The sequence below is a fragment of the Corvus moneduloides genome, chromosome 1 (genome assembly GCF_009650955.1).
Source record: "Corvus moneduloides isolate bCorMon1 chromosome 1, bCorMon1.pri, whole genome shotgun sequence".
Lineage (NCBI taxonomy): Eukaryota > Metazoa > Chordata > Aves > Passeriformes > Corvidae > Corvus > Corvus moneduloides.
This window is the reverse complement of record NC_045476.1, coordinates 135,445,856-135,506,803: the sequence shown is the minus strand read 5'-3', so window position 1 is coordinate 135,506,803 and position 60,948 is coordinate 135,445,856. Positions and strand designations below refer to the sequence as shown.

The window sequence follows — 60,948 nt, the reverse complement described above, 5'->3', positions numbered from 1 at the left end:
TGTTAGGAAAGGATTTAGTGAAAAGAAGACTAGGGAAATGGTAAGGGCACAGAGAGCTGCCCACCAGAAATAACACACTGGTAACTTGAATAATTGGCCAGCATTAGCTGCAGTGGGATGCATCTCATTGGGATTAAGCTTCAATGCACCTGAGTTTCCCAGGTCCTTTCACAGAGAGTCATGAAGCAACAGACTCTGTTGGGGTTCCTCCCCCCTGGCATGGGGTCCAGGGGGAGGGGACCCTGGGGTAGAGGCACGGGGTTTCCCTGCTCCCTGGTCAACCTCGTTCCCCATTGGTTGTTTTGTGTTCCCCTGCCTGGGAAGGACCCTGCTGGTCCCGTGATTAAGGTTCTTCAGCAGTCATCCACCCATGCGGCTGGAGAATAAAGATCTCTGAAAAACATCTCTCAAGAATCTGTCCCTATTTCTTTTCCACAGGCCTCGCTGTCTATGTATGTTGCAGAAATCCCCACTGCAACAAATGGTGATAATGCTTGCATAACAATTCCCTGGAGTCAGCGACTGTGAAACAATCAAGATTTTGAAGATCCCCAGAAAATTCATGAGTAAAGAAACTTTCTGGATCTCTCTTCTTGCTTTTGTTTTGCTGTTCCATAAACTATGGAGGAACTGTGGAAAAACTCTTGGCTCTCTGAGCCGCATAAGGACATTTATCTTAAACTTGAAAAGATTCTTGAACAACGATTTGTAAATTTTAGCTTAATTCAAGCTCAAAAAGAGCTGAGACACTCCCTGGCATGGCTGTTTAAAAACTTTTTCTATGTTTCTTGGGACTTGATTCTTACCAAAGACTTTTAGAAGAATGTTTGGACACAGTTAATTTCTGAGTCAAAATATATGCCGATGGAAGAATATTTTCGTGAATATTATTTAATTACTGAGACTGTTGAACAGTATCAGCTGTGTCCTTGCGAAGGGAAGCCTGGCTCAAGGACCGTGTGGCCTCGGCCATGTGCGCGAGTGCTCTGCAAGCAGCAATGAGGCAGTTCCCATGTGTGGGCGGAGCGGTGCCAGCCGTGGTGTCAGCAGCGGAGCGAGGTGTGGCAGGAGCGGTGTGACCCGGCGGTGCCCACCCAGCCCCGCGCAGCGCATGGTGGAGCGAGCCCCGTGAATGCCTGGCTGAGAGGGGCAGTGTGCGGGCAGCGGCTGGTGGCGATGGTGGTGGAGCGGAGCCGCGCACAGCCGAAACGCGCACCTGGACAGAGTCGTTTGCAGGGCACGGGGGGGCCGCCAAGGGGGGGACTGGCCAAGAGGTGGGTGTGGCACCAGGCAGCGGCAGCACAGCTGTGACCAGAGGCGGCAGCAGTGGCAGTGTGCAAGGAGCTGAGCGGCGCGGCCTGGCCCGGCCCACGCAGCCACGAATGAGACCCCGAGAAGTCAAGGCTCCGCGGCGAGAGCGCACAGGCACAAGCAGCCCTGATGGCCCCGGCAGCACTGGCAGCACCCGCAGTTCCAACACAGGAGCGAGCGAAAGCAAAAGTGAAAGCAGGAGCACAGCAAGACAGAAAACAGCAGAAAACTCAGAAAAAGAAAAAATCGTAGCTAAGGTTTTAGGAATAGAAAAATGGTATAATGTCAGACAAAATTATGGTTTTATAATGAGATGTGACAACAAGGAAGACATATGCGTTCATCGTACTGCCATTATGAAGAATAACCCCCAAAAATATATCCCAAGCTTAGGAGATGGAGAAGTGATAGAGTTTAAAATTATTCAAGGAAGGAAAGGCCTGCGAGCAGCAAATGTTACCAGGCCTGATGGTGTTTCTGTAAAAGGCAGTATATATGCTGCAAACTGTAGTTATCCCAGACAATATCCCCATTATAAGCCCCCCCTACAGTCTCCCTTTCCTAATCCTACCTTTCCCTTTTATCCCATATCCTGTTATCCATTTTTCCACCCATGGTTTCCCTCACAAAACCCTGCCTTTACCAATTGTTCTCCCAAAAATCCCTTTCCAATGCTGAGGGGGGGGATGAAAAGGGGGGGAGAAAGAATTAGCTATTGTTGTTTAGATTTCCAACAGGTACAAATGGAAGAAACCCTCTCCTGCCTCAGTTTCCCCACAAAGCATGCTCAGAGAGTCCTGTCACCCTTCTGCCAGCTCTAAGATGTTCCAGAGAAAAAAATCTGTTTGGACATTTAGAGACTCAAGCGGGTGGCTTGTTTTCTTTTGAAACTGTTCTTGTTATCCAGTTGTTTTCAATGTTAAGTTTTAAATCTCTTTTAGTTAAAACAAAAAGGTGAATTGTTGGGGTTCCTCCTCCCCCCTAGCGTGGGGTCTGGGGGGAGAGGACCCTGGGGTAGGGGCACAGGGTTTCCCTGCTCCCTGGTCAACCTCGTTCCCCATTGGTTGTTTTGTGTTCCCCTGCCCGGGAAGGACCCTGCTGGTCCTGTGATTAAGTTTCTTCGGCAATCGTCCAGCCATGTGGCTGGAGAATAAAGATCTCTGAAAAACATCAAGAATCAGTCCCTATTTCTTTTCCACAGGCCTCGTTGTCTATACATGTTGCAGAAATCCCCACTGCAACAAGACTTTCAGCAGGAAATACTAATCTTAGGAAGCTGTAATTGCTTACGTCACTCTCTGTTGCTCACATCACTCCCTGTTGCTTTGGGCACAAGCCCTCTGTGGGTGTCCTCTTATTGCACAGTGCAGTGAGAGGAGGGCCATCCACCCTCACTTCCCACAGGCATGGGTCTAACAAAGCTTCCTAAATCTCCAGGGTGGTGGGTGGGCTATGTTCACCCACCATATTATGCCAAATTTTACACAGTGATCGATTTGGACTGTCTGAAAACTCTTCAAGACTACTCCCAAGCAAACAGTAGTTTTCAGCTGTGCTGTGTGATTATAAACGTATCTGGAATCTGAATGTAACACACAGGGTAAAAAAGGTAATGTGATAAATACAGCCATTCAGCCATAAGAAATTCCTTTGAGAAAATCTTTGCTTTCAAACCAACCTCAGTTTTTCCAATGATTACCTCAATTTCAGATCTGAAGAAAAATCTTATGAAAGTTGAACTAGCCTTGTCTTTGTCCTCAGCAATTTCAGTTGGTTTAGACTACCAAATAATAAAGAGATTAAAGATGTTGCACCCCCATGGAAATAAGCCACTCCGCAAACATGAAGGTTTTTGCCAAATTCTAAAATAATTATTTGGTTAATTTCTTTATTTTCATTTAGCAGATATTAAATATGAATTGATTTTAAAATGCTATGTGCCCACTGACCTACCTTAAGTGAAGTAATTGGAAACCCAATCATGTGATGATAATAAAAGGTCACAGAATGAGCTGCTGCTCCTAACACCAAGCAAGGACCTAAGCAATAGAAAGCACAAATGAGAATTTCAGCACATCTCTCTGCCCAGCAAACCCGTTTCTCCTTCAGTTTCTCTGTTGGGATCTTACTCAGAGGTTAAATTATTCACCTTCCCAATGGCTACTGCAAAAAAGGCAACACTAACAAGCACTGTGGTACAAAATGCATGGTATGGCCAGACAGCCTGATGGGACCTGCTGGTCTCCCAGCTCCAGCCATTGTATGCCGTAACAAAGAAGCAGGATCAAAAACATGTCGCAGAAGGCAAGGGCAGTTGTTTAGTTAATATTTAAACATATATACAGCTTTCAGCCCTTGACAACAGCATCTCCATCAATTACACAGAGAAGTCCTTGAATACTGCCTGGATAACTCCCAACTCATGTTCCTTCTCTGGATATTTGAAGCTGTTTGCAGGTTTTTCCCCAACCACTCAATTTGAGTAGAGCTCTTAATACTTGTCTTATTTTCTTTTCTGTTTGCTGCTAACGTACAGAAGTGATTTCACCATTTCTCTACTTATAGCAGAACTCTGACTCTCCTCACCTCCTTTTCAATGGCAATCGCTTCTTCTCCAGTGCCCCCAGAGATCTCACCCCTGCTTTGTCTTTCAAAGGTTCCAGAAAAAGTCTTTTGTCATTGTACAAACAAGTTTTCAAACCCACAAATTCTCATCTTTTGAACTCTCCTTTCTTCTTCTGCTCTTTTCTTCAGCATCACTGTACACTAGCCTTAAGCCATCATCTGCCACATTTTAAACCCAGGAATACTACATATCTCTCCAATATTTCCCACTCAGTCCCTCTGATATTTCCTGCCTATTGCTGATGCTCAGCTAAGGACAAGAGCACTGAACATCCTTTGCCTCTGGGAAGCCATACCAGCATCATCAGCCTCCCTGCAAAACTGCCAAGTCACCTATCTAGACTTGCGCTCTTATGCCTTTGAGAACGGAGTAGAGTAGGAAGCAGATGAAGATTGTTAATGGGAATTCAGAGTCAGCTGAGTTGTTAATGGGAACAGTGAAATACTGTGGGATAAAGACTGCGATATGAAAGTGAAGGGCTTGTGGATTGGCTTATGACACACCTTTTCACATCAGTTCTGCCTAAATAGCATGTGTCATCATTCACAAGAAAATTCTGGGTTTTATGTGTCACATGGATAGGGACACTTAGGCACAGATTGCAAATGAATCTCCTTTGGATCATGACAGTGAAACAGTTGCTTCTTTTTATCCTTCACCATATCCAGAAAGGTCATTGATCATCTTTTGGGAACCTGAGATTAACGTCCTTCAAGAAATTATTGTAATACATGAAAGAACTTAATAAGACATGTTTTTTATTTATATTCTTATATGTACACACACACATATATGTGCACATATATAAGTATAGAATATATGTGAGCGTATATATATAATATGATCTTTAAAAATACTCTTATTGACACCATTTAAAAATAGAAATAAGAGAAATAGGGATAGGAGAGAAAGGTTGAAATAGTTTACTATCTTATTTGCAAGAATAAGGTGGCAATAACTATGAAGACGGAGAATATCTTGGAGGGAAAGAAGGAATAATAAACTCAGTAAAGGCTGGAAATGAAACTGTGGCGAGTAACCTATTTTGTGAGGTTTACACTGGCTGTGTAATCTGCTTCACTTAGAAGAGAATGTCAGCTCTCTGCTATTACATCCACTTACTAATAACCCATATGTCAGTCTTCAGTTTTGGTAAAAATTGTATGTTTATCACAGAAGCAGTGTTAAAAGGTAAGCTAAGTTTTAATATCTTAAGGATCATTTTTATTTTCCATAAGAAAAAATATGAAATTTTTTGATGGGAAACATCAAAACCCTAAACAAAAGGATGAAATTTTGCATCCAGAAAGCAACGAAACACTTTTAATGAAAATCTTTTTAAATACCAAGAACACTTTAAAAAGAGCCAACATTTGAAGGACATAGAAGATAAGAGCAGTCACACTTGTTCTTAATTTGCTAGAAATAAGTAAATTACTTGAGGTGATGCCACACCTTACACGAGGTGAGGCAGAGCAGAGTGGGACAATTCTGTGCCTTGACTGGTGGGAGATGCTGTGCCTGATGCACCCCAGGACACAGCTGGCCCACCTGGATTTTGTGATCCTTTCTCATTTCGGTATGAAATGGCATGCGTTGCTCGTGAGCTGCAGGTGAATACTGTACAGCAACAATATGTTTGCAGATTCATTTTTCATGTAAGTAGCGTCTCGGATAACAAGATTCAACCAGTTGTAGTATCACATGATCTTAATTCTTCAGGTCTCTCTAGACTCTGGAAGAGTACTGCTAGAGAAATGAGTCAATCTGCATCTCTCCTTAGTTTGCTTTCAAGCCTAATCCTCGTTGGATGTTTAAATCTTCTATTTCAGCTTGTCTGGTCATGAGCAGCTTTGGCAGTAAATGGAGCTGATGGGTAGAGTCCCTATAGCTCTAAACGTCATTATACACATGGTTTTCTTTACAGAGTCAGTACATGTGCCAAAAGCATGTATTCTTATTTGTGTTCAGCTCCCCATTTAGTGATCAGTTTTTAGCACTATTTTAGCCCACTAGGAAAGCTGAAAAGGTGAATGCACTACTGCCCTTAGCAATAATTCACATTATGAAGATGGTTTAATGTATGCTGTAGTGGGTTGAACCTGAGTTGATGGACAGTCTTTTAGGCAATGATGCTTCTCACAATTTACATATTTAAACCGCACAGAAAGGCGGGAATTGCCTTTTGTCCCGACTTGCCTGCTAGAAGGTGGAGGGGGCCTCGGAGCCTCCGGGCTCTGCCGGGCCGGGCCAGGGCCCCTACCCCTCTCCTTTTTCCAACGCCACGGCACAGACCCTGGGTCGCTGGGTGGGAACCGTCCCAGAGCCGCAGACAGCTAAACCCAGCCATGGACTGCCACACAGATAAGCCCATCCGGCATGGCTTCCTGGGACCGGCGGGCCCTTATCCTCTCCTCTCCATGCGGAGCCGGCGGAGCCAACAGGAGCCGGCGTAGCCTTCTGTCTGCAGCCAGCACACTTTGCGCTGAACTGAAGAGGACACCACGCAGCCCATAGCACGAAAAGAGAGAGGCTTTCTCCACTGCAAAGCCTGAACAAGGACACTCTTCAACGTTGTGGCTTCAGAGTCAGAGAGAAAGTGAGTCACGTGAGACGGAGCTGAGCATGGCAACGGGAGAAAAAGACGGCAGTGCCGCGTTTTTCGCGCATAGCTTAAAAAAAACTTCTTGCATGCTGTGGTAAGAAACTGTAATATCACAAACTGTTTGTCTCTTTAATGCATTTGAAGTACATGGGGGGATGGAGAATTCACGTGTGGCCTGTGGAAATTGTGAAGAGTGCCTATGCCAGGCTACATAGAAGCACTGAAAGGCTTTTAGAGACTTGTGGAGAAGAAAGCCTTTGTGTTCAGGCCAAAATAACTCATCCTTAAAAAGATTAATAACCCCATGGGGTGGCCTATGTTTGGCAGTGTGACGGAACTGTGAGATTTTCATGGGAGAGATGTTTTACACCACAGCAGATTGTTTCTTTCTGGGCGGGTCTGCTGTTGGTGGCAGTTTGGAAACCATGTGCAGCTGAAGAAAACCCTTTTTTCCCTTAAGCATAAGAACGAGACTTTTCAAGAACTGCAGCACTGACTAGCATCCCATGTTCTGTTACCCTTTGTGTGAGTTGGGTAAAAGGAGGAAAGTACTGGAAAGGGGGAGGGGGTTTGCTTTAATTTCTTGTTATTTCTCTTAAATTTTAATTCTATTAGTAATAAAACTCTTTCTCTGTACTGCAACTGTTTAAGTTTCGTGCCTGCTTTGCTTTCTCCTAATTCTTATCTCACAGAGGGGAAATGAGTAAGTAATGGATATTTTGAACTAAACCACTACACTTAATTGGTGTTTCTGCCCGGTTTACAAACTGAACCTGCTACATGTGCCTTTACCCGCACCTCCTGAAGTGCATTCTGACCACAACTGCAGGGTCAGTGTCAAATCCAACACATTTATAGAATATCCTACAAAGCACTTCTGAGGGAGTTGTAAAAGACAGCAGTGGACTGCAGTGTTGGAAAATGTCTTTCCTACTTAGCAAATAAGAGTCACTGACTTTAATAAATGATAAATCACATCCTATCCTCAGCAGGAAATTAAATATTTCAGATGCTAAGAGCTCTTCAAGACGACGTGCTGTGAAATGTTTGCATTTCCTATCAGTGCCACTTTTCTATTTACAAGACCTTCAATTCCACAGGAGTTTGCTAATTTTTCTGGCAGAGAGTAGACAATTTGATTTTTTTTTTTCTTTTTTTTAATTTTATTTTTTGAGTGGTTTTATCCTCAAGGAAACCAGTCAGGCTAGCCAAACACAGCATGACAATCAGTGCTGAAAGGCATATGACCACCATCAAAACAACAAATGCCTTTAATGCAACACAGTCTTCTTCACACTGGGTAAGGAGTTCAAACAAACGACACCACGTGACTGTAAAACTGAAGTAAAAGTCAAAGGTTTCCACTAGATTGCCCATATTTCCAGAAAAGAGAAAAGACATGCAGCTTATCAGCAAGAACATTTGTAAAACCCAACTGCTTTTGGAAAAAAATACTGAAATGGAAATAAGTATTTCATACCTAGGAGCAGACATGACCAAGGATTTCAATAAAACCATGAGGGGTATGTTTCTGCATTAGATTCATGGAAGTTAAGGTATTCATCTGGCCACACTTCTGTATTTCCTAAATCATTCAACTTCACACAGTAGTGACAGTAAGTGGGACAGATAATTTGAATTTGATTAAAAATATCTTCTGGAGACATAATGATGATGATGATGATAATGATGATGATGAAAATAACTAGACTTGTAAACAAGATACGGAGAAAATCTGTCAGGCTTTATTAATCTCAATTGCTATGGGAGTGTAAATTCTATTTTTAAGTTGTCCAGTTTCTGCTTTGAGACACAGGCTGTTGTTATGCCTTAGAGTGAAGAGCTGTATCAACATAAGAGTAACCTTTTGGTGTGTGTTTGCAGTGAAGACAAGATGACTATACTGCATTCAGCTTCCTTCTCAGTCTTTGTTTCTATATGCAACTCAAGCCATGTATGCTCCTCGCTGAGAGACACACTTTCTATCCCTCAGGCAATTTGTGCAGCTCATTCTGCATCCAGCAGTCTTTATACCATAAAAGTATCATACTCTTCTTAACACCACAAATAATCATATTAGCCCTGTTTGTCACACTGGTGTTAACACTTGGTGGTCTTTTCAAAATCCTTTACAAACATGCCATTTTCCAGTATTCCATTTTTTATGCATACTGCAGCACATTTTGTTTGTTACCAAGTCCAGCTCATGCTGTATTACCAACCCTTCATCTGTCATAATTTATCATTCTGGCAGCATTTGTGTCATTCATAGGATTTATTGGCAAGGATTTTATATCTATTTCCATTTTTAATAAAGGTATTAGATTGAGCCAGTACTGACTGCTGCCCAGCAGTTTTATGCAAAACCAGTTAAGTGATTGATCTACAGCATACGGATAGCATTCGGGCATTTCTAAGTGTTGGATAATCGCTCCTTAATTCCTCAAGACCAAAATCTGTGCAGGCAGGAGGTTTAAATTTAAGATAGTTATTCATGTTCCCTCTGTAGCCAATGGAAAGATAAATTTATTTCCACGTGCATCCTGCCGTAAAACATACCCCACTGGTATGTGGCCTGTCTCACTGCATCTTCTCTGGAGCTGGAGCTTAGTGGACTAACTTCGCTAAATTAACAATTTAACAAATTAACTGTGAAATTGCTGAAATTAAGTGATATGAACCCAAGCCTCTACGATTTGGTAGAAGAGAAATACCATCCTAAAAACCAAACTGAAATGCCACTGTAATCTCAAGCATCACTGTTGCATGAGCAGGAGGCTTGTGATTACTTTTGCATTTCCTCAGAGCAATGTGGCTGTGGAAAGCAGGTCACCCAACCAGGTCCAGAAGCAGAACAACACAAAGTCCATAATCAAGAGACAAAAAGCAGAAGGGGCAGAAGCCTGTTTTCAGCCTCCATTTCAGTGAGAAAGTGGCTCAGCGTGTGCCTTATCGACATGATCCATTTTCTCTGCATAGTCGGGTCACACACCAGGAACAAGATCCACTGAAGGGCAAGTTTGAGGTAAATTAACATGACGGATTCTATGAAAAGTAGATGTACACTATAAACAACAGCTCCTGATTTATAACCAAGTCTAAAATTACTGACATAATATTTTCTGGAGCTGTTGCATATCCTCTACTCTTGGGTGAAGAAAATTCAAAGGAAGCCTCAGGCAACATATCAGTCACATCAAGGTCTGAAGTAGGAGGAGAGTACTTGAGTTTCTTGGAACTGATGCTGCTTCTTAGACATTGCCTGGAATTCTGGAAAGGTCAGGGGGATTGCTGTGACTACTTTCCCCCTCTTTGACTGCCTCTACAGATGGCTGGGTGGCTGAGGGCTAGCATGCTTTCTTGTTCAGTCGTTAGACATTGTTTCTTAAGTACTGTAGCACTTGCCCAAAAATGTAGAAATGATGGGCCATATTAAACCTTCTACTTCCACCAAAGGGAGTCACAGCATATTTCTCCCAATTTGAAGGCTATTTTTCGACTCAGCAGAAGAATATGATCAACTTCTGTTAAGAAATAAAAAATTGAGGCAGTGGAGTATTAAAAACAACATTCTTCTATCTAGGAATAGTTCTTCTTTCCCAAAAGTATATAAAATTCTTACAATTAGAATTGGCAGTCTTTGCAGTATAGTTATTATTCATTGTTGACTTAAATGATACATTGCTGAGATTATTTAATCTGCTGTACTTTATTAGCTCCCTGATGATTACAGGATACAAAGCAGCAGTTAGGACCAAGATGTCATTTGGATATTAGAATTACAGTGACAAAGAGAAGACATTGAAGGTCAAGGAAACGATTTATATCTTTATACACAGAAGATTGAATGCTGACCAGTGTTTCAAAGTATGATTGGAAAATTACACTTAGTGGTCATGTAGTTCTAATTCAAGAGAAAAACACTCATTACTAGGGACAGGGACAAGCATAATTTTATAATCCTCAACTGCTCAAGTTCAGTTAGTGCAAATGGATGAAAACCTTGAGTGCATCCAACTCTCATCATTGTTGTCATCATGTAGAATGTACCTGATCTAAGGTTTTGAAATTAAGTTACAGAGCTTCACAAAGGAGCACTCTTGTTTATTTTTACAATATATTAACACAATTGACAACGTTTTCTTCTAGCATAGCCAGTGACCTAAAAATGAGTATATTTGTACTGTGTAAGGCACTATTGGTCCTCTGTTGTGTATAAAGGAGAATCCAAGGTGACTTGCTTTGTTATAGATACCCATTTTCTAGACATCCACATTTATCCAGGACACTCTTATCCAGGATATCAGCCAAACCACACTAGTCATAAAATATGAAATTATTAAGCTTTCCTTTACTGACATTTAGGGTTAAATCCTCTATTTGACATAGTCCAAGTACAGATTGTTTTCTTGGTGGCCACAGAACAGCTGGTGAATTGCCTATACTGCAGCTCAGCAAATTACAATCTTATGACTGAATTAAAGTTATCTGCCTTTAATTATCACAGCTGAAGCTGAAGATCCAAGCCAACAACTCCTTCTGGTTTGCAGGTACATGCTCCTACTCTGATACTGGGACATGCAGAAATAGATTACTTACAGTGACGTTTATTTCTGTGTTTTGAGAAATGGATTACTTAAGAAGTCCAAATATTCTTGGAGTTCAATTTGATCGTGAGACTCTTTCATACATGCTGGTTTATTGCAGCAATATCACAGCACAGAGCTTCCAGTAAGAATGTTAGACACAAGCAAGTAGCTCGTCTTTTCCAGATGCCAGAAACTAAACACTGCTTTGAAGTAAATCACTGGATAACCCCAAAAATAATTGCATTATAAAGTGTAATATAAAATTCCTTGTGCTTTAGAAATAGCTTTTCAGGGAAGGGAAAAAGGTGTGCATGATTTGCTTGGTCCCTATAGCTGGAAACACCTTCCACCATGTACTTGCTTCACTCCTTGGTGAGGTGAACAAATCTGTGACATTTCTTTTACTCTCATATCCCAGAAACCTAACCCAATTTTCAGGTTTTTCCTGAGAAGGGAAGTTGCTGCTTCCTAACCTATACTAAAAGAATTCTATAGAGTCAGGAAAAGAAATAAAGTTATTTGATTTTAAAGGAAATGTTATACCAAATTTGTAAAAGGCTTAATTTTTCCATTCTGTTAAGAAAAAAATTAAGAACATTCGGGAGCCTTGCCTTGCCTTTATCCACCTTCATATGTTCACTCAGTAAGGTTCCTCATTTGATAGGCATGTGAATGGAGAAAAAGAGTCACCAATACTTGAAAGAGAGATGTGAATATCTGGACGCGAGGAGAGGCAGCAAAGACAAAGGCTGCAAAATGCAAGAGCTTGAGTTTGAAGACTAGGAAGCGTAAGCAACTTTAAAAAGTATAAGCAACTTTATTGCATGAAAAGTTACTAATATACACAGAGAGGAATAAGTAGTGCAACGATTCTCTTCTGTTTTGCCTTTGCCTTTTCACAAACTTGGTTGAGAAACAATTAACTCCTTTTTCATCCATCTCATTGATGTAGCTCTCTGGAGTCAGTGCCTGCCTTTCCATTCATCTTGATGGCATTAACAAGCCCTAATCTAGGAGAAAGAGAGGCACTTTCCTCTCTGAGCACTCTGGTTCCTGGCAGCACTCTGGCCCTCTTATTCACACCATAAAGCAGGTCGCAGATTATCACAGACAGACACATCTCAAGCTCAACAACTCTTCCTTCAAAAGAGAAAGTTTTTATCTGCCTGCTTTGTGGAATAGAGGAAAGAAAAGGAGAAGAGAAAGAGTCTTGTGTACTTTCTGCTCTCCAAAGAGGCTCATTATTAGTGTATCATGACAGGCAGCAGAAAGTAGGTTTTGAAGTGTGAGGGACATGCTTTCTGCAGAAGTCATGTTAGGTATTAATTTACCCCAGGTTGCCCAAACACAGACCATCCTCTTGCCTAAAAACAGATTGAAAATTTGGCCATTCAGCCACAGAGATTTGAGTCATTGTGACATTGAATAGTACGAATTCAAACAATCCAAATAGATTTAGTTCAATTTTCAGAATTAGTGTTTTCTATCAATGTTCAACATAACTTTTCCTGTTCAAACATGTTGCTTTGAACAATACAATCAAATTTGAAGATAAAAGGAAAGGTGAGGCAGAAGGCAGATCCACTGGCCTCTGAAATGCACTGAAGAGAAATCTGGGATTGAAGTATTCTGGTTGCACTTGACATTGTCCCAGAATGAATAGGAAAATTGCCACTTCAGTATGAAGACTAAATTATGTAGTTGGCAACCGGTCTTGGTGGTTGTTGCACAAGAACACTCAGTAAGGTGTTTCCACAGATTATTTCACTCATTCAAGCAATATTCAATTTTGAGACTTCAGCTGGCTGACATCACTGCAGACTCAAGTAAGTAGAAGTCATTTTCTCTTCTTACATGTTAAGCAAACCTATAATCTGGAATTATCCTGGTGTGTGTGCTGGCAGACCTGGACTCCGTTTATCTCCAATATGACATTGAATGACCTTTTTAGAATTAAACTGTTCTTTTAGTATGCAATGGTAATAATCTTGCATTTATCTTTGTAATAGAAGTATGGTACAAGTCGAATCATAGAATCATAGAATCATTAAGGTTGGAAAAGACATGTAAGATCATCAAGACCAAGTGTTAACTCAGCACCACCATGTTCACCACTAAACCATATCCCCAAGTACCACATCCACGTTTTTCCTTGAACACTTAAGGAGAAACTAATCAAGATGGTGCTAATTATATAACTTCAAAATAATGATCTGTTAACCTAAGTATTGATATATTTGATACACTGGGTTTTGTCATATACACTAGAAAGTGACGGAATCTTACAAATTTCAACTTAAGTATGTGTGAATCCAAAGGCCGCCTCTTTTGACTTATTCAGGTTGATTATGAATGTAGGAATTTTAATCTAGATTCCACACTTGCCCAACTATGTATGAAAGATAGAGGTCCCCTCAGGATAAAACTTTACTTACAGCCTAATGCCAATAACATTGAAGCAGGAGGGCCAGCTGGTCCTGGGGTGCATCAGGCACAGCATTGCCAGCCGGTCAAGGGAGGGGATTGTCCTGCTCTGCTCTGCACTGGGTGCAGTGGGTGGTTGAGTGCTGTGGGCAATTTTGGGCACAACAATATAAGAAAAAAACAGTATGGTATTAGACAGCATCCAAAGGAGAGCAGCAAAGATGGTGAAGGGTCTGGAGGGGAAGCCAAATGAGGAGTGGCTGAGGTCACTTGGTCTGTTCAGCCTGGAGGAGACTGAGGGGAGACCTCATTGCAGTCTACAACTTCCTTGTGAAGGAACTTGTAGACTGCAATGAGGGAAGAGGGGAAGACACTGATCTCTTCTGTCTGGTGACCAGTGACAGGTCCCCGAGGGAATGGCCTGAAGCTCTGTCAGGGGAGGTTTAGGTTGGATATTAGAAAAAGTTTTTTCACCCATTGGGTGTTTGGGCACTGGAACAGGCTCCCCAGGGAAGTGGTCCCAGCACCAAGCCTGACAGAGTTCAAGACAATGCTCTCAGGCACATGGTGTGACTCTTGGGGATGGTCCTGTCCAGGGCCAGGAGTTGGACTAAATGATCCTTGTGGGTGCCTTCCAACTCGTGGTGTTCTGTGATTCTGTGATTCTGTGAACAGCACTTTCAAGTGCGAGTCAGGATACTGAGTTAAGCCTCTTCTGCTTTGATCCTAGAACTGGCTGCCAAACAGAAAATTTTTTTTTTAAAACAGTTGCCATAGTCAGGTTCTGGACCAGCAAATGTTCAGGAAACTTATGGGTAATTTGCTGTACCAGTTGAGAAAGCAGTCTCCAATATTTTCTGCTTCACAGAGCAGAAGTTGTTATGCAGCTAGATTAGACTGTATTAGGCACATAGTGTTTATGTAGTGCCAACCGACTTGGGTTGTTTGGTTACAGAGAGCCATGCTTGCCCAAGAATGAGCCAGTATGTTGACCTGGACTAGTCTGGATATAGTTGTAGCTAAGCACTTCCAAGCACACGACAGATGTGTACCACCACTTACCCTACGGAATCAGAGTGGTGGTGGGAGTTTTCTCAGATGTATCAGTATGGTCTGCAAGATGCAGTAGCTTCAGTACTGTCCCAAATTGCACGCCTTCTGACTAGCAGCAGGTAGTGTAAGTCTGATCATTATCCTACTAGACACTTGCTGGAACTGGCAAATAAACCTCTCTGGCTTGACTCTCCAATATTGTGTTTTTCAGCCAAGTACTTTTGTTGCTAATGGGACAAAATGCTTAACACCATGTTGTCTTGAGAAATAGTTGTTAGGCAAGACAAGAAGGATATAATGCTATTTCCACTTCAGAAAATATATATTTCTATAGGGGGTGAGATAGTAAAAATGATCTCTCATCATTTCTAAAGACAAAAAGAGTTCAGCCTAAGTAGGTATCATGGTAATCAAGGAACCAAACCATGTAATCTGCTAGGTTTGCAGCTAAAAATTGAGTCTTAGCCTGAACTTGGATTGATGGGCTGAGGCCAGTGGTATGAGGTTCAACAAAGGAAAGTGCCAGGTGCTGCACATTGGTTACAACCACCCCATGTAGCGTTATAGGCTGGGCGAAAAATGGCAGGAAAGCAGTCCAGTGGAAAAGCACCTGGGGGTGCTGGTCAATAGCAGCTGAACATGAGCCAGCTGCGCCCAGGTGGCCAAGAAGGCCAATTGTCTGTATCAGCAATAGTGTGGCCAGCAAGATCAGGGCAGTGACTGTCCCCCTGTACTGGGCAGTGGTAAGGCCACACCTCAAGTGCTGTGTTCAGTTTTGGGCCCCTCACAGCAAGGACAGTGAGATGCTGGAGCATGTCCAGAGAAGGGCAATGGAGATGGGGAAGGGCCTGGAGCATAAGTCCTATGAGGAGCAGCTGAGGAAGATGGGGGTGTTTAGGCTGCGGAAAAGGAGGCTCAGAGGTGACCTTATCACCCTCTACAAGTACCTGAAAGGAGGTTGTAACAAGGTGGGAGTCAGTCTCTTCTCCCAGGCAACTGGCTACTGGACAAGTGGACATAGCCTCAATCTGCACCAGGGGAGGTTCAGCTTGGACATGAGGAAAATTTTATTCACAGAAAGGGTTGATAAACATTGGAATGGACTGCCCAGGAAGGTGGTGGAGTCACCATCCCTGGAAAAATGTTCAAGAAACAACTGGACATGGCACTTAGTGCTATGCTCTAAGTGGAGATCAAAGGTTGGACTCAATGATCTTGGAGGTCTTTTCCAACCTAAATGATTCTGTGATCAGTGATTCTGTGAGCTGTTATAGAGGCAGAGGAAGAACTGTATAACAACTATAAGTAACCAAAACAGCAGAACAAAATTTCCCTATCTCCCACACTCTGAGAATCAGGAAATGTAGCTTCAGTAGCCACTTCATGCTGAGGAAATTCAAGCCTGCATACCCCACCTCCCACTAGCACAGTCAATGTATCAGCTTTCTTGGGCAGGGGGCTTCTTCACAGAAGACTTGGGGACTGTGTCAATGACTGGGCACAATCATGCCTTAATTGGGTGAGCAGTTTGAAGGAGCAATAAGCCAGGCACTAAATTAAAAATGACAAAAGATATTTTCAGATACTTCAATACAATTTCAGCAAGTTAGTATTGGCTTACAAGAAGCTACATTAACAAAGCTAAGGCAGAAAATACTGTTAGAACAGAGATATGTACAACCTAAAGCCATATCAGACCGTAAAAGCAATTAAGTGATGTTAGCTTAAATAATTTGTCCACAAGACTAAAGTGATATCAGAGAATGAGGAACCCATACCTGCAGGGGCTGAGGAAGAAACAGGATCTGTTAACAAAGAGCACGCATCATGCCATGCATCTCCAATAGAGACCTACAATTTGTCATACCTGCCAGCTGTGATGGAATCCTCCAGAGGGGAAAAAGTAGAAGGCAGAGAGCATTTTAAAGTAATTTTTAGGCTTTGGGATAGCAGATTTAAAGACTCTGTGTACCAAAAATAAGGCTTGAGTATAGTTAGGAATTTGGGCAAAAGAGCTGTAGGGACATTCCTTGCCCACATCTGCTGAAGATGGTGTTGGGAGGGATGCAGCACATAGGGTAGGAAACTCCACCTTCCCTGTGCAAGCTGCCCTGTGCTTCCAGTCCCTCCACAGCATCTTAAACAAGGATCTGGATTACTACCTTACATTAAGCAATACATTTTACAGACACTCCCTTATTGGCGATATGATGTGAGTTTTTTACATGTCGAACACAAACAACATTGACTAGTTCCTGGCAAGACAGCTGTCCAGAGCAGGAAGGGCAGGAATAATGGATTGCTTAGAAAACCTTAGCATTTCTTTCCTCAGAGATCCTTTTGATTCCCAATCCATTATATCTGGTACAAGATGAGATGAAACAAGATTGTCAGTGACAGTGAAATCCACTAGCGAGGTGGCAGTGAAGGCAGCTGCAAGAGGCCGCTGGCCTAGGCAAGGTCAGTGGCTGGGTAGGAGCTGCTGGTTCCTTCTCCCTCCCTCCAGCTGGCAGCGCCCAGGGGCAGCAGTCAGCTGCAGAGGATTAGAGATCGGCTGTAGAGAGCCAGAGAGCTGCCAGCCTTCACACCCACCAGCTCCTCATCACGCTGCAGGAAGAGAGCTCTGGAAGACTTTAACTCTGAAGGGCATTTCATACTTGGATTTTTTTTACTTTCCTTTACGTAGAGCACTAGGTCTTTGGCTGTGATCCAAATGCATCTGTAAAAACAGATAGCTTTCTGGCAAAAAGAAGGAGGAGTTCACTGAAAGTTTCAGAGCAAGCTGTCAGATTGAAAGCATAGGAAGCCAGAAACTGCAGCATGCAGAAAGGAGGCATACATAAACAAGGCTGCCAAATCCATATATATTTTACCCAGAGTGCAGGTTCAGCAGAGCTTAAATGTTTTAGTCTTGTTGAAATATTGCTCTTACACTTTGTTCTTTCTTTGCTGTCTTAGAAACAAGTGACATTCTGGAAGACCTCTTGCTTCACAAGAGGGCAGCTGTTAAGAGAAGGACAACCACTGATTGGAATAGCTTAAATTTACAAAATATTACATATTACCAATATGCACTAGTCTCTCATCCCTATTTTAAGATTTTTTCCTCAACTTGATAAAAAGTGTTAAACAAGAAACAAACAAAAGAGTGGAAGGTTTCTAAATGCAGATATGTATGGAAATAAGACAGGTGGTGTTGTACGAGCTGCAGTTACAAGGCAGAGCTGGGGTGGAGTCCGCTTGGGCAGTCCCAAACTAGATGTGACCAACAGTCTTATTGCTCTGTTCAGATGGAGGCTTCAAGAGAGGGTTTCACCTGGATGGTCTGGGATAATTCAGAAGAGCATCTGGGGAAGGACTACTAAGGGATTTTCAGAATAGTATTAGCAAGTCTAGTTTTCTAGCAAGTCTTCAAATTGCTAGAAGAAACCCAAAAGTGCTTTGGGAAACATACTACTTTCTTCATTTGCAACTCTGCTGCAATACCTAACTTTAGAGTGACATTTAGGGATAAAGAAGTAAGAAAAGAAAAACACCTTTTTACTTGTGGGGTGGGAGGAAGGTAGAGGGGAAGAACTGCAATGTGCTCTGAGGTAAGTCCATGGACAAGACAAAGCAGGACTCAGAAAAAAGCCGACTTTCATCATACACCCTCAAGAGGAGAAGCCCAAGATGCAAGACTTATACCATACGTACAAAGAAATCTGACAGATTTGAACATAAGAAACTTTAGACAACCTTAAACTTGTTCTTTAGATCAGGGAGATCCATAGGTAGTTAGAAACATGAAGCACCTGCAGTGCCTACAATATAGCCAGCAAATCAAGATCTTCTCTCATATAAACCTTCAGAAGTCATGAAGTTCAATTTATCATTAATCCCACTATGGCAGTTGCTGAGTACGGGACATATGAGGTGGAACTCTGACATTTTGAATATTCTTATACAGAAATGTCCACATTATGTTCTGGAAACCCATCACCTGCATGCCTGCAGGAGCTAATGTACCTACATTTCTTCTCATTACATTGAAATAAAACAACAAATCCAATATGCAAATACTCCTCCTTCCTTACTTTTCTGATATTCTGACGCACCTCCCAGCCCACTCCCTGCAATTCATAGCATTCACACTGCCAAATGCCTTGCTCCAGGAATGAGGGACATACATGTTAGAGGAGAGTATGAGAAGTCCAGGTTTTCCGCAGGACTAGCAGTCATCTGGTATGAGCCACAGATGTTTGAGAGCGTATGTTATTGCCATGCCATATGCTGAGAAAAGCCAGAATCTCAGCTGTCTCTTGGGAGAAGGCAAGGGTCCAGAGGCTTGCTGTTCCCTCCAGACATATCTGCATTTTTTCTTCATCTTTAAAGCAAGTTCAGAAAATGTAGTTATGCATATTTTAATTGCAAGTTAATGGAGTCAACCACTGGGTTTTGTCTGGGGCTTGATCTTACTATGCCTCAGAGTTACGAGATTTCATTTCTGTTGTTAAAAGCTTTACCACAAACTTAGCTTAGTGTTTCAGAAACACCTTTTAAATGTTTTAATTTTCATGCTCCTTCTTTCAGATATTAGAAACCTGTTTAAGGGTGTGGAGACTCACTGGTTGGGCTGAAGTTTAGGAGGAAATAAAAGAGCACAGAATCACAAAAAGTAAAAAATCAGGTGCTGGGGCACACCAGCCCAAGGTCTCCAAAGGTCACAGCCCAGCAGTGTGGCTGGATAGAGTGGTGCCAATACCCAAGGAAACAGCAGATCTCTTGTTGCTGGCGAATCTGACTCCTTCAACAGTGACCATTTGCGATAGTACCCTCAGTTCTGAGTGAGGTCTGAAGCCACAATCACAAATGAGGGAGCATCAGTTTGGTGCTGGGGACTGAGCACAGGAGAAAGGACCTGCTGTTTCTCCTGCTCATCTCCTTTCCCAAGAGAGAGAAAAATACCACGGAAAACCAATTGGCCTCTTGAACTTTCAAACCAACTGAAGCCAGTATTTTGCAAAGTCAGTGCCTCACACTATGAGTACTGAAGCTTTAGTTGCACCTTTTCCTGACTAAGCAGAAGTCCAAGGCAATTCACCTGTTTCAAATGTTAATCAGAAATGAAAGTAGCAACTTTATGAGCAGAAATGGCATTCCTTTACCTGTTCCTGTCTGCTCCAGCATTAGATCACCTTTCTTGTAGCTACCCTGGGGCCTTAGAACAAAGCCCCAGTCTGGTACCCAGCCAGACAAACACTAAGAAAGGTTTTTGCTTTGTCTAAGTTGCAGAAGTACCACACAGTGCGATATGGTCCCTCCTTCCTAACATGAGGCCTGTTATAGCCCATCTTCTCAATAGGTGTTATTGTGCCTGAACAAGAAGCTTGCATCAAAGCCACGATTCCCTCCCTGCCTGAGGAAAAATCTCCATTTTTATAGCTTTGTCAAGAACAGGTATTTCTTCTTACTATGAATATTGCCACCTGTGCCAGTAATAACCCTATACAGAGGTCACACTCCTTTTAAGAGAGTGTTCAACAGAAGTCATTGTCAGTGTCATCAGGGGTGGATTGATCATGGATGTCTTTTCATGCCAATTTTTGATTCAAAGAGTGAGACAAGTGCGTAAGCACAATACACTGCTGCTCACTGGTAGTCACCAGTTTGATAGCCAGGACACTCGAAGGAGTTGTACTCTGCTACCCTTCCGGGGCAAGGAGGAACTCGAGAAAGAAGCCTCCATTTAAGAAGTCATAACTGTTAACTTAGGTTTCCACATTCAAGAGTAAGATGTGTTTTTACTTTGACAATTCCGTGTTTACATGAAGTGCCAGGGAAGGTTTAGCACAATGCTCAGTTGAAAGGTCCCCTAGATGGCAGATCTTCACTACAGGAATAAACATCCTCTTTTTCACATACTCTATTGGAAGAGCATCATTGCTCCTGCAAGCCCAAAAGAGCCAAAGGGAGGGTACTGTTGTGCTTATTTTTGTAAAGAGCAGTTTATCTCAAGTAGATCTCCACCTTTGGTCTGACTCACAGAGCAAGATTTAACCCATCATTGCTACCTTCCCATCTACTGATTTCCCCTGCACAGCTGCTGCTTTGCTATTCCACTTCATAGAACCACAGAATTCTTTGATCCGTGATCCCTTCCGCATATCCTGCGTCAGGAACTGTCCTCAAATGTCACAGCACCCCAAGACCACGTTGCAGACAGTGCATCATTGTTATTTGCAGACTGGAGCTGCCTCAGTTCATATCAGGATTAAGAGATGAATTTTCTTTGTCAGCTTTTCCTGTACTGGACCCTCACCAGCTTCCTTTTCTTGGTTTACCTCTTACCTGCTGTGGTTTCTTCAAAATTTCTGGTTATTTTGAAGGAGGTTTCTACACTTTTGTGCTTGATGGTATTAGGTCACATCAGTGTCAATAACCACAGGCCTGTTTAGCCAGATTGCCCAGCTCTTGCTGTCAAGACACTTCTGCAAATGACATGAATCACTTGCTTAAACTTCCAGGCTCAGAAGCCTCACTGATTTCTTCATGGCCATTAAAAACTCCAGTCTTTATCAGCAGGCTGTATACATTTGCCCCAGAGAGCAGGCATGATTTGTATTAGATGACATCAGTGCCACAGGTTTATCTCTTGTTACTGGAGGTCTCTCCTGAGGGAAAGGATACCATTGGTAGGATACTTTCCAGCAGAGAAAAGTGTGCATAAGTGCGCTCCCAGATAGCTGCTTGCTTTGAATTAAACATGCAAGTCAAGCCACAAGCTGACTTTCTTCTTCTATTCTTGAGTCATCATGTTCACAAGATATCTACAAATAGCTCAGACTCACTTTAAGTAAGTGCAAGTAACTGACTGCCTGGGGAGGGTGCACTTGTCTGCTCCAAGTTGATTTGCATGGAAAGGTGCTTTGACTCTCCCCAAAAACTCTTCCAGTATCACAAGCATTGCAGACAGCTGTTAACACCAAAGGAAGGCCAATTGCCTCTCCCAGACGGTAGTTTTGAATATAAAAGCCCTGTTTCCCCTCCAAAGAAATGAATGCTGGTTGTAGTAAGCCACACACAGAATAGTTCCCAAAAAGCAAGAAAAGTATGAACAGGAACTGATTTCATCCATGTCGCAGCCTTTCTTTCTGGGCCACTGCAGCAATTCTCACCTGGTACTTTCAGTTGTCATTATTTAATTGCTGGATTTGAGTTCCTATGTTCCTACCATCTGCTGACACACAGTACAGAGTTTCTCAAGCCAATAATCTGAAGTAAAAATACCTCAAGATAATGACACAAACTTGAGGGACCCTCAGAATTTCCTTTTAAAGAACACTTGAACATGTGACACTCTGAGAAAACCAACCAGAAAAGGCACCAGCCACTTCATAATTAGAATATAGTTTTATTTATTTTGAGATGAAGCCAAAGTCAGTGAATATGCAAGAAAAATTTTGAAAAGAATAGGCCAAATCTAAGATTAGCTATTTTAGTCCCCATAGACTTACATCTTAAAGGCACAAGGGGGTAACTAATTATAAATGTACAAACATACTCAGCTCTCAGAGCAATCCAGGCTGGGGACACACTGCCTAGGGAGAAGCCCTGCAGAAAAGGCCCTCAGGGTCCTGGTGGGCAATGAGCTGAGACCTGCGTCCTGGGCTGTATTTTCAGAAGTACAGCCAGTAGGTTGATGGAAGTGATTATTCCCCTTATCTCAGCACTCATTAGGCTGTATCCAGAGTACCATCCAGTTTTGGAGTGCATTCAACAGAGGATCCACAGGATCCTTAGGGGTCTGGAGCACTTGCCCTGTGAGAAGAGGCTGTGAGACTGAAGTGGTTCATCCTGGCTGAGCTTTGGGAGTGCTTACAAACAGCCCTCCATACCTGTGGGAAAGTGGCCAAGGAGTTGGAGCCAGACAGTGACTGGTGAGGAGATGAGAAATTATGAATGAAAGCTGAAAGTAGAGAGGTTCGGAGAGAAGATAAGGAGACCCTTTCCCCCTTGGCACAGCTGGGCAGGGTGTGTGCTGCCCAGGGAAACTGTGCTGGCTCCATCCTTGGAGTTTTCTGATCCACGAAAGGGCACAGCTCTAAGCAGCCTGATATGGGCTCAGAGGTGACCCTGCCTGAGTGGAAGGATGCACTGGAGACCTCCTCACTTCCCTTGCCGTACAAATATCCCTAAGATCTTGCAATCCTATATAAATAACTCTTCTATAGCATTGTTACTTACAAAGACATCAAGTAGAAAAATACATGGTCCACAATACTTGATGCCTAGCAACCAGCAGAGTAATTCCTGGAAATCCACATAAAGAGAATTGCAGGGGCTGGACTATGCTCTTATTAGCTGCTTTTTGCCATTGGAATAGCACATTACAGACAAAGGAAGGTCTAAGAACTTGCTCAACTGCTTTCTGATTGTTTTTTGTGAACTGAAGTATGACAGGGCTTAGAAGATCAGTCAAGATGGACCCGTTATGTCAGGCCTGTACACAACTTGACTCAAACAAATTGATGCCTTAACAGCACAAAGAGAGAAGAAATTAAGTGTCCAGGGACCTTTGCTGAGTCGATACTAGAGCCTAGCTTTATGCCATAATTACTCAAAATGCTAGTCATTGGGACATAATTCTTCAGAAAGCATGGGCGTAAAAGGGAGAGAAATCCTCTGTTTTGTTATTTTTCTTCTCACAGAACCCTATATCCCCTCTACATTACATAAAAGTGTATTACAGACCTATTCTTCGATTGATTCAGGTGGTGCAAGGACAAGGAGACCCCAATCAAGGAAGCAATTTTATTGCTTTAGCCTTCTATAAATCCAGCATTCACTTTGTGCTCCAAATCCACTTCTTCCTGTAATTCTGTATTTCTCTAGAGGAAATTTCTGAAAGCAGGGGTGCTGAAAGCAAGCTAAATGATCCCAATGAGCCTTTTGAATAGGAAAGTCTAGGAATTGAGCTGTGTGCATTTGATATAATGGACTGAAATGAAAGAGTATGGGAGAGAACATTAATTTTTCTCTGAGGGTTGAGCTCAAGCCTACTTTTTCATTCTGAAAGGTAATTTGATTTAATTATTTGCCTTTAAGGTAAAGTGTTCTTGAATGACAAAAATAATTAAATAAAAACACGACAGTGATCTTTGTGCTAGTAAGGGCATATGAATAATAGCACTATGACCTACTGGCAAAGGAGGGGCAGGGGAGGAAGAAAACCACTGGGCACTGGGACTCCCTCTTCATTGGTCATTCCAGAGCATCATGTGGCCACAGCTCCTTTTTAAAGATAAGTACTCTTCTCCTGGAGCTCATAATATTCTCCTGTTCTGCATTTCTGTTTGAACCTGTGGAAGACATCTTTCTAGCCTGACAAAATGTGTGACCAGTTTGTGGGCACCTGGAAGCTCCTTTCTAGTGAAAACTTTGAGGACTATATGAAGGAACTGGGTGAGAATTGTTATTTCAACTTCTTGTATCTGGAACAGGGAAGGAATGCCAATTTTGAACTTTAGCCTTTACTTGCTTTTTCTGGCTGTGCTGTTTATCAAGGGGGGTTGAATCCACTATTTTGATCAGGTGGTCTTAAACTGGAGAACTCGTCTGTTTCAATTAGTGGTGTTAAATTCCTGTAAAGAGGAAAAACTTTGATAGATATGAATAATTTCAGGTAAGCCAAGTCTAGGCATGCCTTATTAGTAGTGTTACAAATGGAAGTAAAACACATCACTGCAATATTTAGTGTGAATTAGCTTTTATCCTTGGACATGCAAATCAGTGTGATGCTAGAAAGCAGCAAGTTTCCTTATGTCTATAAGCAACACACCTAAACAACTTTAAAATGCTACTGGATTAGGACACCAGTTAATTGCCACAGCTATTATATTGAATGAAACTCTGTAGCTGCCTCCAGTGAATATTAACAAAGACAATTGCATGGATTCATGCAGATACTTGCAAAGATTTGATGTCTAATGCTTTTCTCTAAGGGTGTAGACTTCTCACTTAGAATTAAAATTGGGATTTAAAAGGGTTCAACATTCTGTTAGTGTGGAGGAAGCAGGGGGTAACTTGCACAGATTCAATTAGTACATGCTAAAAAGCTGGGGGGTTATTTGCAGTTTAGGGGTAAAATACTTACTATGATTTCAAGGAATGAGACTCTTGCACTCTTAATCTTTACTCCAGATTTACTCAGGACATAACCATTGCCAGCTCTTTCTTAATCATTTCATTATATTCAACCTACCCACTTGTAAATATTAAAAGTGCTTGCTTTTTTTTCCTTGTTTGTTTGTTTTGTTGTTTTTGTGGCTCAGAAATTGTCATATATTTATGCTTATTTACATTTAGACACAATAAGCATACAAGTTAGAGTACAAGCTATGAAAATTATTCTGAAGTCTATGTGCAAATATCTGGCATTAAAATAATTTCAGTCTTCAAAATATTGCTTTTACTATTTTGACAATGAGAGGGTAGAGAATTTCCTTACATCAACCCACCCAGCTTGGTCCATAGCAGTACCAAGTGAGATTTTATAAAAGAATCTCTGTAACATAGAGTTAATAACACTCAGAAAGCAATAGGGGAAAAAGCACTGAGAGGGTTTTTTCCAATGTATAAGAGCAAAGGATTGAGGAAAGATAAAAATTTCATAGTGCCCTATCTTATTTACAGGTGTGGGGTTTGCTACCAGGAAGATGGCTGGTGTGGCCAAGCCTAACGTAACTATCAGCATCAATGGTGATGTGATAACCATCAAAACAGAAAGTACCTTCAAAAATACAGAGGTCTCTTTCAAGCTGGGTGAAGAGTTTGACGAGACCACAGCAGATGACAGAAAAACAAAGGTGAGTCCAGAAATGGCATTTTGCAAATACATCTCTCAAAAGGGATGTGTGAGCAGCAGGGTAGAGTTGTGATTTTTACATCCAGTGCAGAAATGCTGCCTCCCCAGGTAAGAGTGCTCTGGGTGCTTTGTGCTTAGTGCTGTTTGGACCTGGAGAGCCTTCTCCTCAGACCAGAGCACCCTGATGAAACAGACACACTTTGTTTTTTTGCTTTGGTAGAATGTCATAACCCTAGACAACGGTGTGCTGAACCAGGTGCAGAAGTGGGATGGAAAAGAGACTATCATAAAGAGAAAAGTGGTGGATGGGAACCTGGTGGTGGTAAGTTAATTTTTGTTACTTAATCACTGAATTCAGCGTGCAGAATTCATGTTTGGCTGATGTATGACTTTGGGTTCAAACACAGGGAGGGAAAGCATCTGAAAGGGCTCTGTTCACTTGGTGAGAAATCTCTCTGATTGAGTCTAGAGTGTAAGTTTAAACTGAAAAGCTGATAAACTTACGGAATGGTACGGAAGTGCCTCTTCTCCATAGCAAGACATGGTTAGGAAAGTGTAGGAAGAAAAACCCAACATCCCTATGAGGGAAACTTTTATATATGTGAATCTCTGAGTCCTGAACAGTATAGAGGAAGCATTAGCAAAGCTCACATTAAATACATCCACTCTAGGCTGATGCGGAATACTCCTGTTCATCTTCAGCAGAGGCTTAACAGCCATCTGTGGGAATCCTGCTATGCATCACCAACAACTGTGTTAATAATATGGTGTTAGAGCAAGGAAACGTGTCCAAGCTCTGTTGGTTGGTTTTATCTGGTCAGAGACTATTGTGCTTGACTTGGTGCCAGTAAGGCCCACCTACAGTCTGGGGCTTCCCAGCTCTGCTTTACAGTTTTAGAAAACACACTTTGAAGAATCTGGGACAGGACTAAATGTTCATAAAAGGCAGCTGAGATTCCTACATGCTGCAAAACAATACACACACACAAAATTCCTGAAGAGTTCTCCCCTCCCCTAGGGAAAAATAATGTGTCCATAAATTCAATATTTAAATTTCTTTGGATAGAGACCAGAGGAGAATAAATAGAAATAGTTTTTAATAACAATTTCATTAAGAAAAATTGAACAAAACAGAGTTTGATCTAACAGAAAAATAGATGAGGACAGAGCCTAACATGCAGAGGCTGACACTAGCAGCTCCAAGTCTGAAAGCTCTCTGTGTGTGCATGTTTTGTGCACACGTGTGTGAAGAAGACAAGACACAGCTGCAAAAGGTGAAAGAAGAAAAGGTTATAGCCCAAGTCCCGGGTCTAGTCAGCCTCCACAGAAGTCCTAGGAGCCTTCATTAAAGATTTTTAAGAAAAGTTTAGGAATCTCCTGGGGGTCGCTGGAGCAGTTCTTGAAAATTCTTTCACTCCTGTGCTTGTTTTTCAGACTTCTGTTGCTGAAGCTCTCAAAACTTGAGTTTCACTCTTTTGGCAATTGGCTTTAGAGGAGGAGAAATGCAAATTTTTCTTAAACTGGTTCCCAATAGATAAGTAATTCTCTACCTTCTGACTAAGAAACATTTAGTGAGAGATAAAAGCTGATGGAATTATCTTTTCTTTCCAGGAATGCACCATGAATAATGTTTCCTGCAAAAGAGTTTATGAAAAAGCATGAAGAAGCCACCTTCACACGGGACTAATGCTTAAAGCTGGACTAAAACAACTTAACCAAAGGAGAAAAGCTCCACAAATCTGTTTTAAAGAGAACTGTACTTTTTTCAGATATATCCCAAAGCAGATACACGCACTTAGTCTCATTTGTTGTTCAATAAAATGTTCTGCTTTATACAACATGTGCTTATGCTGGAGTTTGTCAGAATGGGGCTTGGGGGGGATGCAGTGTGGGAAGGGGTGCTGTGCAGGAAAGCACTGTGTGGAGCCAGTACCACACTCAGCCAACGTGACCCATCTCCCTCAGAGGCAACCCAGTGCGTGGCACTTGTGTGACAGTGGCAGATGTACACCTGAACACAAAAACATCCTCTGGTGAGGGCTGCGTGTGGGCTAGCCCCTGCAAGGAGTCTGGGCACAGCCAAGGGAAAAATGGGGCTGCTCTTCTTGGCTTCAAGCAGAGGTTGTTGTTCCTGGGGCAGGGAGGAGGATGATCTGTGGATGCCTGGTGTTGGCTTCCAAACATGAGCAGGGTACCAAGCACCTCCTCTGTGCACAAATGCAGACAATTTTAAACCCAGGGACCATTTGAAGCAGCTTGATCCTGTCCTTTTCCACCTCAAGGGTGAAATTATAGCAGCTGTAACTTTCATCTGTGATTATTTTGTCAATGTGCCTGTCTTGAACATCTCATTTTGTCCTAGATAGGCAAAATACCTTGAATTAAGAATCATAGCTTAAAAAATATTCAGGTTTACTAAAAGCCAGTACGATTTTGCTATGGGTACAACCTTCTTTATTACCTACATGCATTTTCTATTAACTCCTTAGGCTTGATCAGTCTTGGGAACATGAGCCTTTCCAGATGCAAAGCCCTTTGGACACCATGTTTTTCAACTCTGCTTGTTTTTGAACTACTGTCTTCTACTGTCCATAGTCCTGGTCTCCTATTTCAAAACTTTGCATCTACAGAAGCCATGATTTCTACATCTGGGAGGGCTTAAATTGAAGACAAAAAAATATCAAGATTTCTAGGGAAAACCTGGACAATAAGTATAAAAATGTGTGCCTTAACTACTAAATGGGGAAATGACCATATCTTGAGCAATTAAGATCTGTGGAACCAAATTCCACATATTCCTGACATTCCTGAAGTCAGCTGTCAGAGGTGATGATGCTGAGTCCCTGCTGCAAACAGCAGAGACCTCTCACACACTTGAACTTTCCTCTGCATAACTCAGATTGTTCCCAAGTTTTTGCACTTTTTATACAACCAGAGACGGAAATGGAAGGACTTTTACATTTGACAGGAGCTGAGGAGTCATTTAAAAGTGATTCCAAAGACTACCAGTAAATTCTGCAGAAAATGTTAAAAAAGCCATGAACAGCTCCTGTGTTTTAACCTTGGCTTCATTGCTTATGAAATCTCACCAAGTTAGAGAACAGCAGTTGGATATGGGAAGGAAGAATGCTTCAGAGCACCCCATATATGCAGTACAGATTCCTTAAGAGGCCTCCTAGAAACAGAGACTAGACAGGAGTAAGGGAATAAAAGTAGGTATTTATTTGAAAGGCCTCCAAAGGTACCCCCAGGGGAGCCAGAGGCTACTGCCAAGATGGGCCCCAAGATGGACAACAGGTCACGAGTTCTTCACACCTTTATAAGTTTGGTTCATTTGCATATCAGGGTTAATTCTCCAATTAAAGCTTCAATTTAATGATGTAATCCCCCTCCACTTGCCCCCCTTTAGAGGCCTTTTGGTTTATACTTTTTGGGCCTAGGATGGTCTGGGTGTCCTTGAAGAGCAGGCCCAGAGAGGCTTTGTTCTGTCTGCCTAGCACAAGTGAGCAGAAATTAACAGGCTACAAGAAACTTCAGAGTTACACACTAAGCAGTACAGAATTTGAAAAATATAAAAGTTAAAACCTAAGGCATCAGTCCTAAATCTACGGAGCACTTAACAAAACCAAAATTATTTATGAAAGTTAGGATACAACTACAGTTTAGTGGTAGAAAATATACATGATAGTGATGGTTGTAAGAAGCAGAAACATTCACTTAAATAAACTACATATAGACATTAAATATCAGCCCATTGTTAAATATATTCTATCATCCACAGATTTGGGAATACTCTGCCGGAGGTAAAATTCCCAATATTCTGATATTCACCTAGCAGATTTTATTTTCCAGAAAACCTGCATTCTTAATGCAGCCAACAGTTACAGCTGTAACATTCACAGCCTAGTATTTCAGAAAAGGGTAATCTCTTCTAAAAGCATCACCATTTATTTTGGTACCTCATGAATGACTTTGTGAATGAATCAAGACACTTAAAACTCCAATTTTTGAAAATTTCAATAAAGTGATATTCTGTCTATAAACTTAAACAGGGACAGCACTATAATGAAGTATTAGCGATACTTTTCTTAGAATATGAACACGTTTGGATTTTGTTCTCTGAAAAAGCCAAAATTTATTGTCTAAAAAAGGCAGCAGTCTAGTGACTGCTTGAATAAGTGGAGGTGATTCCTCTCTGTCAAGAAAAGGTGTGTGCTGTCAGACCTGCATGGAGGTGAGAGCACACATTTCTAAGGGCTAAAACCAGATCAGTGTCTTGTCCTTACCTGCAGAGCAGCACAGGTCTCTCTCTTCTGTCATGCTGAACTATTCTCCAAAAATCAGTAACCACCCCAAAGCACTCCTTTCTGCCAAAGAAGGATCTCACTAAATCCCTACAAACCCGTGGGCAGCAGACTTATCGCAGCAGGCGCCTTGAATGCTGAGAGGAGGAGATCTCTGCCCCTTACCATATTCACTCACTAGCCTTTACAGGTTTCTTGGATGACAAGAGGGAAAGGAGACTCACATCCAGATTTTTAGCAGTTCAGGAGAAAGATGAAGAAAGGCTTATTCTGAGGATTGACCTTTCAGTTGTTTTTCTTTTTTTCTTTTAACTATTTATTTCCACTTGAAAGAACTTGAAGGACTTTTGCGTCCTGACCGTGTGTGCGGTGCAGTCTGGACTCATTTCCCCATCCCAGCTGTCCCACTCTGGTCTTGTAGGATGTTCCAGCTAAGGAGATAAGAAGATATTTGCACCCTCCAATGTAGCTACTGGGAAAAGGGAGGCTGCTGGCCCCATGTTCAGAGTTGATCCTTCAGTTTCATAGAGTCAATGCTAAAACATCCTTGGTGTCCTCACAGCAAGTCCCTCTTGGACCTCTGTCCTCCCCTTCTATTTCTGTTCTCTTAATTGCTCTCCTGGGAATCTATTTAGACTTTTTTTGGCCCTTAATTTGCCCAGATAATATTTCCTTTAAAGAAATTCACATAAATTTACTTTCTGTATTTCTTTAAATAGTATCTTTATTTCTAAATAGTCTCTGAATTTTTAGTTCTCTATTTTTATCAAGTTTTAACTTTATCTCTTGTGCTGCTTCACAGTCTCCAAGTTCAATGCTTTAAAATCCCATTTTTAATCAACCATAAGCAAAAAAAGGGAACCAAGGTTCTCCTTTATCATGTGTACTCACAATCCTTGACATTTTTCCTCTTTAAACTTGAAGAAAAGATTGGTTTCCACAATTATTTCTACTGGTATATAATTCCCTGCTCTTGTTTTTCCTAAACTGTAAGTCCTTTAAATGAAAGTACTGATTTTTCTTAGTGACAAAGAGATAGATGGCAGCAATGTCAACATTGTTTGAGACTGCTTAAGACTGGGGTTTTGTCTGAATAAATAATTCTCTGTTACTTTTGTTCTTAAGGTTACTGGTACTGCAATGTAGCTGTTCTATTCTGACTAATTTGCTCGTCTTGAATTTCTTTGGGTCTGATTTTACAACATCCCAATCATCTTTTATTTCCCAAAGGCAGCAGCCTTGTCTTGTTAAAGTGCCTTTATGTGGATAAGACAATTAAATAAAAGAACAAAGAATGCCTGAGGAGCAACGGTAGAATATTTTCATATTATTTCTCGAGAAACAATGGATAGTTTCATTTAGGAGTAGTTTTCTCATTTCCAGAGATGGGATAAAAGAGCTAGCTATTCTTTACACAAAATGTGATATTATGCATGTCTGCTTTAGAAGAGTTTTGTGTGGACAACACCTTCAAAGACTGACATTTACTTACGTGTTACAGATCCAGCATCTGCTTCCTACTGTGGGGGAGAAAGAGTTCTTTGCCTTATTTTTATTGTCAGTGACTCAGACTTTTGCTCCCCTCACTGAACTGTCAGTGAAACCTGGGCAGCAAGGGAAGTTCCGTTCAGCTTCCCCTGTTGAGAGGGGTTTAAAAACATTTTGCATATGCCACCAAAATATGTGACTGAAGACCTTCTTATTTTCCACAACCACCATGTAAACCAAAGACTGCAATAATTTCACTCCTCAGACTCTATTATTTACATGTTTCTGGGTGTTCCCCTTCTTCTTTATGACAGCTTTCAAGTCAGGACCCAGACCTCACCCTCCTTGGCACACCACCATTTCCATCTCATTCTTTCAACTCTAAACATAAGAAATTTGGTCCCACAACATAAAATCCCAGTGTCTCTGCCCTTAAAAGGTAGATCTGGGTTGTCACAACCCAGAAATTACAATCATACAAAAAAGGCAAACATTGTTCACCCAAGTCAGAAAGAAGTCTCTAATCTTTACATGTACCAAGCAACAATTTCCTCCAGGAAGATGGTTTAAGAAGGGAAAGGACAGAACTACATCAGATGTGGTCTTGCACTAAATAGTTTCAAATAGTTTGAAGTGTCTTGAATTACAATGCTTTAAATTCCTGCCTGTCACATACACATGTGGTTTATGGATTTGGTTTTTGTGCCTGTTTTTTACTAACCATAAGACAATAATTCTAAATGTGGATTTAAAAAAAAAACCAAACTGGTTTTGAATGTTGAAAACTCAGATTTTTCATTCTTTCAATTTTGGCTTGGCAGAAAATGTTCTGGAGGTCCCGGTGTACACCAAGCTGAATATGACCCAGGAATATGCATCGGCAGTAAAGGGTGAGTGATGTCCTGGGCTGCATTAGGAGTGTTGGAGGTTGAGGGAGATTGTCCTTCCTCTCTATTCAGCACTGATCAGGCCACAGCTGAATGCTGGGCCCAGTTCAAGGCTCCCCAGTACAAGCAAGAAGAGGGTCCAAGGAGATCGTAGCATCTCTCCATGGGAGCAGGGAAACCTGAGGAAATCTGACAGCAATAGGACACATTCGAATCAATGCCTTATATGATTGTGCTGGCTTAAGTCTTCCCTTTACCTAATGGCAGACCAACTATCCATGTGCAGAAAGACAAAAGAGAATATAATATGCCCTCCTTCCAAGTCTGCAAAGCTGCTTGCCTCTCACTGAGTGACTTTGTACTAAGAATAAGCACTTTAATGACTCAGCCACTTCTCATGCCATCCACCAGTCAAGAACAAGAGCTGATCTCCACTGATGCACTGATTTTCTGAATATGCCCGGTTGTAAAAGTGAGCCAGTGCATATTGGCTGCTTCTTCTTTTTGTGATCCTGTCTGGGATATGTGCAGGGAAGCACCCACAGCTTGGAATCATTTCTCTGATTCAAAGGGAAACAACAGAACAATATAATTCAGTTCTGCCTTTAAATGATAAGAAATACAGACTCTTTCCAGGATGGATTATAAAATTAAAAAAATAAAAAAACAGAAACCACTTTGTACATCATCTTGACAGTTCCTTCACAAAATCCATATGGCTTTGGTTTATCTGACTAACACACAGGTGACAGTAGTGGTAGCACTCTACAGCTTCCTGAGAAGGGGAAGTGGAGAGGAAGGTGCCGATCTCTCCTCCGTGGTATCCAGGGGTAAGATGTGTGGGAATGGTTCACAGCTGTGTCAGGGGAGGTTCAGATTTGTCATTAGGAAGCACTTTAAGTGAGAGAGTGGTCATACACTGAAAGAGGATTCCTAGAGAGGTGGTCAAAGCCCCAGGCCTGTCAGTGTTTAAGAGGCATTTGGACAATGGCTTAACATGCTGTAACTTTAGGCCAGCCCTGGATTAGTCAGGCATTTGGACAAGATGCTTGTTATGGATTTCTGTTCTATATGGTGACAGCAGGAGAATAACACTGGGAGGACAGTCGGAGCTGGGTTTCACAGGGATGCAGTGCTCCTGTACTTGTCTCTGTGTTGCTGACACCCCACTGCAGTGTGCCCTGACCGCTCTACGGGTGCAGTGGCAGTGTTCTGTCCCCATCCCCATGTGCCCCTTGTGCACTGGTGCATTCAGGGGAGGAAGCCAAGGCAGGCATCACCCAGAGCCCTGGCACTGGCACGGCTGCCTTGGACAAGGTGCACATTGTCTCGTCCTGGTACTGCCTCCCCTATTGGCCATCCCAATCGCCAGAGGGACCGGACCTCTTTAAAGGGACACCACTGAATCTGAGTTGGGCACACAATCTCTCTGACTGCCACCAAGAGCTTTTGTGGCCACTGCCTCTCTCTGCAGGACCAGCGCCTCACAAAGCCTGTACGATGTGTAACCGATTTGTGGGAACCTGGAAACTTGTCTCCAGCGAAAATTTTGATGACTATATGAAAGAATTGGGTGAGAAATATTCTGGGTTTGGTTGGGTTTTTTTTTTTGTTAGTAAGTTTCCCTTGGGAAGGTTTTGTTCACAGATGGTGCCTTCTTTTTGTCCAAAAAGCACTTAACTACTCTTCTAGCATAATTTAATTTCTTTTCTTTAGCATCTAAATTGGAAAAGGTAGGTGATGAATTACTGTTATAAATTTACTTCTGTCTAACTGATCTGAACTGATCTAACTTGTTTTTCTCTCATGAGAGTAATCTATGGAGATGCAGATTTTTTTATGTTCCTCTTGATTGCACTATTAACTTGTGACTTATGATAATTTACAATATATAATGGAGCTGATGTCTCATGACACTGTAGTTTCAGATGTCTAAATACTATGAATGAATCTGTCTGTTACTGAAGAATTCCAGGAATGTAATAAATTAAGCACTGTTTTTCATTTTAATGCTGGCTTCATTCCTATATGCCAAGTGCACAGACAGTCAGCTACTGTATTGCTTTTGCTATATAAATGATTCACTGATTTCCTTTATTTGAAGTGTTAGACTGAATAACAAAAGAATTGCAGTTAATTAATTAGCCAGGGTGAATGTGGGAGGAAAGTCCAGCTGCAGATATTTTTCTGAACATCTGAACAGAATTGTATGGTATGGAATAATTACTGCAGATAGTGTTATACTTTGCACATAACTTTATACCCTTTCTTACAGATCTTTTCATCTGAGCATGGCATAGCACTAACAAAGGCACTAACTACAGCTATCCCCTTTCTGCTTTTATAAAGCAGTGATACATCGCCAGTGGCTTCATTCCTACTTGCTCCAAGCCTCACAACCTGCAGACAATGAACTGCACTGGAAAGGACTAGACAGTACAAAAGGCTTTTGGTATGGGATTTTCCTGGAAGCTCTTTGCAGCTCTCAAGTCTCATACCTCAACATTTTTTATATTTCATACTTGTACTTTTCACTGAGGTTTAGATGCAAGGATTCTTCAGGGATGCTAATAGCAACTTAGGAATTACCCAGTCTTCAGTATGTTTTAATGAACAAACACCAGCACACTGGCAATTCAGTGTCCAGTTTCTTCCTTGCAGCCATTAACAAAAGATTTGCCAAGGGTTTTTTAAAAGGATTTTTACAATTTTTTATGAGAACCAGACTATTCCTCTGAATTTTTCTACGTATTCTCTATGAAATTAATGCAGATTTGTAACAAACTATGTTTCTTCTTAGCTAAATGTGTATATCTTTACTTCCTGCTGAAAGTGCACTCTATGAGCTGGGGCTGCCTCAGCCCCTGAATGCTGACGTTACCATTCCTATCTCTAAGTAGTGTCTCAGCTAAAAGAATTAGCATTTCACTTCAATCAGGCACTGAAAAATTCGAGAAGAAATTCTTCCCTATTCTTCCGTGGAAGTTTCTTGCTTCTAGAATGTAGTGATTGTTTTGTTTCTGATTTCTAGGAGTGGGCTTAGCTACCCGGAAACTAGGTGGCTTGGCAAGGCCTGATGTGATCATCAGCATGAAAGGGGACATAGTGACCATCAGAACTGAAAGCACCTTCAAAAATACAACCATCTCTTTCAAACTGGGCCATCAGTTTGATGAAACAACAGCAGATGACCGGAAAGTCAAGGTAAGGGGGCTGATGATATCTAAGTGGTCTGAACATCTCCTAGAAGAACAACAGGAGAAGTTTTACCTACTCTGTCAGTGCACCTTGAGTTTTCCAAACTATTCCAATAAAGCCCTGAAAGAAGACACAGTATAGTGCTGAATATAATGTTACTGAGTATTATATTATCATTATCCAAGAGTGCATATCTTGCTGAACATAAAGTGAATTACTACTCTAATCTGCAAAGCTCAGACTGCAGATTGAAACTCTTCTCTTGGACTTTGCAGAGTGTTGTAACCTTGGAGAAAGGGTCACTGGTGCAAGTGCAGAAGTGGAATGGCAAAGAGACCACAATAAAGAGAAGACTTGTTGATGGGAAGATGGTGGTGGTAAGCTCACGTTCCTTGCACACTGAAAAAGGTCGGAAGGATACAGCCTTCAGTATGCTTCTGTCTAAACAGACTATCAATTCTGGCTTACTTTTTGAATCATGAGATAAATTAAAAGGGAGAAAAAGGGGACCAAACTTAGAAAACACCTGGAAGGAAATAAATGTTGTTGCATACAGCAACTTGTCTTTAAAGTGACTATTTTGGCAGAGCTGCCGTAAATTGACAGCATAGTTACTGCTCTCAACATTATTGTTCTTAAAAGGAATAATGTTTAAAAATAACAGAAACCTGTGAACTGTGTACAAAAGTTTACAAGCAGGGTACTTCTGTCCCTGGAACAGCTCTTTCTTTTTCCCTATCTTGGCCAAGTCAGAGAGATAACACATTTTAGGGACCCTAGTTGTAAGGGTTGCTATTAAAATTAAGATTTCACTTTTTCATTAAAGTTTTTAAAGATTGGAGTCAAACTAATTTTGGCAACTTGTTTGGAGTCAGCAGCATTACATCTTTACCTGTTAGCTTGTTCTGTGTTTTGTAATGAGTTCTCATATGTAGAATCATAGAATGGTTTGGGTTGAAAGGAACCTTAGAGATCATCCAGTTCCAACCCACTGCTACGAACAGGGACACCTTCCACTGGACCAGGTTACCCAAAGCCCCATCTAGTCTGGCCTTGAACACTTCCAGGGATGGGGCATCCACAACCTCTCTGGGCAACCTGTTCCAGTGTCTCACCACCCTCACAGTAAAGAATTTCTTCCTAATATCTAACCCAAACCTCCCCTCTCTCAGTTTGAAGCCATTTGCCCTTGTCCTGTCACTACACACCCCTGTAAAAAATCCATCTCCAGCTCTCTTGAAGCCTCCCTTTAGGTAGGAAGGGTGATTTGCTTTTGCATCTCCTCATAGCTGCATTTCTGCGTAAGTTTTTTCTAATTATTAAACCCTCTTCATAAAGCAGAGAGGCAAGGTCCCTTTTCTGTTGGCATCCTGCTGTCTGCCCCTTGCCTCATACAGGGTTGTGGAGGACTCCTCCTCTTTTGCAGACCAAGGAAGTATTTTTTTAATATCCTGTCGCCTTTGTCGCATGCATCCTCTGGCTGTGAATCATCAGCAGCCACTGAAGGCCACAGGGGTGAGAGGGTCAAGAGAAATATTTTGTGACTCAGAAGAGCAAAGTTTTTTAGGCCAGAAGCCTAACCTCTGAAATACCCAGGCTACTTCTGCTTCTACGCAAAAAAAAAAAAACCCTACTTTGAAAATTTGGAAGTGTTGGTGGGCCATGATATAGAAACTAGGTGGGGCTAATATTTCTGCCAAGTCAGCAATAATACCAAGAAAAGTAGATTTGTTTGTGGAAGCTGAGCTTAATTTTGCAATCTCTTTGTCATTAAATGCCACTTAATTAAGTTTAAAGCTGTTAAAACAGAAACAACTCTACTTGCAATATAAAAATATCTTTGCTGTTTGTTCTAAACATTCTGTAAACGTGTAGAGATGTAAAACATGACATCTGGATTTTCATTGACTTCAGAGGTTACTGCAGCAGACACAACTGCTGTCAGCAAAAGGTTTATATTAATATTTTCCTTTATGCCTTAGGAATGTGCCATGAAAGGGGTTGTCTGCACTAGAGTTTATGAAAGAGTGTGAAGAAGTTCCCTCTCTGCTCCGGACCGGAACTGGCTCTAAAAACTCGGCTTAGTTCAGTGACCAAAGCCTCATGCACTGTGCTTCTTTATTTTATTTTCTTTTATTGGGAAAATGGCTACACCATAATTTGATATTTCAAAGCCATAGTGTAACTAATCCAAAATATTGTGGTGATCCAATAAAAGCTTCTCAACACAGAAAATAGTGTGTTTCGCTCCACATGAATGATTTACATTTACTTTCTTGACTGGCACTATCTTTTCTGTTGATAGTGTCTGTACAAAAGGTCAGACTATTTCTGAGTAAAATGGTGAAACACAAGTAATCCATATCTGAGAGAGGGCTAACACTGCTTCTGCTAACCCTAACCCAAATATCATCTCCTGGACTCAATATTCCTTTCCTGCAAAAGATTTTATTGCTGAATAGCTCCTATAGGGAAAATTATCTTTACTACCAGTATGATATATCATTGTAGCCTTACAGTCTTAGCACATCATTGTTTCATACTCATCCCAAAAAGTTTATACTTTTTTCAGTATCAGGATTTATATACTGGCATTTATTTGGAAGAAAACAGATACTGGAGGAAAAAAAAGTTGGAATATATTCCATATTTGCCTGCCAAAAGAACAGATAAACCCATGAAACAAAGTGTGGAGCAGGTGTGAATGAACTCCAGAAGTCTTAAGGCTAGAGGGCTTTGTTTTAAAAGTGCTCAGCAATCAATCCTACTTCCAGCCCAGAATTTAAGCGTATGCTTAATATTGAGCACACAGAGGAGTTGCATTGGGTAGAGTTTGCTGTCAAGCCTAACTGAGTAGCTAAAGTGTTCATTCCTCCCACTGCACTTATGCTGCTTTTATCTAAGGAAAAAAACAGAAAAAGCAAACCTAAACTTCTGGAAATCCATTTAACCAAAAAGCACTGTGGCAGGTTATTAATATTTGCCTCCATTGGCCAGTGTTCAGTATCACTGCCATAGTCACCTAATCACATTATTTCATCCCGTGGCCTCCATGCCACCACACAGGGCTGTCCCTGCCTTCTCTGTGGGGTTAAACTAACTGTGAGAGGAGCATGTGTTTATTTTGGCTCATTAGGAACTGCAGAGCTGGGATGAACCTTTGCCTACTGGTTTTACAGGCAAGAGCACAAATTCTCAAGGTTAAGACAAATACTGAATGTCAGAATCTAAACTGGTTTAGCCAAGCAGGGAGTGAAGAGATGGGTATCATACGCAAACGAAAGATATAAAGGTCACCTTTCTTCTCTACCCACCACTGGAAAAGCTAGAATCTGGGCCCAGATTTGGATATAAATTTATGTAGATGCAGTCTAACTGAAGGCAGCTGCCAGAAGGCAAACAGCAGTTTTAAGTAAAATTTATCCTGGTCTCTAACCTAGATGGAGGGACAAATGCCCCATCTTTAACCTTATCACTAAAACTCACCACTGTGAGTGTCAGAGTTTCTGTGACTCCAAGTCCTCAGTGATTCTAACAAGGAATGGAGGCAGAATGATGCCTCTTGTATCATCTGCTGCAAACACAATGTAATCACATATTTCAAGTGAAGATGTTCCACCAGAAATCCATAAGAATAGTCATACAGTGTGAAATTTTATTATACGTGGCCCTCCAGATTATTCTCCTAGTCTCTTAACAGAGTTAAGAGACATTTCCTACAGCTCAGAATCCACCTGAAATGGACTTGTGAAACTGGATTTTTGCTCTGCAGTTTCTTCATTCCCTTCCCTTGCAGTACAACACAGTCCCAGTGAGGCTGCTGGACCCACTCACCCCAGCCTGGCTCTGGGAAGCTGGAACTTGTCCAGAGCCTTTTAAGCAGAACTCACCTCCCATCCCTGAGCCACAGGCAAGGGAGAAGAGACTGCTGCAAACAAGCTCTGTATTTCCTTGGCTTTTCCTGATGCAACCTGTAAATTCTTCTTATAGCTTAGATGCAAAATCTCCTCTCCAATAGAATATTAGTATTCAGCTTTTTATTTCCTTAGGCAAAGGAAATAAACATTTACTTCAGTACAAACTATAGTTTTTCCAGATCTGGAAACAAAGAATAAAAACAAAGGACTGCTCACCTAGTCTTCATTTATTTATTTACGTCTCCATTTCTGTGACATAACCCATCTCTCTCTTCCTCTTCTCAAGAAACTTCTAATTGTGTTTATTTTTCCAGAGATTTGGAATTAAAATAATGACAGCTTTGGGGTTTTAAGTCCCTAAGTAAATGCAGATATGCTGCTTAGGAGCCTAGTATTTGGCACTTTCACTCTATACGAAGGTCACTTTAAAATGTCATGAGAGCTGGAGACTTTCCAAAACAGGAAAAGTGCAGCAGCACTGATAGTGTTGAAGGCAAAAACAATAGGGCAGGTGGTACAAATCAGCATAGAAGTGGAGCACTTTGGGATACTGCTGTCTGTAAAGCTGTTCTTGGGGTCTCCAGGAGAATTTAGGGGGAATACAAATTTTTTAGTCTCATAATCTTCTTCATGTCTTACTGTAAGTTAGTTTTTCATCTTTCTTAAACATTTTATACAGGCCAGATACTTCTGGAATGGACATCTATGCTGAGGTACAATGTCTGTGTCTTGAACTGTACTTTCACATTGACAAACAAGTCCATTTGCTATTTTCCTAGCTTGTGTATGGACTTAGCCTAGAAATATTGGCAGTCTGATGCTGGTGTATAAATAGCATTATTTAAAGTAAACAGCTTGGTCTGGCACCCATCCCAGGCAATGAAATCCTGGCTGATTTTAGAGTACCACACTTGGACTCCTCTCCCATCAGTCAGTATTTCTGTAAGTTTTCTAGGGCTCTGTCACACCTCTGTTTTGCCTGCATCTCCTGAGACAATGGAAATCGCCTGCATGGGGTATTCATCCTCCAGTTGCAGCAGGTCTGGCAGTATTCCCTGCCTCTGCCCCCTCTGACATCTTCTGGGGAAGGAGAAGCAAGCTGTCATGGCAAGAGCCCCTCTCAGCCCCAGTGCTCCCATAGGGAGCACTGAAATCACATAAAAGCTGCATCTGGACTCCATCTATCAAAGCTGTTCCCTTGGACTGAGCAGAATTTGGCAATTTGTGATAGAAAACATCTCCTGGTGATGTGTAGCTAAACCTGGAATATTGGACCTCACATCCCAGTCTTTTTCCCATGGAGTGGAACAGAGAGTATAGGCTCTCCTACAGCTTTGAACTTCCCTTGACTATTTCCTCAAAGTTCATTTTGGGAGCAACTGTACTCCTGTAAAGTGAATTCACACACATCCAGGTGCCCAACGCACTGACTTTCTGTTGTTTTACACAGAAGCTTTGTCACCTGCTGGGACAGTTTGACAGGACAGCAAACGTGTGGCTGGGCAATTCTAGAAATAGCAGATTTGGGGAGGGGCATTGGGCTGTGTTATTAAAGCAACTGTGCTTCATAAGAAGTCCTCATCACTTACCACATTTTTTCCAAGAAGCAACTTTTTATGCTGATAAACGCTGTGCTGTTTATAAATTGCTCAACTGTGCCTTTTAAGACATTGCTACCTTGCCTGATTTTCATTTTGGATTAAAGAAGTTCTGCTGTTTTCTGGGATACAAAGGAGTGAAAGGTTAGCACTGAAGGGGTAATCAGTCAGAAACAAATAGGCTGATACCAAGAAAAAATTGCCTTCAGAAATCCTGGAATTTAGATGTAATCAAGGTCTTTGTTAGGGAGGCAATTAGAGCATATCCTCATCATTTCAATGAAAAACGTTGTGGTTGGCTATTGGCCATGCTGCAGATGAGAAACACGAGAAAACGTTATTTGGACTAAAGGGCACAACAACATTGAGAAAAATACAGTGCCTAAGACACCACAGAGAGGGAAAGCTGTGTTAGACAGCATGTGTACAGTATTTTCAAAGGAAAGTGGGCTCTTTTTAACTTTCGAAAATCAATATTTAAATACATTTTCCTCAGATGTTACGAAAAATTTTAAAACTAAAATTAGAAGAAATGCAATCATTCAGGGATTAGGAAGGGTGGGGCGAATGGATTACATCTGGATTTGTTTTCAAGTTCTCAGTGGAGAATTAATAAAAGTATTTAAAGATCTTTTTTATATTTGCTATAATATGATCACCAGTATCAATCATACTATTTGTGAGAAGCATAAGGGAGGAAGAAAGTGTTTTAAATTCAATTGAAAGTGAACACACTCCCTGTCACACTCCCTTGTGGATAAGACTTCCTACAAGAGGCACCTGAGTCAGCAATGGGGTCAAAAACACTGCAAGAATTCGTCTTGTCTTTCAAGTTCATAGACATGATGTTGCAGCTAAAGCTGCACCAGGGGACACTTAGAGTGGAGCTGTGGGACATGCCTCCTTCAAGTTTGGCAGAACTTAGGGTTGCTTTGGGAAATCTGTAGACATAATTATGGGAAAGGGGAGATATGTAATGTGTCTAGCTACTGTACAATACTTATATATGCCAACAACAGCCTCATTTATCTCAGATCCTAGTATGAATTTCCCAAGCTGAAATCTAAAATATATATATAAGTTTTACTTGGAAGCTCTGCACATTTGATACGAAAAAATCTGCGAGACAGTGAAGGTGAGGCCGTCAGTCTCCTTATATAATCCCCTAGCAGAGGCTCACAGCTTTCTATGGCATCGTGCCACCTTATTGTATCTTGTACCATACAGTGTTCAGAGTTTTATAAAGCCTACTGACTCCCATGGATCGGTATAGGTAAATGCATTTGAAAGGAATAGTAATTCCTTCACAAACCTCCTCTCCGTATCAACAGTGGGAAAAGACTACAAAGCAATTTAACACTGTAAGACACAACTAATTACTTAGTCAACACAAGTGTTTTCATTTAATTTAACAAGAGATAGAGCAGTCAGATTATGAAAGGTTAGGTGCATAAATGTCTGTGCTTTCCAGATGGGAACTGAGCCCTCTAGCCAGGAGCACAGGAACCAAGATTAAGACTCTCCCTGGTGCTTCCTCTTTCTGGGGATTTTAGTGTAATCAAGAAGCATCATAACAGTTTATCCTGGCTCTGCCTCCAGTTGGGCAGAGAGCATGTTGTGAAATACAGAGACAATCACTATGGTCTAAATTAATGACTTCAGAAAAGTAGCGTCAAGGAAGAATATCTTTTTAAAGCATGGGGGTCTATCTGGATAAGGCGTTTCAAACCAATCTCATTTTCCTCTCACAGGGTGACTAGTCCTGTGGATGGAAAAAAACCAGAAGTAGTCACCTCTGCTGACTTCTGGAAGGTTTTAACAATACTACCAAAGACATCTGAGGCATACAAGAAAATTAGAGAGGGACTTCTTGCAAGGGCATGTAGGAAAAAATTGCCTTAGAATAAAAGAGGACAGCTTTAGTTTGAGCATAAAGAAGAAATGCTTTACTGTGAGGATGGTGAGGCACTGCAACAGGTTGCTCAGAGAAGTTGTGGATTCACCATCCCTGGTAGTGTTCAAGACCATGTTGGATGGGGCTTCGAGTAACCTGGTCCAGTGAAAGGTGTCCATGCCCATGGCAGGGGGGTTGGAACTGATTGATCTTCAGGGTTCCTTCAAAACCAAACCATTCTATGATTCTACATCCATAAACATGCTGTAAATTAGGCCAGATAATGTAGCCTGCTGCAACAGAGATGGTAAAAACTGCTGCAAAAACCATACTTCACCAGCCAGTGGTTCAAAGTAGAAGGACATAACATGTGGATTTGTACTGGTCCAGTCATGCTCAATCTCCTCAGTAAAAACCACGTTATTATTTGTGGAGTGTACAGAGATGAGAGGAGATGCAAGCATAGCAGAGAGCAGGGTTCAAATTCAAATGATCTCAACAAACCCAGGAAATAGTTTGAAAAGCCAGAGGGACATTTAAGAGGGAAAAAATACACTAGGCAATATATATAAGCAGAAGCACAAATACCAGATGGAGAACAAGCAAGAACTAGAGCAAACACTGTGGCTTTACAGCAGATCACAGACTGTGAAAACAATTGAAGAATGTACCTTTGAACTTAATTTTAACTGTACTCCAAACAGAGTTCTGCCCTGAAATTCATAAACTCTGAATTCTCAGAAGTGGCCTGTATGGTACCTATGAGCACTTCGAGGTAGAAGATGTGTTGGACTAAAGATATTCTCAAGCTCCATGTCAACAACAGCTCTTCCATCTAAAACCAGCTTGGAAACCCCTTTGATAGTTCCTGGTCATCAACACAGGGGCATCAATATGATTTATCTTTTTGATGTAAGGCTGTGCTCTCTGAATGAATATCTTAAAAAATAGTTAAAGTGATAAGGGAAATGGCCAAGATTATTTCTTACTGCTCAGAAAAATTCAGTTATGTCTACTGTTGCCAATCACTCCTGGGTATCTACTAGGCACCTTCTGGAGGCAGAGTTCATCTAGACAGACTGATGAGGGACTATCCCCAGCCACTGGCAGAATACATAATTCCTGAAAAATACCCAGCATGGAAGACAGCAATCAGCCCAGTCAAAAACAACTCTCTGAAAAAAGCCCTGAAGTGTTGAGGCTGAGCTGAGTGGATCGATACCCCCGATCATGATGTGCACTTCTCCAGGTAGTGGTCACAGCCAGCTTGCTTTTTCCATGCAAGATCCTTCTCAGTGCACCTGAAGTACTTCACCTCTTCTGGACAAAAGTCTGGGATCTGCCCACCCACACTCAGGCTGCAAGTACAGTTTCTGCTGCCTGACTACATCCATTCCTATCCAGGAAGGCTAGAAAGGGATGGATTCAGCAGGGCTCCCTCAGCAGCTTGCAGCATCCTGCTCTGGTGGAAACACCATCTTAGAATCTGTTTTGCCAAAAAACCCCAAACCACCAAACAAAATAAATCCTCCACACAGCATTAAACAGAGTAGCCATAAACACAAGGGGAGTAAAGCACATCTTTTCTCCTTTTTGCCTATAGCTCAAGCTAGTTCCTCCTGGCAACACACAGTGCTCACAGCACACTGTCCCCACATCTGTTTTTACCAGACACACAGTTCACACCAGCTATTCTCTGCCTCTTCTCCTAACTCCACATTTTCCATACCTGTTTAAATGACTGACTTAACTTAATGTCCCATTATGCACCTTCATTCTGGTCAGCAGGGAGGGAAACAGAACAGAACCTGTCCATGTTTGTCTGAGTGCTGAGTGCTTCAGTCTGTACTGGCCATGCATACATGTGTACATGCAGCCACGTGTGCCTTTTGGCCACAAACTCAGTCTTGCTGCTGAGTGTACTTGAGGCAGAGATCTGCATCAGCCTCACCTTTGTGGGATCACTGAATTCAGTAAACCCACACAGACATCTCTGTTCCGCCTCCTGTGACTCAGCCATGTCTTCCTGTATGTTGCCATCCCTCAGTGAAGCCCTGGTTTCACAATGAGTTTTACCACGTGTATTACTTGAATTTAACACTCCTCTCCTCTTGAATCCTAGCCTCTGATCTCCTCAATGCATGGTAGACATTTTCCCCTAGCCCACCAGGGACATCAACATCAACCCTACTACAGTCCTTGGAGAATGACAAACACCTTTAGGAAATACTTTAGCTCACCTATTTTAAATATCTTCTTTTGGAGATGAATAACAGCTTGGAAACATGCTTTTTTTTCACTGCCTGGTAAAGAATTTATGTTATTGCCTGATACTTGATGTAACAACTCACTGAGCTGAAGGTTTGGTAGCTCTCACCACTATTTTGGCTGACAGGTCTGTGGCTGATCTCTCTTTGGTGCCAGAACTCCAAGGATCATACAGCTGGAGAGTGGTGGTGTGCTGGTGATGCAGTGAAAACCCTCACACATTTCTGACTGTGTGCCAGTGACACACAACAATATCCAGCTGGGTAATTCAATCCACGTTCTCTAAACAGGATCAATTCTGTTAACATGACTGAAGATCATCTACTGAGATGAGCAGAGATGACCTGCTTCCTTCCACTCAGCTGTGAAAGCGTGCTCCTGATCATATACAGGCGTATATATATATGTGGTTAAACGTGGTGCTGGTTTTTTGCCTCTGCATGTCTGTGCTGCCTTGCTTGCTGCTGCCTTGCTTCCTGCTCTTTCAATGGGTTTGACAGCCTGTCCTACTTCTTGGGCTAAGAAGTGGTTGGGCAGTACTGATGGCTGCTTTCCAGCTGATTTCTTATCCTAATTCAAAAGAAGCTTAATTTTGTTTTCAATTGTAGTGTTAGGAAAATGTGTGGGAATCTGAGGAACTAGAAAGTCCTTCTTGACTAAATGAAATATGCTGTTGTATTGTCATAACCTAGTTTGGGCTCCCAGGAGACTCTCATGAATCAGTGAGGAAGCAAAACTAACTTTGAATCTTTGTTCCTCATTTGTTTCTAAAAACACTGCAGTTTTTCTACTCACAAAGTAGTAACAAAATTAGAAACAAGATTCTCATGATTCGTTTCAGACCTTTCATCAGGAAATTACTCAGGGCTCTCCTGAGCAGTCTTTGCACTGAGTTTCTCTTCTCTTGGTAAGTCTGTGAAGAGAAATTTCAGTACATGGGGAAAGGGTGAAACGTGGAAATGATGTTAAGAGTTCAACAGCAGCATGATGTTTATGTCCCAGAGAAAAGGGGAACATCACCTCAGGGATTTGAGCATCCACATTGTGATCACATGGTGGAACATTCAGATCCAAAGCCAGGCAGTGGAAATGTGACCAGCGTCACTCCCAGGTGTGGTGCAAGGATGTACCACAGCCAAGAGGAAGGGAAGTCTTTTTTCAATAGCAGAAAATTCTCCAAGCACCATCTGGATTTGAATAGAAGTACTCATTGAAGGAAATAACTTATAAACGATGACACTACCCTTTGCAATTCACATGGCTTTCCACACACATCCTTCTTATAACACACAAACAAACACACACACAGAGCCGATGTACTCCTACTGTTTACAAATCCAGTCTCTCAAACTGTGACAAAGAGAGGACATGGCCAAAAGACAGAAAACCTGATGTATCTTCTTTAGCGTCTAAATGTGTGGGAGAAAGAGAGCATAAATCTGCTCTCCTTAGTTAACACAAGCAATGCATTACTTTTCCTTAATTAACCCAATCAGTCCATTAGTTTTCCTTTCTTAGCCTAAGAAATCCATTAGCTTAAAATGCAGTAATTAGTGTGATTGACTCCTGTGCAATGATTGATGGGGAAGAGGTGACCCTGAAGGCTTAGCAAGACTATATCACTACACATCTTTAGTCTCCTTCTGAGACTTTTCTATGACATCTGCCTGGACTTTGGTCTTACAAAAACCCTAAGAACTCTCAAAAAAGTGAGCTCAGTAAGAGTTTGTGGAAAAGTTAAAAGATTCAAAAATATATATTGTTAATTCTAATGGCCCACAATATTAATTGAAAATAACACTGGGTTCTTTCCTTTTCTTGCATATTTGATATCCATCCACAGACTATAAAACAGTTCTTCTTCCTTTTGGGAATTTCATCTACAATTTTCATAGAAAAGGTGCTCTTTTCCATCAAAACGTATGATGTTTTTTCTCTAAATATATTCCTATTTTCTCTCTTGGATGTGACCAGATCCTACACTAAAAAGACAAAACATACAGGATGATAATTTAAACAAACATTCCTGAAAAGGATGCATTATCTGATGGAGTTATCTTGTTGTTAGCAATATCGAAGCAGAACAACTTGTTATCAGGTCTTCTGGCTAAATGCAAGTGACATTTGAAATCCAGCTGCAACAATACAATGGAACCAGGACTAGCACCCTTTGTGCTAAACTGTACTGAGAGAGAGAACAGTTTCTGTTCCAAGGAACTTATGGTACAAGGAACCAGGGTATCATACAGGTCTCTAAGAAGGCAGATTTACCACTGTGTGGCAGCTAAATAGTAATGGAGAAAAAGGTTGGAATTCCATTTGGAATCACTGGTTGTTACTGAGAGAGATTCTGAAGTAAGTACAACCAATTTCTTCCATGGGCTGGAGAATGATTCACACAGGTCAGGCTGCACACTTGTCCTCACCAAACTGATTCCTTTCGTCATTTCAGAACTTGTTTCTGTTGGGGTTTGTCCAACGGTGGGTTCCACTCCCTTGCTGGCAGAGCCAAATCACAGCATCTAAGTGGGTGAATATCCAAAAATGTCACAAGTAACCACTGGTAGCTGCTAATCACAGCATCTGGGAAGTGATACTCGTTTTGAAAAAAAGCAGACTAGATTTGGCAGACATGTCCTCTCCCCCACCATCAGCACAACATTTGCTGCTCTGTCATCTTCTTGGGCAGGTCTGATCCGACTTTATGTATCCCCAGCAAGGCAAACTGCTTTTTACTGTGCCATTTTCACAGCCAGACTCACTGAGGACAGCCGAGTCATACTTACAGAGGTGGAAACCAGAACATGACAGTTTGGTCACCATGAGTGAATGGTAGCTGTGGCAGACAGGTGAAAAAGACAGTGTGTCAAGATGCAGAGGGGAAAATTGTTTCATTTGTCGTTTTGTAGAGAACCCATAACCACAGCACCTTGCACTGACTTGTTTGTAGTTTGAACACACAGAAAGCTTGCTGCTTTTCTTTTCCACTTCAGTCAGCATGACAATCTGTCTTCCAAGACACTTAAGGAATTAGCTCTTAATCACGTAAAAAAGTTGAATTGATTTCAAAGAGATGGAAGAAAACCCTTTCATTGAAAAGAGTATTTTCTATTTTTCCGCTATTAATCCAAACAAAAGGATGTGCTCTGGAGTCTGGCTCTGTAGGTACTGGGCCAAAAAGCACCTCAGACGACACTGGTCTTCAGCATGGTAATTGTACATAGTCACCTGTGGCAAACAATAGCAGGAAATCCAGCCCTCAGGCAACGGAAGGCTCCAACATATAATACCCAGCACATGTATTATTTATTTCTACATTAGGCATGAAACCCAAAATGGAGGAATGGTGGCAGAGTAACTCCATGCAATGTTTGTAGGCAGGAAATAACAGTTATTTATAAATGCTTAATAAGAATACTTTTTTTTGTTCAACATTAAAAGTTTCTGTATGAAATCTGGTGAAATACACCATGCTGGTTTTGTCCTGTGAATGTTCTCCAATGAGAAAAAGAAAAATAATAATAAAAATTATGGCCACATTTGTTAGAAAATTTATACTGAAACCACTCAGAGGAAAAAGTCATTAATCAGTCATTTAAAAATACACTTATGGAACAGGAAAAGGCAGAAAAGAATTCTTCCAAAAATCCCACTTATGTTCAGCACTGGTTTTACACTTTCCAATATACTTCATTTTAGAGTTTCATGCCAATCTCTTCTCTGTCCAGGTAACATACCTAAACCCTTTCCCTCTCTTGTGCACTGCCTCATTGGCTCCAAGTCATTCCTTGTCTCAGGTTTCCCTTTCACAGACTCTGAAGATGACAAGTTTGGGGATCTTGTGCTAAGGACTTCAGGGATTTCACTTGGATAGGACTTGGTGTTTTATGTTGTATCTTTTCATGAATTTTCCCACAGAGCTCTCAGGCAGCAGTTAGAAATATGATCCAACAGTTGGGATGGCTTCCTGTGTATGCAGATTTGCCTTCATTTTTGTGCAGGCCATTTTGAGAGTGTGGAATTTCATATGTGGTAGCTTATACACATGAATATAAAACAAAGATCTGTGAACTTTGGAGAGAATAGAGCAAATAATGTGATTCCTTATTACCAAATTTTCCTGGAAGAAAATAGCTTTGAATTAAATTGGAGAGGCCACAAACTCCAGATCATGGCACCTTGAAAATAAAGTTCAGTGAAAGAGTGAAAGAAACCTACACTACTAATAATTGAAGAGGTAAAAATGTTTCGATGAAAATAAAAACAGCACTTGTGAAAGTCTATTTGCTGCATCATGTCCAGCTTCTCAGCCACCAGTACCCCAAAGCCCTTCTCAGCAGGGCTGCTCTTGATCTGTTCATCCACAGCCTGTGTTGCCCTGACCCAGGTGCAGCACCTTGCACTTGGCCTTGTTAAAGCTCATGAGGTTCCTGTGGTCTCACTCCTGAAGCCTGTCCCAGTCCCTCTGGATGGCATCTCTTTCTTCTAGCCTATCCGGTATAAAATCCGGAGTCTGGTGCAATGAGTCTCAGGTAGGATGTCACCAGTGTTACATGGTCACTTGACTGTAGTGATCTGCTGTTGATATCTCTGAAAGCTGCCATGTCAGCACAGGACAAAGAGGGGTACTTTATACAATATTATCAATAGACAGACACCATCCAGATGTATTTAGGAGGTGATGAAGGTGAAATCTGTGACAAACATTTGCTATCACTGGTAGAAAAAATCAAGACAATGTGTATGACACATCAGTTGCTGGACATAGAGCCGCTATTACTAAAAGCAGGCAACATTAGTGGTAACTTGACAGAGTCCCAGCAAAGCTCCACCTTATCCAACTACAAAATGTTTTCATCCTCTTTACACAAAAAGTGCAGAGATAGTCTTCATTCATACCCCATATTTTTTTAAAAGCTTCTGTTCCGGTTTGGCCAAATTTAGAAATATATCCTCTGAGAGAAGGCAGTCTAGAACCATCCCTCCCCACCAGGTTCGGGAAAAAATAAATTTTCCTCGAAGGAAGGTGAAAGAGATAAAAACTATTTATTTAACAAACACACAGGATAATGATGCTAAATAATAAAACCTCCCGCTCTGGCGAGAAAAACCTGGGGGAAATTTCAGAGTCCTTCCATAGATCTCTCTCTCCCCCTCCTTGGAGCTAGGACAGGGTGGTGGGCCCACCTCCAGGGCCAAGGCCTTGGTGAAAATTCCTCCCAATGTATTCTGATGTTGAAACAATCCAGCAGAGAAAAAAGGAAAAAAAACGAAGTCCCAGGAAAACAAAAGTTCAACTCTCTGGAGGAAAAGGAGCTGAGGAAAAAAAAAACTGCTGAAAGCTGGCTGGAAAGAAGAGCAAGACTGGTGCTTCTCTTCCCTCTCCTGCCGCAGCTGAAAGAAAAAGGTCTCTACCTCTGTGTGATCTTGAACAAGCTGCAAACTGCTTTGAAAAAGTTTTGCTCAGTTTTTCCTCCCTCCTCTCAGGCTCAGTTTAAATGCATAGAAAGGCACAAAAATTAATTTCTGGGCATAGGGCAGTGATATGGGATACACACCATAAAGTCACCCCAAGACAGATTCATTTCCTAGTTTGCTTTTGATGATTTTCTGAAGTTATCATCTTACTGTTTTGCTGTGTCTATTGGAAATTTTATAAACAATTTTAAAAGACTTCTGAGACAACATGTTGTTGGAGGAAACTGGAATATTGTTCTCCAGCCGGATGTTTTAACACAGCCAGATGTCTTTTATGTGGTACAGAGGCAGAAGAGGTTAACAACAGACCTGATGCCACCTTAGGGGAAGGAAGATTTCCTCAAGTGCAGATCTAGCACATGTTGCATGCCACTGCACAAAAATCACAGCTCTCAGAAATGCTTAACTAGCCCTCATTATTTCATTGTCATCAGCCCCAAATATGTGGATCCCTAAGAAACTGTCCAAAACCACAGTACTTCACAGCCCTTTCATTAGATCTTGTCCTTATGTTGCCAGCAATCACATTTTCAAGCTTTCTCTGCTAATAGATTAGTGGTTATTTCATTGTTGTTTTTCACTGATTGTTTTGGAGGTTTTTTATGAAACTGAGGCTCTGGGATATATTACTCTGGGGGAGGCAGTTTTAGGAACAGAGAAGCAAAGTAATAAACATGTTTGAATAAAGTCAAAAAAAGATGTGCAAAGAAAGATGATTGACTCCATAAACACAAAAGCTAGAAAAACTCTACTTTTACATACATATAAATAGAGTCTTATGTGGCAGCACTGATGGACTGTATGAGTCTTGTTGTACTGAAAGCTCTATTATAAAAAGAATCCTGACATTTAATATTTTGTCTATTATTTCTAGCCAAGTCTTACCCAGGCTTCTGGATCCACAGTGTGTTTTGAAAGATCCACTATGCCTACCAGTATGACAAATCTAGGAATTCTCTTTTCTCTGATTCTCTGTTTCTATTTACTGTGTGTACTTGTGCATTTTGAAACAGTATTCATTAAGAGTGTGTTTGAAAGGTCCACCAATATGTGATAGAGATTCACAAAATCTCACAGGAAAAAAGCAGTTTGGGAAAGGAAGGGAAAGAATTAGATTAAATCATAAAAATCAACAATAGCTTTTGGATGTAGAAGAACATTTAAAAAGCCATGAACGAGGTCAGCCCATGTGTTTTCTGAACATACTGCATACACAGTGCTTGTTCCTAAACTCTCCTGGGGCAATGAGACTGAACTGAGGTAGTTTGCCATGAAAAGACAAGAATTTGCAAAGTTGGATATCCAAGAGACATGCCTATATCACTGTTCCTTATAATACCTGTCTGGGATAAAAATCTCCTCAGGTCAGACCCGAGCCAGGACTTAACACAGACACACTGGCCCTAAAACAGTCTTTGGAGGCTACATTAACCTTATCTGTCAGCATAGGACTTTGGTCTGTATTGCAAGGCATCTCCTGCATTTACAGACATTTTGTGTGCAATTCCCTTTCCCCGGGTGCCCAGGAAGATGGCACTTGCGGCTGGCAAGGCCGTCTGCAGGGCCTTCTGGGCGTGTAGTGTCACTGCCCTTTCACTGCGTGGCACCTCCCCTCATCTCCACGACTACTGCCCCTTCAAGTACTCGGGTCTGTGAACAGAAGCATGTTAAGAACCTCAACATGCTTCATGTGCTAATGCAAACCAGCATGTTCGATATACTCTCTTCATATATTCATTATTTTATAGCTGGTTCTTTAAAAAAGCTTTGAGCTGGTTTGCACTCTCCAGTTTAACATATGCTGGAAGGATAGGTATGGGAGGAAATCAGGAAAAAAACCCGTTTTTGTTAGAAAATAAATCCCAGATTATAAAATTCATTTCCTATCCAACAGTGAACAATGTCCCAGAAGATCAGACAAAGCAGCTGCATGTATAAAGTGCTGGTTTTTTACTTGTACAAGAGAGGAAAATAGTAAATCAGTGATTACAAAGTCATGTACTTTTCTTGATATTTTAAATATGTATTAAATAATCATGTGAGTGCTTCAGTGCCCAGGATTAAGGTCTATGTTAAAAAGTCACATGCACCGTAAGCCAGGGACTCTGTGTGTTGTACTTATTCTTTTATTTAAAAGCTGTTTTGGGGAAGATGCTGTTAAGCAAACATGACTCACAAAGTCTTTGAAGCCAATAAACTGAATTACAGCATATTTCTATTGAATTTGTGTTGCTGGCTGATTAGAGAAACTTATATTCATTAATAATTAGTGCTTTCCAGCATTAATGATATGACTTACTACCACACAGAGAACTCAGCACAGAACTAAGAAACAGGGGAAATTTCCGCATTCAGAGCAAGTTTATAGTTCAGCATCCCACAGTTACTACCTGTAATCACACAGGCAGACACTTCAAGACCCTACATGACCCAAGACATCTAAAACATTTGCTTTTCAGCCTCCACTCTGAAGGTACATGGAACCTGCAACACTATCTGTTGTCTTGACATAAAATCTTCATTTCCACCCTGCCAGTTGCAATAGGGGCAAATGAAAAACCTATTATGCGAAACAGGTAGTTTGATGGCAAAGGAAGGAGTAGGATTTTGTTTATATATTCTTGAAAGTTTCAAATTACATGAGTAGCCTATAAAGCAATGCTAATGCATAGCTTTATTTTCTTCCTCTGTATCTTTTTATGTTAAATGATTTTTAAGGGCAAGAGGGCACTAAACTTGCTTCTAAAAATAAATGTGTAGTAGATAAGCATGAAAGAATGTGTAAGTTGACAAATAATTAAAAGAAGAATGAAAAGGCCAGATTTTAGTGCCATGTTCCTCATGCATCTATCATGCTCAGTGACAACTCCGTGGAGTGTTTTTCAGCTAAAAAACCACCTTCTGAGTCATCACTCTCACTGACTGCATGGCACTGCTATTCTTAGTTATCTCTGTGACAGCCTGACCTAAGCAGTGCAGAGTGGGACAAATTTCCCTATATATGTGTTCTCTAAGCATAAGTCATCCCTGGCCTATTATTAGGATGCATATGCCTAATGAGACACCTAATCACTGTTACCACCCCTGGAAAGAAATAGCAGATCATGCAAAAGCTGGCACTGTAGTAAGCCATATGGGAACTAGAAAATGGCCCTCAGGTCACCCTTCTTCTGAGAGCTGATGACGAGAACAAGTGATCTGTGTTGGATTTCAGCTGGCAGGCCAGAAGGGAAAAGCCTACAGCTTCCTTTCTGTGCCTTGAGTTCTGTGCCTTATTTGGAGAGGAATATATTGGTTATCCAGAGAGTGTTTTTAAATGTTAAAAAGAATGGCAAGAAGGAAGCGGTCTGGGGCAGTGAGATTTTTGAGCCGTAAGAAGACACTGGGATCTGCTAGTAAAAGCACCACCACAGGTAGGGAGCTACAGGCACAGACTCAGCACAGCCTCTGTGGCTGAAGTTGGGATGGGTACTCTAGAGCCAGGTCTCACCAGACAGACCTTGGAAAGCTGATTTCTTGGTCTGCCAAAACATGAGACCATGCTCAGAGAAAGCTGTTAGAAATGTCCCCAAAATTGTGACATCAAAATGGCAGTGGAAGAAAGGTGGTTAGAGCACCTCCTTTCCTGCAGGAGATGCTGGCCTGAGGCCAAGCAGTACCTTCCAAGAGGAATATTTTCACTCTCTCTCAGAGACGACCTCTTCCAAAATGCAACGTATTTGACTTATGCAGTACTAAGAAGTCTGAAATTCATGCACACAATCACTCTTTCAGTACAATTCCTCTTCAGAGCTGAAGTCTCCAGACAAAACAACCAAACAATGACAACATGGGTAAAGTAAAATACCTGCTTTTCTTTACCACAGTTGCCAACTCACTGGTAGGCAGAACACCTCCTTTTAAAATTAGAGAGTCCTGAATCATCACTTTGTGCCTCATTCAAACATCCACAAGGTCACAGTCTCACCTTTTCTCTAGTCACTAGGAAATCGTGCTGTTGCGTGTTCAGATGATCCCAAAAATGTCAGGCATGGAAGCTGTGATTTCCCAGGGACAATGAAACATCATTAAAGTTAGCAGACAGTGCTCATTGGGTAAATGCCAGCATCTAAATCTGTCTTCCTGAGAGAACTGTAAATCTGCTCCTCTGTCCTCAAGCGAGGAAGTGAAACCTCTGTGCATATATGTAGGAGATAGCCAGTAATATTTCATATCTACAGTGTTGGCTATTAAATGCCCAGGTCTTTTTCAAACTGGGTTAATAAATTTTCATGGACAGAAACTGATCTCTATTTGTGATGCACTTTTATGGTCTTCCATAAAGACTAGTCAGAAGAAGTAAAAACAACGCTCCAAGTCTGATACTGATGGCAGTGTACTTGTACAGGCTTATGTCACTTTTGAGTTGCAAAGCAAGAATTACTGCAATTACCAAAGATGCCATATTTTTGTTAAGAAAATCCCATAATTTCAGGGGTTTTGTTAAGTTAAGTGATATTCCAGTTTGTAAAAGGTACCTCTCATCTCCCGTCTAGAGCGTTGTGGAACAATTTCACAATTCAGAGCACAGGGAGCCCCTCTAAATCCCTGCATCTTCTCCACAAGCCACCTGGAAGCACTTCACACAGGGATACCCCACACAGCACATTTACCTGGCCCAGCCACAGGCCCTGTGACGGTCCTCGCCTGAGCTGCCTGAGTGTCCCTGGGAGCAGCCCCAGCCCATGGTTCCTGTGCTGGGTGGCTGGAGTGTTCCAGAGGCCACAGTCAGCCCAGGCCTCTTCCACATGGTACTGCATGTTCCTGTGCCCAGCACAAACCCAGGGCAACACCAATTATTATGATGCCTCACAGGGGTGCTCGGGGAAAGGCAAGGAAGCCTGAAGCAAGGACACCAGGATATTATGAGCCCATTTTCCTTTTCCGGGCTATATTTTGCACAAGGTGGGGTCCAAACAGCACCTCTGGAAAGCTAAGGAAGCCAGTGAGCCCACCACCCACTCTCTTAGGACCATTCTCTGCTCTGGATGTTAAAAAGTTGAACATCTTCATAGAAACCCTCAGTAAGTGGGGCCAGGACTGAAAGCCATTTCCTGAGTAGTCTGACCCTGTTCTAGCAGGGCAGGGCCTCCCTCCTCCCTCCTTTCACAGGGATTTGGACCTGCCGAAGTGAGCCTGGCGCCTTGCCTCAGGGAAGCTGCTGTCAGAGTCATGCATGAACTTCCTACCCCAAGCCACACCAGTGGCGTTCCACTCTTTAGGTAAATGTTCTCCATTACACTCCTACGTGGTTAATTAGCAGCTGTTCAGGTACTGTAAAAATGCAAGAAAGTTCAATAAATATAATTTATAAATAGATAACACCAAACAGCCTGGTTGGAAGCCTATTGAAGCCAATGGGAAGATTTCTGCTGTCCTCAGTGGGCTTTGGAACAGGCCCAAAGGCTGTTCAGCATTAGATAGAAAGGATTATGTCAGGACTATAATACCTAATCTGTGTAGTAGCCAGATTAATTACACAATTAAATTTTCATTAATTATCCCAAATTGTCTTTCCTGATAGCTAGGTGTCGCGGGTTCGGTTTGTAACCGGGCGGAAACACCAATTTAGTGTAGTGATTTGGTCCAAAATACTCATTACTGTTTATCTGCTGTGAGATAAGAATTAGGAGAAATGCAAAGCAGGCACCAAACTTGAAAGAATATAAAGAAGTTTATTAACAGACCTAAAAGAAGGGAAAAAAGAAAAAAAAAAAAATTATACCACCTTCAGAACTCTCCTCCTCCCCCCACCTTCCTCCCTTCTCCCACTGACAATGTAAAAAGACAACCCTTAAGACGTTCAGTCTGTTTACCACTTCCATAATAACCTTGTTTAGTCCATTTAGAAAGAGAAGTCTCTTCTTGCTCATGCTATGAAAACAGTATCACAACGAGACAGCCGCCCACTTCCAAATATTGTTCAGTCCATTCAGGAAGAAGAGTCTCTCTGCCTGCGTGTGAGTCCTTTCCCCCGACTTGCAGCTTTTCCCACAACTGCTTTCGAGGGTCCACTCTTGAAGGTTTTTGGGGTACAGTTTTAAGGTTGAGCCGTTCAGAAACAAAAACAGAGGCCCTTCTCCTTCCCTGGGAGCAAAGGGTCTTCATCATCTTCATCTTTAGGACTATCTCTGGGAACATCTCTAGGGACTGAGGTTTTCTCCTTTCCCGTTTGGAGCAAAAGTCCTCATCTGGTCCATTTCTCCCTGTCCAAACTTCTCATGAAATTACAGCTGCGTCAGCATCTGCCTATCTCAGCGCAGGTGCTTTTGCTCACGAGTTGAACACTCCACCCCCCAGATCTTCATGGAATTACAACAGGATACTCTGATATATCATAGCTTCACAACAGAATTTCAGCTTTAAGCATCTCCTCTCTCTCTTCCCTCAGGGTTTCAGCTCTTCACAGCAATAAAAGGGTTAATCTCACCTCGGCCTTGCAGCTTTGCAGCTGGAATGTTGAATTTTTCTTATCGCAGTGGAGAGGGGGGAGAGCCGAGCCGCTCCGGCTGCCCACGGCAAGGCAGTGGGGGGGGTTCCATGGCTGGAACAGGTCCATCGGCTCCAGGATGGCCGTGGCCCGGCCCGGCCTGGCCCAAGCAGGGCCTGGCCGGGCCCGCTGGCCCCCACACGGGGCCCGCAGCCACCTGTCCCAGCGCCGGAAACGAGAGAGAGCTTGGAGGGGGAGTTTGCCTATTCTTAAATGTGGATAACAGAGGTGATCACAACTTTAAGTGGCTTAGAGAATTGTCCGTATTCAAACTGGCCAGCTGATAGGTTCTATCAGTTCCCAGAGGAAACTGTAAGCACCCCTTAGCAAGGATGTCCCTTCCAGGACTATGCTTGCTAACCTATGACACTAGGATTAAATATGATGTCTTGCAGTCTTAAGCTCTGAAACAGTGAAGCATGTGCCTAACCTTGAAAATGCAATTAGTACCCTGGAATTTGTGCCCTGGTTCCTATTTTAGAGAACAGGAGGAGTTTGTAATGCTCTTGTCTCTATGAACAATGGTTTTCACTGATACAATATTAATTACAACATATAACCTGTCACTAACATGCACAGTCATGGTAGATACCTATTTCTAGTGACCATGGGTCTTACTGCTTGAAAAATAACAAGACTAAATATATTGAGTTTGAGGACAAACGTGTAGGGGAAGGAAGGAGGAAGAGAACATTAAATAAGTAAACATTTAAAGAAGTGTCTGCCGTTTCATCAATAGTCATTAAAAATGTTATAAAGTTCCTATTGAGAACGGTTTTATTCTCTGACATAAAATTTGTCTGTTTATAAGGCTGTCTCTGTGACTGACTCTGATGCTACTACACAGAGAACAGAGCTTAAGGGACTGGGTAAACATGGGAAGTTCTCTAAGTAACAAAGGAGGGAACCAATTTTCTGGGCTACTGATACCCACTAGGCTAAGAATGTAGTCAGTGGTGTAACAGTCTTTGGGCAGTTTCCAAACAATGCTGTGTTGTGGGAAGGAAGCTATAATGCAGTTGTGTGCCTGTCTTATATTGACTTCTAGGTCAAACAAAGCCTGAAGTGATTTGGAATTCACTTGCTGTGCCACTGCTTACTGCAGCTAGTTTGTGAAGGAAGCTATTGTGCATGAAAGGGAGAAACAAAAAGCATTTGATCCTTGCAGCCCTCATGAGACAGCAATGAATTTACGGCAACTTTTTTCTTTCCAGGCAGCAAAGGAACAGATTACTATCTGATTATAGATCAGCATTTTTACAAATGCTGAACAGCAAATGCTCCCTGGCATCGCTTACTAGGGATGTGAAAAGGAATTATTCAAATGACTTAGAAATTGCCTGACAGCACTTTTGAGATAAAGATGCTTTAAAATAAATCTGTGTCTAAGCATTGCTTACCTAGAGATAACAAGATGGGGATTGCTGTATTTGATCAGGCTGAGAGTGCTTTTAAGACATGATCTCTAGCAGTGGCTATGAGGGTGAAGAGAAAAGCACACAAGAGTAAGCGGGGCATGTACCAAGTGATCCTTTCCCCTCATGCATCCCCCCAGACTTCAGATACCCCTCACATGAGGCACTGCTGGAGCTCACATGAACATTCTTACATTGAAGAGTCTGCTTGCTTCCCTCCACAAATTAATCTATATATTTGACCTCCCCACCATTCTGGGACCTCAGTTTCCACCACACAATAAATTTGAGTCACTACGTGAAAATCATAGTCATTTGCTTCTTTTTGCTGCTTGCCTGTTAGCCGCCTGAAGCCCTTGAATTCTGCAAAAGTTGAAGGGAGGAAAACAACCATTTACACTCTATCTTCTCCAGACGACTTTGTAAGTCTGTATGACATCTGACCTTGATTATTTTTTCACAAGTTGAAGATGAACTTTAGCTTGAAAGATCGAATGATTAGTCAATCATTCTATACCTCATTTTCTCCAGTTATAGAATGAGTTTCTGATGTTAGGTGCATTTCTAAAATTTTATTTCCCCCTCCACCCCAATGTCCAGGAAAGCTCACCTAACAGAATGGTTTGAGCTCTTCCTGATATTTTAGTAAACTTCCTGACATTGCAAAGTTAATGGAGATGACATGATCCTCAATTGCACTGAATACAGCAGTGTTGTACAGCAAATGCTACTGTTAACTCAGTTTTCATGCAAGAAACTTGATAGATATGTTAGGGAGAAATAAACACCTGACTGAAGGAAGAGCTCATATTTTGCTGTTCCGCAAAATAGTGGAAAAAGCTGCACAGAGATCACTCATTTACTTTTTTCAGTTTGTGTATCTGCAAAACAGAAAGCACAAATGGTCAGAAACACCTGTGTTAGACATGAATATACCAGCCATGTGCAACAAAGGAATGAAAATGGCCTCTGGTGAGCTTAGTGAGCTAATCACTGGGAATGTGATCCTGTCTTCTTGAATCAGAGGCAAAATTCCTAGTTAAATTCCCAGGATGGTTTATGAATCTTAATGGGTAAACCATCTTTAAGGGGTGTGGTTGTAGTTTTTTGAACGTCATCTTTCAAATTCCCTGTAGACTTTAACAAAACTATTTTGACTTCTGAAACTCCACTTCCACACAAGAACCTTCTCTAATATGCTACCAGACTGCCTAGCCAGGCTGACAAAAAATTCTGCCTCTCCCTGTCCAGAACCAGATGTGAAACAGAATCATTTGCTTTTTCATGTAAAGGGCACAAGTCTCCAAAAAAAAAAAAAAAAAACAAAAAAAAAACTACATGATTACCTATTCAAGGCTGAAGTCTGTCCAGCAACAAAGGAAATCCCTACCCAAAACAGTAGGAAGGTACTTGAATTGTGCCGGAAGACAGGACCATCAAACCTGCTTATATTTCCCTCTGCTGAGGTCAGGATGCCCAATAAACAGTTCAGGTCCCAGCAACTGTGGACTTCCTCATGTCTGAAAGCAGCCTTTTCAGGACTTCTGCCTCATTTCAAATTCCCTTGTAAAATCCAGGATTATTTCTACCTAATTTATTTATCCCTACATGGATATTTAGGCATACCACTTTAAATGTTTTGTTTCAGCATTACATATGGGTCTGTACGTCTTTGCTCTGCAAATAAAAAATTATTGTGAGCAATTGTTTTGCAGAAGTCTCATTCAGATACTTGAAGAAAAACAGCAGTCCAGGACCTGGGTCTTTATTCTTGAATGCAAGAAGAATAAAGTAGGTGTATGTTGAATGTTGCAAGAGTGACACTGTTGTGCACACCATTTCTATTTGCTCACTGCAGCATTACTGCACTCCCAGGGGTAATATTTGCCAGGAATGTGAGGATCCTGCAGGACTATGGCTGTCTATGGCTGGGCGGAGGGAAGCATTTGCCGAGGTGTACACACCATGCTCCCTGACATGCTGAGGTTCCTCCCCAGCAACATCCCACCGGGGCATTGCAGGCCTGCTGCTCCTGGAGCATGCACAGGAGGTAAAGCTGACAACAGTTCTGCTTTGAAGTTTCCTCCTGGCCGCAGCATTTGAGGATTTAACCCTTAAGGAGATTGCGGTTATAATCATCGGGATGAGAATCCTAGATTGCTTCCAAGGATTCAATTAAATATGTCACACAATAAAAGTGCATGTATAAGAGACCATTTGGGTTTGGCACCATGCATGGGACTAGAGTCTAATTAGGCCTTTATTGCTAACAACATCTGATTATAACACTGTCTGCATTTCACAATGGGTGTTTTGCAAGCTCTCTCTGGGTTAGCTAACACGGGGATGCCTATGCCACAAAATGGAGCTTGATGCAGAAATCATCAAAGCAGCACTGACCAAAAACTGAATTTATGCACTAGCATTCAAAACCAGAGAGCCATGATTCAGTTATGCCCACTGATGTTAACAGGTCATTCAGTCTAATAATCAAAGAATATTTTGAGTCAGGTTGAAG

The 60,948-nt window shown here is 41.6% G+C and overlaps 2 protein-coding genes across 3 annotated transcripts; both read left to right on the top strand.

Annotated features, from left to right (window-relative positions):
- The first annotated feature begins 23,879 nt into the window (after window positions 1-23,879).
- Window positions 23,880-27,294, top strand: LOC116453162 (fatty acid-binding protein, adipocyte). Of its 2 annotated transcripts, none has more exons than XM_032128330.1 (4): window positions 23,880-24,052; window positions 25,283-25,455; window positions 25,675-25,776; window positions 26,889-27,037. In XM_032128330.1, the coding sequence occupies exons 1-4, from the start codon at window positions 23,980-23,982 to the stop codon at window positions 26,916-26,918; spliced, it is 378 nt and encodes a 125-aa protein (XP_031984221.1). In that variant the 5' UTR covers window positions 23,880-23,979; the 3' UTR covers window positions 26,919-27,037. The 2 variants fall into 2 exon arrangements, with proteins under 2 accessions (XP_031984221.1, XP_031984213.1); XM_032128322.1 differs by lacking the exon at window positions 26,889-27,037 and adding an exon at window positions 27,066-27,294 and having other exon boundaries at window positions 23,888-24,052.
- Window positions 27,295-33,528: 6,234 nt separating this feature from the next.
- Window positions 33,529-37,568, top strand: LOC116453177 (myelin P2 protein-like). Its single transcript, XM_032128339.1, has 4 exons — window positions 33,529-33,706; window positions 35,165-35,337; window positions 35,607-35,708; window positions 37,314-37,568. The coding sequence occupies exons 1-4, from the start codon at window positions 33,634-33,636 to the stop codon at window positions 37,362-37,364; spliced, it is 399 nt and encodes a 132-aa protein (XP_031984230.1). The 5' UTR covers window positions 33,529-33,633; the 3' UTR covers window positions 37,365-37,568.
- The last annotated feature ends 23,380 nt before the right edge of the window (window positions 37,569-60,948 follow it).

What these genes read in the sequence shown, in the direction of transcription:
- LOC116453177 (XM_032128339.1), top strand. Translation starts at nt 33,634, where the DNA reads ATGTGTAACCGATTTGTGGGAACCTGGAAACTTGTCTCCAGCGAAAAT. An exon ending in TGACTATATGAAAGAATTGG is followed by an intron (nt 33,707 to 35,164) that starts GTGAGAAATATT and finishes TCTGATTTCTAG; the next exon opens with GAGTGGGCTTAGCTACCCGG. An exon ending in CAGATGACCGGAAAGTCAAG is followed by an intron (nt 35,338 to 35,606) that starts GTAAGGGGGCTG and finishes TGGACTTTGCAG; the next exon opens with AGTGTTGTAACCTTGGAGAA.
- LOC116453162 (XM_032128322.1), top strand. Translation starts at nt 23,980, where the DNA reads ATGTGTGACCAGTTTGTGGGCACCTGGAAGCTCCTTTCTAGTGAAAAC. An exon ending in CAGATGACAGAAAAACAAAG is followed by an intron (nt 25,456 to 25,674) that starts GTGAGTCCAGAA and finishes TTGCTTTGGTAG; the next exon opens with AATGTCATAACCCTAGACAA. An exon ending in TGGATGGGAACCTGGTGGTG is followed by an intron (nt 25,777 to 27,065) that starts GTAAGTTAATTT and finishes TTTTCTTTCCAG; the next exon opens with GAATGCACCATGAATAATGT.